Below are 72,089 nucleotides of genomic sequence, written 5' to 3'. Positions count from 1 at the left end.
CTCCAGTCTGGGTTAGGCTTCCTGGACTCCCTCTGGAGTTTTGGGATGAACAAATCTTCCGCTGGATAGGAAAGTCGTCTAGCAGCTTTGTCACAGCGGACTCGGTCACTCTCAACAAATCCAGGTTGGTGTATGCTCATTTTTGTGTTAATGTTACTATTAACAAGGCTCTCCCCAACTTCATCTCCCTAAAATCAAAATGGGGGAAATGGTCTCAGGCTATAGTGTATGAAAATGCCACCCTGTTTTGCTAGAAATGCAATAATCAGGGGTTTTCCTATACTGAATGTAAAGCTCCCGTGGTTGCGAAACCCAAACTAAAAAATAAAGCCATCTAGGCCGAACCCATCAACCCTGGTGACCCATCATCCTCAGTCCCCCTTGAGCTAATGACGGTAAATGAAATATCTGATTACTTACACATAGACAAGATACTAGATATCCTAAAATCCCCAGTGGACCCAATCAAAAAATCATGCAATCCCCTGGAAGAGGGGGAGATCCCATAGGTGATAGCCCTCAACCTATCCCCCAACCCTCGCCCTTCTGCTTCCCCCACCCCCTTGTCCTTCACGCCCCTAGCCCGACTTTGGTCAAGCCTCTTATGACTGAAAGTATCTTGCCCACCTCTTCAACCCCCCTCGCCCCGACAATGGGGGATAGAGAGGTACAACCTGGAAACTCCCTGACAACTTCGTTGAAAGTGTCTCCCCCGAGTTCTCCTCGGATGGATAATGAAGAATGGATAACCCAGAAGAAGAAAGTCAAGGCCAAGAAAGCATATGTGGGGGGAATCGAAAATAAAGTTGGCAGACCCTCAGAAAGAGTCCTAAGATGCAAGGTTATGGCAAGGGACATTGCAAAGGGCAGACAATTGACCCTGGACAGACTTAACAAAAGTAAGAAATGAAGTTCCTCTCTTGGAACATAAGGGGTCTGAACAACCCCCAGAAGTAGTTCGCCATAAAACAACTCATTCTGGAGATGAAACATTGACATTTGCCTCCTTCAGGAAGTCAAGATGCCCTTTCAAACCTTTGCGGCGATGGTCGGTAAACTCTAGCCTAGAGCGAACTATCTGTATGTTGATGCTTTGGGTGCTTCTGGGGGTATTGCTACCCTCTGGGATCCCATTAAAATGAAAGGTAAGTTTTTCTCTAGCTCCCAAAATCTCCTAGCGGTCTCTCTTCTTTATGGAGAACAATGTTGGCAGATGTTCAACATCTATGCTCCCAACTCAAGGTCGGGGAGATGGCTCCTCTGGGAGGAAATTTATAATATCATTGTGACTAACCAGAAGGATCAGTTTATGCTTGCAAGAGATTTCAATTCACCCCTCTACCCCTCTGAGAAATGTGGTGGCCTGGAGGATTTCTCTGACAGTATGGGTGACCTAGCCAGCTTTATTAATACTACTAGCCTTATGGATATCAACCTTTAGGGTGCCCCCTTCACCTGGTCGAATAATAGGAAAGGTAAACATCTTATTCAAGTCAGACTGGACAAATTCCTGATTTCCACTAATTGGGACATTAGACATAGCTCTTACCTGAAAACCCTCCCAAGGACTGGGTCTGACCACAACCCCCTTCTTCTCCACTGGAAAGATAGACCCTACCAGGGACACCCCCCCCCACCCCTTTCACTATGAGGTCATGTGGGCCTCACATCCGGACTTCAGGGAGCTGCTTAGATGCTAGTGGACTACCCTGATCCAAGGGACTGCCATGTTCAGAATTATGGAGAAACTAAAGCTAATTAGCAAGGAAGTCAAAGGTTGGAATAGGACCACCTTTGGAGACATCTTCAGAAAGAAGAAGGACCTGGGGTCCATACTGAAACAACTTCAGAATATTATGGCTACCGATAACCCCCCGGACCCCATTCTAAAGGAGGAGGAAGACTGTCGTAAGAGTTGGAAAGATACCCTCACCAAGGAAGAAGTGTACTGGAAGCAAAGATCTATGATCTAGTGGTTGAAAGAAGGGGACATAAACTCTGCTTTCTTCCACAGATCGGCTTGTATCCACAGGAGGAGGAACTATATCAAAAGTATTAAGGATGAAACTACTCAGGAGATCTCTGAAGACTCTCAGCTTGGACATAATGTGGTGGACTTTTTCACTAGAATGTATACGGATATTGGTGGATGTGATTATCCACTCCAGAACTGCCTGATTAATAAGCTGTCGATGGACATTAATGAGGACGACAACCGACAACTCATGGCCCCCATCTCTATTGATGAAGTTCACTGGGTTGTCTTTGCTATGGGGGCCTACAAGACACCAGGCCCAGATGGTTTCCCCCCGACGTTCTTCCAGGATTTCTGGGACATTGTTGGTTACGATGTCACCAAAGTTGTTCAATATCTCTTCAAGAAGGGGAGATTGCTAAAAAAGATCAACAACACTTTCATTGTCCTCATCCCCAAGACCACGACTCCCAACTGCTTGAAGGAGTATCGACCCATAAGCCTCTGCAATACCATTTATAAGATTCTCTCCAAGGTCCTTGTGAATAGGATGAAACCCTTCCTGGAAAAATTTATCAGCCCGTCCCAGAAAGGCTTCATCTCGGGACGCCAAATTTTGGATGCTGCCATTGCCACTCATGAGATAATCCACTCCATGGATATGAGTAAATTACCAAGTATGGCTTTTAAACTTGATATATCTAAAGCTTATGATAAGGTTAATTGGGAGTTTCTTTTCAAAGTGCTTCTAAAACTAGGATTTAACCAAACAATGGTGAATATGATCCGGGAGTGTGTTACTACGGTCCAATTCTCAATGTTGATTAATGGGACTCCTAGGGGATGTTTCAAAGTTGGAAAAGGTATCCGGCAGGGTGACCCTTTGTCCCCTTATCTATTTATTATGATAGTCGAAGTCTTAAACAAAAATGTGACCCATCTGGTTACCAATGGTAGGCTCCAAGGGTTCAAAGCGGCTTCCACGCTCCCCCCTCTAATATTCAATAGTTCGTGGATGACACCTTCCTATTTGGTAGGTCTTCTGTCATGGAGGCCAAAGGATGGAAAATCCTACTTGCTGACTATGCCAAGGCGTCGGGATAATGCATCAACTATGAGAAGAGTAATCTCTACTTCTTCAACACTCCTAATGACCTCCAACTCAGAATTCTCTCCATCCTCGGATGCAAAGTGGCAACTCTCCTGGGGATCTACCTGGGTCTCCCCCTCACAGTCAAGGAAGTCACCCCCACCTTCTGGAACTCGATCTTGGAAAGAATGTAGAAAAAACTTGCGGGATGGAAAGGGAAATTCCTCAGTAGTGCGGGGAAGCTCCAACTTCTCGCAGCCTCCCTATAGGGAATTCCAGTGTACTTCCTTTCCATGTTTAAAATATCAAGGACCATGGGGGAAAAGCTTGATAAAATCCAAAAAACCTTCTTATGGACTGGCTTGGAAGAGAAAAAACACCTTGCTTTGGTCAATTGGGATACCGTGTGTTTACCCAAATCTCTAGGAGGCTTGGGCATAAGAAAGATTAATACCCTCAATAAGGCGCTAATTGCCAAGATTGGATGGACTTTGGCTAAAGGTGAGGCGGACTGGTGCAACATTATCAAAGTTAAGTACCTGGAATGAGAGCATTTCTATTATAATTTGAATACAACCGACCTTCCCCAAGGTTCCAAGTTGTGGAACAACATCCTAAAGAGCAGAGTGATGGTTAGAGAAGGTCTGAAGTGGCAATTGGGAGATGGTAGAAAGGTGAGATTCTGGGAATACTTTTGGATGAAGGACATGCCTTTGGTCAACACTCGCTTCTATCAAATCATGAACCACCTTAAAAGTATCCTGGGGGTTTATGCTGTGGATTATTTGGATCCTAGAAGTGGTTGTTGGAAGGACATTGTGCTCGTATGTAGTAATAGACCTAACCTGGTCCCCCTTGCTTAGGACCTACAACTCATTTTGTCAAAAAGCAGAATCCCCTTGGCCCCGAATGAAGACAACTTCATCTGGAAAGAGACCCAATCGGCCTATTTCTCGGTCAAAACTACTTACAATCAGCTCCTTAAGCACCTTGTGGATGCTGAATGCTGGAAGAAAGTCTGGAACCCTTAGTTGATCCCTAAAATCAATTTCTTCTGGTTGTCCCTCATGCATGGTAAAACCCTCACGCTTGATAACTTGAAAAAGAGGGGATTCCATCTCCCCAACATATGCAATTTGTGTAAAGCCGTTGAGGAATCTATTGACCACCTTTTTGTCCTCTGTCCCTTTGTGACTCATATTTGGTCTAGTACTCTTTAGAAATGCGGTCTTTGTTGGGTCTTCCAGATGAATATTAAAAATGTTGCTTTGGATTGGACCCCCCCCTCCCGTCATCCCTTCATCATCCAACTTTGGAAACAAATACCGCCACACATCTGCTGGGCTTTGTGGAAAGAAAGAAATAATAGATTTTTCAAAGACACTAAGACCCCCCTGACATTGTGGCTCACACGTGCTTCAAGATGATCTCAAAAAATTTAGAAGTTACAAAATGGAAAATCCCCCCTTTTCCTCCCAATGAGGCTGACAACAATATTGCTATTTGTTGGAAGCTCCCCCTAGATTTGATCGCTTCAACAATAATACCAAGAACAAGAGACAGATGACTAGATGGTCAACCCCCAGGATTCATTGGTTTAAACTAAATTTTGATGGATCTGCTCAAACCAATTGTCAGGCTGGAGGTGGAGTCATTCGGGACCATCTGGGGAACACGGTTGCAGCCTATGCTAGAAACCTAAGGAATAATTCGGTAACTCAAGCTGAAGGAATGGCCCTCCTTTGGGGTCTGAAAATGGCTAACTCCATAGGAATAAAACATCTAGAAATTGAAGGAGACTCTCAAATCATTATTGACTCTAGGGAATGCTACGACGGGATGGAGAGTTGAACCCATTCTGAGATATATCAGGTGCCTTCTGGTCATGTCAGAGGACTTCACTATCTGCCACATCTTCAAAGAAGGAAACAGAGCTGCCGACTCCATGGCGGCTGACGGAAGGTTGTAGATTGGCTTACGATGCTGGAGGGACCACAATCAGCTGCTGGCCACCACTAAGGAAATCTTGGAAAAGGAAAAAGACTTTACCCAGGAAGGGATCGTCCCATCCGCTCAATGATGAAGGAAACCTTCTTTCAATTTTCAAATTGGCATGGGGATCCCACCAATTCCTACCCTAGACGACCACGTATCAAAGGTAGGCTGAGTCACCACTACCATATGGGATGGATTTATGATGAAAGTACAGACATCAAGAATGATTACTCCCTAATTATTACCCGGACGGAGCCAACTGGCGATGATAAAGGCAGCGTTGGGGACTTGTCAACTCACATTGGCCTGAGTGAAGGCTCGCACATTCCGAGTAGATCTCCAGCTTTCGATATCTATTGGATCCTGAGGGATAATAATCACTCTAATTATTACGACTGTTTATTTCAAGTTTGACACAACTATCTTAACCATTATGCTTTAAGCTTGCTTCGGCTCTACATTGTGGCTATTAGTCATTTTCAATCTATTAAACTGGAGGATTCAAGAATGGGGGGGACAGGCTTAGACTAGAACCCAATAAAGTGGATGAATTCAAAGCTAAACCTACAGCCTGGTTTGTGTGCACTGAAGGTGGTATTGACAAATTCATGGAAAGTATGAAGGGTAATGACGAAAGGCTTTCCAAACAATTCGTGACTTACTGGGAGGACAAAAGGGTGACCGTGGGGGGAATCTCTTTCGAAATCAACGAAGAGGTTATAACCCAGGTGACGGGCCTTTCTATGGAGGGTAGAAAATGGAAAAAGCAGAGCTGCATTACAGATTCTACTAGCCTCAACCAGTTCTTCCGCCATGGCGAGAACCCTATCAAGAGGGCTGGAGGATTCAATAGGGAGGAGCTCCCTCACCCGTGGGACAAGGTCTGCTACATCGTCATGAAGTATTTTACGCTGGAGGGCAGGTATGACATTTTTTACTACTACCATCTCCCGTTCTTGAATCACTTGAGGAACAAAGACCTCATTTCCATTTCATTCTTTTTACTACACTCAATGGATGCTAACATTAAAGATATAGCCGAAGCCAAGAAGAAAGGGAAAGACTTTCCCATCCTGCACCAAGGCCTTATTCTCTGCTTGTATAACTTTCACCTCGCCCTCTGCTCGCCCCGCTCCATTTCTGTGCATAATGTCGGCCCCTCGACCCAACCTCTAACCATTATTGATTCAAGCCCTCGGTGCCTGAAATTTGGCTCCTCCAGCAAGAAAACCAATAACCACTCCCCTGAGGAAGTCAGAACCCCCGAAAGAGTCAAAATCCAAGAGATTGACTCTGATTTGGATATTACTGAAGAAGCCAACACCCCTTGTCACTCTAGTAGACTGGCCTCTAAACCCTTGGATAAATCCCCGAGAGATCCCTCCTCCTCACACGACACGTGCAACTCTATTCCGACTATTAAAATGTCCTTGGTCCAGCACAATCCGACCCCTCATTCTGTGAGCTCCATCCAGATTTCTGAAAGCCCTAAGTCCTCCAAGAGTTCGGAGCCAGCCAATTTCCCCTCCCTGACCTTTAGGATTGAAAAAATGTTGGTCGTTGAAGAGGCCAGCAGCGTAAAGGAAGAGGATTCCAACCTAGCAGAGCTTGAGAAAAAAATAGAGGCCCTCTCTGACAATGTGCAGGTGATCACCAGTAGACTGGAGGCGACGGAGTCCAAGATGCACGATGTGTCCAAGTTTGCTCTGAATATTATGAGATGCTCAGCCACTACGCCGTGCCAGTTGTAGGAAAGCACAGCCAAAGGGAAAGGCAAGGAGGACGACGACTACAAAGGCCTGTTCAAGTTCCTCACTAAGGAATGGGCTAGAAAACTGCTCCCTAAGAAGAGCCAAGCAAAAAAGAAATAACCTTCTGCATGTGGAGGAGTTTTTGTCGATGTTGTGTAGTTTCTCGTGGGATAAGCCTATTTTAGACTGTTGCTTATATTTTGTTGTTTATGGCCCTGCGTGGCTTATGAATTATACTCTGACTAGTAGTATTTTATCGCTGTTAAACTCTCGTAGTATGATGTTTGTTTTTGATAGAGGTAAAAGGCTGCTTCTTTGCTGATTTTATGCAGACAATGGTTCTGCCATTGTTCTCTTAATTGTACCTTTGGGTCAACCCCCTCATTTTTGGCTGTTGTTATTATAAAAAATATTGGGAAGAAATATTGACCAACTACATAAATAAAACCTCACCATGGAAGAATAAATGGCTATCACTAGCAAGAAGAATAATGATGATCAAGTCAATATTATGAATAGTTTCGATCTATGTAATGTTGTGCTTCCAACTAACCCGTAAAATTGAAGACAAGATAGAAAACTACCTAAAGAAATTCCTATGGGAGGGAGTGAAAGAAGAAAGGAAAATCCCTCTATTGCATTGGGATATCGCTTGTCAACCAAAAGATGAAGGGGGAGTGGGACTAAAAAAGATGAAGAAACAAAATTTGGCACTAGGTGCAAAGATCACATGGAAGATGTATCAGGAAACAAAATGATTATGGTATAAAATCTTTTAGCAAAAGTGTCTAGATAATTTAGATTCAAAGAGAATATTAACCACAACAGACACAATTGGTGGCTCAGCCATATGGAGATTCCCATGGGGAAGTAGAAATATAATAACAAACCATCTCACGTAAATAAAAAGTGGGAAACAAGCCAACTTCTGTATTGATTCATGGAATGGAAATATACCATTGGAGGAAATAGTGGAAGTCAAAGAATAGATTGGAATGCTAATGGAGATAATAGGGTGCAAGGTTCATGATTCTATCAAATGACTTCACAAAAAGTTGGAGGAAGCACTCAAGATGACTTGCATTTAAGTGGATAATGATGCACGAAACATATGGAAACAAAGTGTATATTATATATTTAATATGATCTAACATTTGGTGTGATGAAATATGTAATGTAAAAACAAAAAAATGACTTTTATACTTACTGTTTGCAATATGATCAATAAAAAGATTTTTTTTTTTATATATATATAATCATATAAAATAAAAAATAAATAGGAAAGTATTCAGTAGTTGAGATGGTCCTCTCCCCTATAGACAATAAAAGTTTGATTCAAATTTTTCAATTTTGTGATATAATTTGATTAATAGAAAAAATGAATGTGTAATCATCCTCTTTTAGAAGAACTAATAATTGCTAATCAAATACTATAATTTAATACTTAGAAGACCTAATAATTGCTAATTAAATATTATAGTTTAATACTTTAAAATAAGACATGATAAACCATTAAACATTGTTCATAATGTATACATGCTTAACAAGGGATGCAAAGCATCATGTTCCTGCCATTAGGTTAGTTAGTCTAGAGTAGATAAAAGTAGAGCTGAAGATAGAGGGGGAGAGAAGAGAGAGATGAATCCATAGAAAGATAGAGAGAGGTGGAAGCAAAGATAAATTTAGAGAGATATAGATAAGAAGATAGATAGACAGAGGAAGAGGTATGTATTACTCTTGGTTCAATATATGTTTATTATAAGTAAAACTAATAATATTTTTTTTAAAAGAATTTTTTTAAAGATTAAATAAGAGATGAGAATTATTTACTAGAAAGGGAAAAAACTTAAATTAAAAAATAACTGTAAAATTACCAATGATTATTTTATCTTAATTTACTATATTACTTTAATTTTAACATTAGTAATTTATGACTGATGCTAATATTTTTATCTACTCTTTTTAATTCATCTTATTTAGCTACTTTTCAAACTATTTTTAATCACCATTAGATAAATATTCCCTTTATCCATAACTTAAATTATTAACTATGTTGCCATAAGAAATATATATATATATATATAACAATTTTAATAATTATTTTATTATTTAGTCATTTGTACTAATAATCGTATACTTGAAAGTGTGTATCAACCAAACGAGAGCAAACGCATCAAGCATACTAGTGAAACATTGCAAAAGAGAGATCTAATGAACAAAACAAGTTAATCCATTAATTTCCTAAAATCATTCCATTTTTCTCTATCTCCAAGGATTCTTTCAATCAATGGTTCAATGACCTTTAAAATGACAGCTCCAAGAACGAGTGATATGGGATATAAATAATTAACAAAGCTTGCTGAGATATGATATTATGCTATGATGAAGATGATGATATGATAATAGAAACTAACAAGCTATGCTAACATGATTGATGATTAAAATGCTATGTTAATATGCTCCTAAATGATTAAAATGCTAGCTATCAAAGAGAGGCAAATGCTTGATGAAAGTAGACTATAATCTAGATGCATGAAACTTGGATATTGAAAATGAAGGAAATGAGATCTATTTATAGAAGAAATGGGGAAATGAATGGTTAAGATTGAATAATCTTAACAAGGGTTAGGATTGAATGATCTTTGATCCTTGTGAGACTTTTAACCCAATCCCATGTTGACAAGTGTCACCATAAGGAGGCTTGAGAGGAGAGATACAGAGCATTAAATTCTTGAGAGGACATGATGGTTACCCTAGGGGGTAAGGTTAAGGTTGAGTTAGTGGATAAAGCTTTTATCCAAAGGATAAACTCTTGTACAAGGGTTAAATGGATAACTATGGTCAAAGCAATGAGTGCCTAAAGAGACCCATGGGTTAGATAAGGGTTAAGTTAGAGAGAAAGTCTCTGGCCAAGGGTTGAGGTTGAGTTAACCAAAAAGTCTCTAGCCAAGGGTTGAGGTTGAGTTAACCATTAATGGTTAGGAAGACTTTAAGGGTTAACTTGTTGGAGACACAAAGCCTTTAATGCATTTTGAAGACTTTGGGGGATTTTTGAGAAGTGACTTCTCTTAAGGAATGCACAAATGTTTAAAAGGGGGATTAGGCTAATTAGGATGCTTTAGAAGAATTTAGAAGATGAATAGTCATGGATTTGTTAGGAGAATGCAAGTGGGAGATATTTAAATAAATTTGATTTATTTAAATGGAAGAGGGTTTTTTTAATCAAATGCAATTTTTTTTTTTGATTGGTAATTTTTGATATATTGATTTCCAAAAAAAAATGAGCTACATTCTTCCGAGGCCATTCAAATTTCAACATCAGCCCAAAAAATCGTAGTCCAAGCCTACTATGAAGTGTTCCAACTAAAACAGAAATAAAAACAGTACTGTGCATTTTTTCACTGAATATTATAGTCATCCATAAATATTGCTTAAAAAAAAAAAACCAGCAAAGAGCAGAAAGCAAAAAAAGGGATTTTTAGCACCGTGGCCACTCAGTCAGAATCGCTCTGGTTCGGCTTCTTCTCCTCCTCATTTGCAATGTCTGCCAGAGCTTTCCCTTTGGTTGCTTCGGTCTTCATCTTCGGGATGCAATCCAAGTTCTCGAAATCTGGGTCTCCTTCAAGGCTTGCTAAGAACTGGACCGCCCTCCCTTCCTCGAATTGGTCATGCAGTTCTCTTCCCACCTCCATGCGTGCCACCACCTTGAGGGCTTTTAGTACCTCATCTGTTCATATCAGTTTGACACAGAGCTTCATGGCTTCCCAGCCTATGCGAGCTCGCTCCCTGCATTGCTCCTTTATTCAATTCTTTGACCCTCGAACAAAGGGTAGTATCTCCTCCTCTACATCTCCTTCCCGAATGCGAATTTCGGTCTAGGGGATCACCCATTCCAAGATGGAATCAAGGTTGATCAAGTAGTCCCTGTCAATTAGCTTTTTCATTGTGAGCTTAATTTTCTCCACCTATGGTTCAAATTCGCAAGCCCAGGCCATTATCAAGGAGTAAACCTCCATATTCGTCCTGTACTTGAAGTGAATGTGCACCAATTCCTCCCCCAGCGTTAGACGAGCTGCACTCCACAGTTTTTCTTCCTTGTATTTGAAAAGTCCTTGCATTCGTTTTTCCGACACCGTTCCCAGAAAAGGGACCAATTTCTTCTCTATTCTGAGAGTGAAGTTAGCCTCCATTGAACCTGCTTAAAAACTGTTAACTCCAAATACTAAACTGCAAAGACACAACAAACCCTCATTAAATCCGGTTCTTTGATTTAAACCAAAATAGTAATTCCTCCGTCGTCGTTTGCGACGAGACATAAATGCATAATCAATGATATAAATGGAAAAAGATTTCACGACAGATTTACTGTCCTCCGCCATTGTCTCGAACAAATACTCTACACTTGTTAACTGCCTCATTAATTGAGGTGCCTTTAATAATGATTACTTGTCCTTACGAGCTGTCTTGCGTGCTTACTGGTTTTTTATGCTTCTTGGACTGCATTAACTCCACTTCCACACTTTGCCATCTCCCTTCCACCACTTGGCCAATTGGCATGTCATGTCACATCCAATATTGGAGAGGAGGTCCGCCACTGCATTGGCACCTCGCTTGACATTGGAGACACGAAATTCCTCAAAGGAGTTGAGTTTTTCTCGAATGATCTCCACCCAATGAGATAATTTCCATGACCGGGTATTACCCTTCGCTATTGCGTTGATAATCACTTGGGAGTCTCCTTCCAGGTGCAACTTTGATACTTTCATGTTTATGGCCAATTCCGTGGCTATTAGTGTCACCCATGCCTCAGCTTCGTTGTTTGTCCAATCCTGCAGTCATCGAGCACCCTTGAAAAGGATGACCCCCTTATCGTTTCTTGCGATTACTCCCACTCCTGAGATTCCTGGATTTCTCTTAGATGCCCCATCAAAGTTTATTTTTATCCACTCCTTAGTTGGCAGTTCCCATTTAACCTCTTCTTTTTCTAAAAGGGAATTAACCCTCCGGGACCCATTAACAGGTAATCAAATGCAAATTTAATTAAAGGGGAAAAGGTGGAGTTAATTAAATAAAGGTGATTTATTTTTATTAAAGGCTAGAATGTGGCTAGATGAATTAAATTAAATAAATTGAATAATTTATTTAATCAAATAGAGGAATGTGGGTGAATTAATTAAATATGATTTAATTAATAGGAGAATTCATTTTAATGAATTAAATAATACTACATATTTATTTAATCATATGGTCAGATTTATACGTCTACAATAATAATAGAAAATGGTGCTCACCAAAATTATTTATACATTTAATCAATAATGTCTGCGGAAAGAATTTGATCCAATATATATATATATATATATTTACATTGACTAGAATCAATAGAGAAAGAGATAGATGCTTTTTTTTTCAATTATTGAATGAGAAATTCAATTTTGAACTTTAGAATTGATGTTCAAATTTTTAATTCTTTACATTGATTGATTATAAAATATTTTCAATTTTATTATTCTAAAATAAAAAAGAAACAATAATATTTTTATTGATTTTTCAATCTATTAAAATTAAAAGTTACATTAATAATCTTCATCTTTTAGTTAAAACAAAAAAATAAATTATATATTATACCAAAATCATTATAACATAATCTTAATCTTATCTCTTCAATTACCATAAAAATATTTGATCCTTAATAAAAAGGAAATATTAGTCCTTCATAAATTAAATAGGGGAAAGGAGCCAGTAGCCGTTGTAAGACCAATAACCTTCATCTTTTTGTCAACCTCACCCCCCATTAGTAGACATAGCAGGAGCCCAAAAAAATGGTAATGGAAGGTCCATTAATAAATATCACATGCACCAATAGTGGTGCATTTTTTAGCTTTTTTGACCATAATTAGCTCATTATTGGGACATTTGTGCACCACTACTAGGGTATTTGTCCACTACTACTAGGGCATTTGTCCACTACTATTGGCTATTTTGAGTTATCTACTATTGATGCAAAGGTGATCATATATTGAACCACACTTTGAAATGTGTACTTTTTGACCTTTGTGCACATAACAAATTCCACAACGTACATTGTTACCACCCACAAGCCAAAACAATAGCTCTAAGCAGTTAAGTTGCATACAGAGAGAACCCCAAAACATCATCGAAATCCAATGAACCGTTTAGGAGCTTCAGATGCGCAAAGTTAGCTACGGCGACTACTGGCTCCTTTCGCCTACTCTCTATGAATACGTACCACTGCAACAAGTTGCAAATGATTTAAGTACAAAAAATTAGAAAGTGAAAGTGGAGTAAAAATAGTGAGCTGGGTATACTTGTCAATTAAATGCCCGTGTATACGTGGAAATCATAACTGCAGGAGCTTGAGTTTTTGAACTTTGTTCCTCGAATTTATTGGCCAGGTTACATGGCTGCAACTTTTATTGTTTGCCTATGCCAATAAATACAACTTGACCTTTGCTTAAAATCATAACTTTTATTGTTTGCCTATGCCAATAAATACAACTTGACCTTTGCTTAAAATCATACTTGTATCAGACTAAGGTGTGTTTACGCGAAATGAAGCAATCAATTGTATGAAAATTCGAGAAATATTTTTCTTTCAAAATTGAATTTTTTCTTTATTCTTATTAATAAGAAAAAAGATAAATAGTAAAAATTAATTATTTAAAATAAAAAATTAAACGTATATTATAGTTTTGTTTAAAAAAAAAAAATTCTATATAATAATTGGTTGAATTAATTAAAGACTAAAATTACATGAATGAAATAGTATCCTAACTAATAATAATTTAATATCATTTAAACAATCTTGAATTAGATATACATAAACGTATACATAGAATTTAATTAACCTAAGTTTAAACTCTGACAACAACAAGATTTCTAACCACTCGACATTCTCGAAAGTGAGAGTGAATGACGGGAAAGCAGCCGGCTGTGGCATCTTCCCCAGAGGAGTCGCTGCTAAAATCAGCAGAGAGAACTAGCTCTGGCTAAACCCTAAACCCTTGGAATCCTTCAACGCTGCCCCACAAGTCAATAACGCAGCTCACAGATCCCTTATACAACAAAAATGGTGAAACGCAGTACAAGTACGCAAATCTGTTTCTGATGCATTTGATTCAATGTAAAATCATATCGAGCTTTGAACTTGATTTTTCTTTTAGTTTTTTTGTTTGATTTTTGGGTTTCATGATATTCAGAGAGCAAGAGCAAACGTGTACCACTACGGAAGAAATACAAAATACTGAAGAAAGTGAAAGAGCATCACAAGAAGAAGGCCAAGGAAGCCAAAAAGCTGGGAAAAACGAGAAGAACGAAAGTTGAAAAGGATCCAGGCATACCCAATGATTGGCCGTTCAAGGAACAGGAGCTGCACGCTCTTGAAGCCAGACGAGCCCGCGCCCTTGAAGAAATGGAGCGCAAAAAGGAGCTCAAGAAAGAGCGGGTATTAATGTTGTTATTATTATTATTATTTTTGATTCGTAAGAAAGAGTTGTATTGCATTAAAGAAATTCAGAAGTTTTACATGCAAAAATAGGGCTACGCCCCTGCTCTCCGAGCTTACCTCCCGAGCACTAAAAAGCTCACTTTTGACCACGCAGGCCGAGCAAAATGACAAACATATCGTACCCATCCATTTAAAAACCACAGTGCCTATCTGGTAATATTTGACTACCATCTGCCTGTCTGATATTTGCAGTAGTTTACATCTCCAATTCGCAGACGCTATTGACACCCGACGCCACAATCCCCCCTCTCCGTGCTTGTTTCATCCCACAATCATTGAATTGACAGAGACAATGAAAGCCTCAATCGAAGTTTGGATCAACTCAGTATCTCTCCTCCGAGTGCAGGAACCCCCTACCCCACGTCAACCTCACTGCCATCTTCGCCAGTCTTCCCTTTATTTTAAAATCGACGAATCCTTATGTCACACTGTTCCCAGGAAAATCTTATGCCTCCTTATACTGGTTAATGATTAATTTAATCATTGACTCCTATTTCATGAAACTCTTCCCCAACTGTTTTCTGCTCAAAAAGAGGCTCCAGTGGCATAAAATATGGACTCTAGACCTCCGAATCCCCTAACAAAAGTGCCACTTAATGTTTGATACCGCCAAACTTACTCTTAATCTTTGATACTGCCACACTCCTGCCATTAAATCCCCTAAACACCATTTTCGCTAAACTAAATAAAATACTCCAATATATCTTATCAACTTTGAAGACCTACTTCATTTTTCTCTCCTCATTTCTTGAACACAGCTACCCAGCAAAACTCCTCTCCATCTGCAGCCTAATTGACGAGGCAATCTGCCTCTCCATTCGCCTCCCTATATACATGATCCAATGCAATAAGATTGAATTTCCTAAATATTTCAAAAGCAACTGCTAGCAGAGCATTCATCTTCCAGCTTGGCATTGATCCCCTTCTCATCGCATTTATGACAATGCAGGAATCTCCTTCCACCATTACTTTATCTAGCTTCAATTCCCAGCATTTCCTAAGCCCCTCAATTAGAGCCTGCAGCACCGCCTCATTATTTGAACCTTTTGCTAGACGTTTAGCTATCCTGCAAACATTTTCTCCTTTCTAGTCCTAATTATACACCTTATTTGAGATACCCCCGGGTTACCTCTTGATGCACCGTGAAAGTTTAGTTTGAACCACCCTTTGGGAGGCACTTGCCATACCACCTTCTTTAAATTCTGAGTATCCCAGTCATTGAACCTGAGACCCCTAAGACTTTGCTCCCTTAACTTGCTTTTGACCATCTCAACAATCACAACTTAGATCTTATTATCTCAACAATTACAACTTAGATCTTATTTAAAAAGGAAACCACCCCCATCTCTTTGTCATGAAACACTCTCCTATTTTTATTTTTTTTCCAAGTAAACCCTAATTAGAATTGATGGGCTTATTATCTAAATCATGTAAACACAATCAGTCCTTTCAAAAGTGGCCAAGATTTGAATAAGCTCATGATGTCATTTGGAAGAGCACTTATCCATTCTAATCTTGCATAACCATCTTCAACGCTCCTGAGAAAAGGGACATTCTAGCAGTGAATGATCCACAATTTCCTCATTACTCTTACACAAAGGGCATCTGGAAGGTCCACAAAAACCCATCTTCTTAAATTTTCCACCGTCAATATTTTCGGCTGTAGGGCAGCCCATGTGATAGTCCTGACTTTGGGCAAACACATCTTATGCCAACAAATTTGGATTCGAATTTCTGTTTCATCATTTACTCTCTTTTTTCCAACCATTTGTATCCATCTGTTACATTAGATTGACCTGATTTTGAGCCATTCCATAGAATGACATCTCTTCCTTCTCTCAAGTTTACCTTCCTTTCCTTTACAATGTTGTTAATATGTTCCACTTCCTCCGTAGGCAAACCCAAACTATCCAAAGATTTCCAAGACCAAGATCTCACTCCATCTTTCCATTCTTCAGACACATAATCTCTGACATGTATGTCCCACCTCTGCTTCAATGCTTTTTTGGTTGCTTCTACTCTCAAAATCTTGTCCAGGCCAATCTGGCCCGACCAAGAGTCCTCCAAGAACAAGGTTGTTTGTCCATCGTGGAATCCAAGTGAGATAGTCCGTTATTAGTGTTCTGCATTCCAGCATGAAATTCCAAATCTTTGATCCTCTTGGTGAATTTAAGGTTGTGAGGATACTAGATTCCTCATTGCTCTCCAAATACTTATGCTGTAGTATTTTAACCCATTTAGCTTGCGGTTCTGTGTACATCCTCTACACTAATTTAACCCCCAATGCTCTGTTTTGCAATAATTGCTTTTTTATTCCACACCCTCTTGCTTCTCTTGATTGACAAATTTTATCGTAGGCTATTAACACAATTTTACTTATCTCCTGATTCCCTTGCCAAAAAAAATTCTTCAGTTGTTGATTCATCTTCTTACTGGCCTCAACTATGAATGAGAGACAAGTCATCAAGTAAATTGGAAGGCAGAAATAACTGCGTTCAACATTGTTATCCCACTTGCCCAAGACAACCACTGCCCTTTCTATGAAGTCATCTGATTAGTTGTCCTTTCTCTTAGAGGGTCCCAAATTCGATCTAATTCCCTTATGAACAAGGAAGCTGGCCTTTTTTGTAATGTCCCCTACTTGGAGGCTGCCAATTCCCAATGATTAACATACATCACTATGCATTTAAATCAGATTAAATTAAGAAACAATTAATGATTCATAATACATTTGACAGTTAACATACTTAAGCCCTAATTCCTTACTTCTCTCCTAATCATCAACCCAAAGGAGGATGGGGAATTACTTGTCATAGGGTGCTTGGAAACCATCTACAAGCAGACTCCCTCAAGGCATTGGGAATGTATGCTCATACCCATCTCGTTTGTAATGTACCCTACTTGGAGGCTGCCAATTCCCAATGATTAACATTCATCAGTATGCATTTAAATCAGATTAAATTAAGAAACAAATAATGATTCATAATACATTTAACAGTTAACATACTTAAGCCCTAATTCCTTACTTCTCTCCCAATCATCAACCCGAAGGAGGATGGGCCCTCAAGGCATTGGGAATGCATGTTCATACCCATCTCGTTTGTAATGTGCCCTACTTGGAGGCTGCCAATTCCCAATGATTAACATACATCACTATGCATTTAAACCAGATTAAATTAAAAAACAATTAATGATTCATAATACATTTGACAGTTAGCATACTTAATCCCTAATTCCTTACTTCTCTCCTAATCATCAACCTGAAGGAGGATGAGGAATTACTTGTCACAGGGCGCTTGGAAACCTTCTACAAGTTGACTCCCTCAACGCATTGGGAATGCATGTTCATACCCATCTCATTTGTAATGTCCCCTACTTGGAGGCTGCCAATTCCCAATGATTAACATATATCACTATGCATTTAAATCAGATTAAATTAAGAAACAATTAATGATTCATAGTACATTTGACAGTTGACATACTTAAGCCCTAAATCCTTACTTCCTCCTAATCATCAACCCAAAGGAGGATGGGGAATTACTTGTCATAGGGTGTTTGGAAACCATCTACAAGCAGACCCCCTCAAGGCATGGGGAATGCATGTTCATACCCATCTTGGGACTTTTCCTGAAGGCATTGGAAATACATGTCCTTACCAATCTTGGAATATACCTACCTTGTGAGGATTTACTCCGCTTCTCCCTTCACAGCACCAACCTTCTTCAGGGGCTATAGCGAGTGATTAAGGAATAGGCTATGAGTGTACTAACTTCAATTGGATTATGAACAATTATGTAATTAAGTATGATTGTCATACATATTACAGTCTATATTAATATTACTATTAAATTCTGCATAAGAACATTATCAGGCTTCATATATTAAGCATACATATTAAGCACATCACCATGCATACCACCAAGAACAAGGATGTTACTGCCTGTAACGTAACAAGAGTTCTAATTTGATCTGATTTGATCGATGGTGATGTCACTGGAGGCTTTCGATTCCTTTCTGTTAAGGGGAAAATTTGATTTGGCAATTTGCAACATAGAAGGAGAAATCACCAAATCAATTTTTGCTTTGAAGGGAGTTAATTCTTTTACATTCAAAAGAGGGGAGGAATCCACTAGATTCAGTCACAAATCATATAAGGACCGAATACTAAGTGAATAGATTGATTATGATGTTCTTTTTCCTCTTTTGTAAGTTGAAATGTTGATTTAGGGTAAAGTACTAAAATTGAAGACAAAACTAAGAAAATAATGACCTTCAAGTTCGGGATTTTGTCGTGCACCTGAATTTGAGTAATATAAGCTGATTCGGATCTGCCTTGTGAAAATGCCTCAAAAAAGCAGGAACTGTGGCACGGCAACACGGTCCTCCGAATTTTCCGCACAACTGCACACTTGCTTTCTGCACACAGAAAGAAAGGGAAATAGGTTGGGAATAGGGGTTTGCTTAAGTCAAACCTTGGTTGAGGAATCAACCTTGAATGAAATATTGCAAATACTGAAATAAAATGATGGAAGGATATATGTCAGATCTACAATGAATAGTGATGATGCTTTGCTTCTTGAAGGTAATCACATATGTTGTATGAAATGGCATGAACATGACAAAACCCTAACACACACACATGCTTGCAAATGAATGATGTAAAGTTGCTCCACAATTGATGAATAAAGAATATGCAGCCTTGAAGACCTCTAGAAATGCTTGATGATGAATGCTCCAATGCTTGAATGATTGATTACTTGACTATAGTTCTCCTTGCCTTATGATCGTATATTCGCCTTATCACCTTCTTGCCAAATGAGAGGAGAAGACCTCCTTCTATACTTGCCTGTTGTCAAGCATATTCATTTCTGACATAGGCCGACATGGAGAAGTAATTTCCGCTCAAATTTTGGATAGGGCCTAGGGTTCAAATTGGGCCCCAATTAGTTAGGACTATGGCGTGGCGCCATGGTCCTAGTGAGGACCAAGGCGCCACGCCCTGGTCCTACCCCAAATTGGGCCAGGGTTAAGGGGTCTCAGCAAGGTACAAGATGAAAATATGACATTTATTGCATGGTAGAGGCATAAATAGGTCCCGATCAAGCATGAGGATGAAAACACTAAAGTGAGGGCCCCAAATGTGATCAAAATTGCAAACGGTGCAATTTTAGGACACTACACTTTCTTGTATATCTCTCAATGTGAGGGAGAGGTCACACCTCTTCATCATGTATGCCCTTTGGCAAGAGACACACCTTTTGAAAGAGTGCAACTCTTCATTATTTCTGCCCTTTGAAATGAACACAACCTTCACAATCAGATCTGCACTTCTTATTTAAATCAGATCTGCACTTCTAATTCCCAAATTGTCCCCCCTTAAATGAAGTTCTCTTCTCCCTTTTATATCTCAAGTTTGAGGGATCACAACTTTTCATGTTATGTCTTTTGACCATTCATTAACTTAATTAAATATTAATTTTATTTAATTATAGTCTTTTATATTTTAATTTAATTTTAATATTTTAATTTTATAATTATTATTAATTAGTAAATTCCAGTTCAAAGTGGGGACATTACATGTTTTGTATCCCAACACTCTCATAATGTCTTGCTCCTTCCTAGCTGAAGTGAAGAAGTGTACTTCCGATTTCTCCTTTCCTGCTTCTTGTCCCAAAGCTGCTCAATACAACAAAAGGATCTCTTTAAAAACTCTTGCCTCCTATCTAGAGGCAGCCCCAAAGAGCATTATGTCATTAGCAATTTGCTGATATGATATGGGAGGTAAATTACTACGTCTAACACAGAATAAAGTTTACCAACGGTCACTCTATTATCTCTTGATCAAAGTTATATCGTGTGCTAATATTACAAAAAAGTTCAAACGGCTAACTCTAAGGTTCTTTTAAGCCTGGACGTGACTCAATCAGTTGATGAGTTTGCTGATAACCCAAGGGGCCTTACGCATTCACTTGAAGAGGATAACAAATTTGTGCAAGTTCAAGGATTTGATACGAATGATTTAGCTTTGAAAATAGTGTTTTTGCGAGACTTTTTGATTTAGAATATATTGAAAGTAAAATAGGGAGAGGGTTCAAGAAACTACACTAAGAATAATCTAATCCTAAGAACAAGGAGATGGTATCACTCATGCAAAATCAAACCATACTTTGGTTCGCCAGCAAAGCACAACTACGCGAGGGCGGTGGAATCTTAAGAGGGTGTGTAGAGGTTTTTCAAATCACCAATGGAGACCATCAATTCGAACAATCTTCACTGATAATCGAAGTTAAGGATACACATATAATAGGCTCAAGCTAACTTTGCAAAGTATGTAACAATCGGTTGCACACAGAAAGTATGAGCTCGGACTCTGCAACAAGCAATCCTATCAAATCCAGTTCATCTAACAACATAAAACAAACCTACTTTAAATGAAGAGAGCGAGAACATGCAAGCTTTGAAACAACACAAGAACACACCAACAATTGAACAATGTATTAAGTGTTTGCTTCAAAAACCCTAACCAACAATCTTTGAAAACAATCTCTCCCTCTCTTTACAAATGAGGGGGGTCACCCTTTTATATAAGCTTCAAGCTTTGGCTACATGCAAAACCCTAATTAGGGTTTTCCCCTAAAAGATTCCCCACACATGATGCAACAAGGTGGGAATTAGCAATGAATGACCCATCATGCCCATATACAATTAATTTTACGTGCCCAAAATGGCATCCATTATGCATTAAATGTACCACTTCTTTCAAATTCGCCCAATGTGTAATAAATGCTCCATCATCTCCTGAATACGATAGTTACATGCGAAAGATGCTCCACCGCCGCATTAAGTACGACGGCTGCCATGCAATGACTTAGCCCCCACCATGGTCAAATATTCCAGCAATGAATGCGCCACTATGCCTTCACGTGACAACTGCATGCAAAAAGATGCTCCATTGACTCAACATGCGTTGACCTGACTGCCACTTTGCGAGAAACCCCTGGAGAGATAAAACTTCAAGAGAGAAAAATTTGATCCATGAAGAATTTTCTTGAAGTTTTTTGAACTTTCCTTGCTTTGGAGGAGATTTTTAATGATTTTCCACCATCTCCTATTTTTTTAGGAACTTTTCAAAAATAGGGTCCCAGGTTCTAGGAGAGAGAAAATTCTCTCACGAATCCAAATCTGAAAGAATTTTGAAATTTGGATATGATTTGATGCCTGAAAATGGATTTTTCAAAATTTTTTCCAGGGGGAAATTTCTTGTTCAGTTCATCCTTGATTCCTTCCTTACCTTAGAAATTTTATCTTCAATTCATCTTTGGGTGTGGTTTCTTCCTTGCTTGGAATTCTGTCCCGAAGGAAGGAATTTCCAACACTCAGTCAATTTTTGACCTTTCCCGAAATTCTATCTTGAAGGAAGCAATTTCCAACACTTAGCCAAATATTCACCTTTTCCAAGAATTTTGTCTTGAAGGAAGGAATTTCCAACACTTAGCCAAATATTCACCTTTTCCAAGAATTTTGTCTTGAAGGAAGGAATTTCCAACACTTAGTCAATTTTTCCACTTTCTTGGAATTTCTTCTTCTTGGTGCAATTCTTCCCTCAGGTAGGATTTTTTTTTGAATTTTGAACCTTTCTTCTTGAACCTTTAGTCAATTTTTCCACTTTCTTGGAATTTCTTCTTCTTGGTGCAATTCTTCCCTCAGGTAGGAATTTTTTTTGAATTTTGAACCTTTCTCCCTGAACCTTGATTTTTATGTCTTACTTTCAACCTTGGGCACATTTTGGAATCGGACAAGAAATTCTAGAAGTTTGTTCCTTGAGGAAGGAATTTTTGTGCTCTTTGAATTCATCATGTCCGCAGGGAGCTATTTGACCAATTTTTCACATCTCCTATTTTTTAGGAACTTTCTAAAAATAGAATTTCGGGTCTTGGAAGAGAAAGAATTATCTCACGAATCGAGACCTTCAAACATTTTGGAATTCTGACGAGTTTTGATGCCTAAAAATAGGATTTTAAAATTTTTTACCGAGGGGGATTTCCTGACTTTTCATTCCATTCTTGACCTCCAAATTCCCCGTTGCCTTGGAAAATTTCCACTCTTGGGCATGGAATTCACCTAGTGATGGGTTTTACATCATTTCACGAATTCCATGGCACATGGATTTTGGCGCCTTCTTGCCTCCTCTGGCGGAATTTTGACCTGGTCTTGGATTTTACGTAATTTCATGAATTCCACGACACATGGATTTTGACGCCCTCCTAACTCCTTGGGTGGAATTTTGACCCGGTCTTGGATTTTATGTAATTTCATGAATTCCATGGCACATGGATTTTGGCACCCTCTTGACTCCTTGGGCGGAATTTTGACTTGGTCTTGAATTTTATGTAATTTCATGGATTCCATGGCACATGGATTTTGGCACCAACTTGACTCCTTGGGCGGAGTTTTGACTTGGTCTTGGATTTTACATAATTTCATGAATTCCATGGCACATGGATTTTGGCGCCCTCTTGACTCCTTAGGCGGTTTTTTGACCTCAGGAAGGAATTTTGACTTTTTCATGAATTCTAGGACATGAGCATTTTGGCACCCTTTTCCAGTCCTGGGCGTTGATTTCACTTGGTGATGGATTTTTCACAATTTTCATGATTTCCAGACTTGTCATGCTTCAGAATTCAGGATGCCACTTTAGGAATCAGGGTGAATTTTTCGGACTTACATGATTTTCAAGCTTTCCATTCCTGGATTGAATATCCACACAACGCCAAATTTTGATCCCTCTCCCTGCTCTTTGACTTTTTTAGATTTAGAAATGATTGTGTATATCTTGGTCTTCAGTGTCTACCTGCAAGGACCTGCCACAAATAGAATTTCCAAAAATAGAAACTTTTTCAAATTGTTAGTGTTAGAGCAAAACAAAGTGCAAAGACACTTTCTAAAAATAGAAACTGCTAAAAATAGTAAGTTTGATTTTCGATGAAATGAAGACATTCTGGGAGGCAGTGAAATCCCTAAACAATAGGAACTTTCTATTTTGTCCAAGGACACTTTCTAAAAATAGAAACTCTAAAAATAGTAAGTTTGATTTTAGATGAAATGAAGACATTCTGGGAGGCAGTGAAATCCCTAAAAAATAGGAACTTTCTAAAAATAGAAAGTTGCTAATAATTCTCTCAAATTTCATGTGCCGGTTTCTTTAAGGGCTTTGATGCCAATTCTACATTGTTTTCGAAAACCCTAAGAGGAAACCCCTAAAATCTAGGACCGAAGGTAGAAACCCTAAAATTGACAAAATGAGCCCTAGACTCAGCCAAATTAGCTCAAACGAAAAGCAAACTTTATCAAATTGACCCCACTCACAAGCTTAGAGAGACTGACGAGATTGCTGTGAAAAGACCCCAAAAACAAAAGCCAAAAGACCGGGAGGGCCTAAAAAGTAGGGGGTCCCCATTTGCAATGGGGCGATGTGTGAAAATGTCACAACACGAACCTCTTTTAGGATTTTTTTGGAAACCCATGAATCTTCTATGGCATTTGCCATCTCTTTATGAATGATATGCTCCAACACTTCTAAAAGAAGGCAACATGATATTTGTTGGGTCCAAGGGCCTTATCAGGGAGAAATTGACCAACCACCATCTTTATCTCCTCCGTAAAACACTCCCTAAGCATCTTGTTCCTGTACCTCTGTCACCACACATGGAATACCTTGAAGAATTTCTCTTTGAGCCAACATATTTGACCCCTCCTTGTTGTTAAGAAGATCCTTGGAGAAGCTAATTGTTTCCTCCCTAATCTGATATGGATTTTCCATAATTGAAACATTGGCTAGCTTGATCTTAGAAATTCTATTGAAGTTTCTTCTACTCTTGACACTGTTATCGGAGAATTTTGAGTTTTTGTTCCTATCGTTGATCCACGTTTCCCAAGATTTCGGCCTCCAAAATGTCTCGTCCTTCACCAACGTTTCTTCATATTCCCCCATTAACTCCTTTTCCTTAAGATACCTACATCCATTCCAAAAGCTGACTCCTCGTTATTTAATCCCTTCAGCTCTTCTTCTAATGATATTTTCTTCTCTGAGATGTTTTTGAAGTGCTCTTTATTCCATTTTCTTAAACATTGATTAATCATTTTTAACTTTGAAACCACCTTGAACATTTTTATTCGCTCAAGATCATCAACTTTCCACCATCTATTGATCCTAGGTGTTCGAACCACATGTTTTTAAATTCAAGGGGGCATCTAGTCAGCCTCTTACCTCCCGCTATGTCCAGTTGAATTGGGAAGTGGTCTGAGTAAAATTAAGGTAGAATACTGCTATCCAATCCAAATGTAAAGAGACCCAAATCTCCTTTCCAAAAGAACCTATCTAGTTGTTTTGCTATATTGAAACCTAATCTCCTGTTTGCCTATGTGAAGGACCCATTGCTTAAGTGAATATCCATCGACTAACATCTTTCCACCCACTTTTCAAAATCTACCTAAGATTGAAGTTTTCTAATAACCCCTCCTCTTTTTTCACTACTTTGTAATATAGCATTGAAATTCTTTCCCAAAATGTGAAACTCATTTGGCTAGGCTAGTAAGAGCTGTTCTATCTTGACCCTAGTTTCCCTCGTATACATGCTACCAAACCAAATACATATGTTAACAAAAATTGAAGGTTAGAGGTTAAGCTTCTTACCTTGCAACTTAACCATTATATTTCTTCCGCAATTTTCTTCACCATTATAGATTGTGGCCTCCACAATGTCGTTAGTTTGCCAAAAGCTTCTTGTGGCTTTATCCATTCACCTTGCCAATACTTAAATCTCTTTCGAAGTGACCTCTCCTTCCGTTGTGGTTAACTTCGTTTACTGTATGAGGAAGATGTCCACTTGTATTGTTGCTTAGCAATATTTAATTACCCCCTGTTTGTTAGGGGCATTTAATGCCCCTGACATTCCACGAAAGGAGCCGCATTGCCCCTTGGGAAGGGTTGCACCCTTCCCTGATCATAGAAGCCTTGCAATTTTAATGTGCCCTTTTGCATCCCCATCTAAACATCTTTTTTCCTGATTTGTTTTTTTTGCCTATCTTCTTTTTATCCCCACAATTCAAAACTACTTGGATGAATTCTCTTGGGTGATTCCCAATTTCTCCAAACATTTTTCTTGTTTTTTTGAATCTCTACTATGTTTTAATACCTTCTGCTTTCCCATCTCTTCGAAATCCTCCCCCACTTCTTGAGCGCCACCCTCCTATGATCCCAACCTTCATCCTCCTTACCTTCATTCTGGGTGATTGGGAGACCAAACAGATCTCCGACTATCTCTAAAGCAATTGCATTTACATCTATATTTTGTTTACCCATACCTTCTACTATTGGGGTCTCCTGAATGTCCTTACTACTCAAAATGTCTCTTACTTTGTCACCTTCCACCACTAACTTTGAATTTCCAACTTCTGACACGGATACTTTTGCTTCCTTTTCCCCCCTCAACTTCATGAGGATCTTGCTTATTTCCTTGATTATTGATTCTTATTTCAACAATCTTTCTTTCCAAGCTTGTCCTATCTCCCTAATTTCTTCTTTTCTAAAATTCAGATCCTCTATCATCAACAGACCTTTGTCTTTGTTGCCCCTGACTGCCCTTTTTCAGACATCTCGATCTCCTGTTTTTGCGAGAAGATCCTCCTTCCGAATGTCTCCTCGGTTCTCTGCCTCTACCCCCTCTGTCTCAAATCTCCCTTTGACTTCTTGTGGGCAGAATGATTAACTTCTTCCAAATCAACCTGAGTTTTGACTACTGTATCCTTTGTGTTCTTTGTCGGTTTGTTGACTTCAATCTTTTGCTTCCAGACTCCATATTCTGTGATAAACTCCAACTCTTCCCAACAACCACCATCTAAGTCAATTTCTGCACAAAGTCTAGCAATAGACTGACAATCCCCCTTCTCCTTATTCTCATTAATTTTATTACCGCCGAAGATATCATATTTGTTCATTATAACATTTAAAAAATTATTATTTTATTATATTGCAATTAATATTAAAATTATTATGATATTATAATAATGTAATTAATATTAAATTATTCTTAAGTTATGATTATATCATTATGATTTCATATATATATTCTTTCTAATCCTTGAGAAAAAAATGGACTTTATGTAGGGACACTTTCAATCCTCCATAATTAATAATATTAGATTGAGATAATTACGAAGTTAACTAATTGCATGATGAAGATGGACAAATTGATTGATCAAGTTAAACTGAGAATGAGTGGCAATTGAGAGGTGGAGGTGAAGATACAATTAGCGTTAAATAATTAAAAATTAGTTAATTGAGTGCATGAGAGGAGAAAATAAATAAAATAAAATTTAAAAAATAATAATAATTTTTTTTGCTTTTCATGCATTTGAGTATCACAAACACGTCAAATTAAAGTCTTGTAGTTTTTTATTGATGGATATTTTTGCATCCATATGTGAGTATGATATGCCTTTGGCATAATTACACATGTTCCTTAACACTTAAACAAGCAAAATTTAAATATAAATATAAAACTAATGGGTGAGGGATCTGAGATCCAGGTACTAACAAGAAGTAACAAGGAGTTTATGATCATCCAATATATGCAATAACAATATCCAACTGTCATCCTTAATTAAATTATAAGGGTGTTTTCAGTTTTCACAGTTAGCATTTTGGTATCTTTTATGCACACCTCATGTTTTTCCCTTACTATGTGAACTAAGGCCAACCTGTGTACCTTCCTATGTTTCAAACGTGTCACCAACAATCATTACAAGCTGATATCTAATCCTATGGAATGGAAATAAAGCATTAAAAAATAAAAATACAAAACAAAATCGATTTATTTTAACATACGTGCTTTAGCTGAATAATTTGGCTATAATATAGGCAATCTACGGAAGGCTGCTCAAGCTTTTAGAGTTGAGGGAACTTTTCAAAAAGCTACAACATAAAATTCTAGCCATATAATCATTCCTCTTAAATAATGCAACTATAAGTTGGTAGATCAAAAGGAAGGAATACATGCAATGCCTATCCCAAATCAGACTGTTTGTGGAAGCTGTTAATAAAGTATACTTTCTCTAATTAAGAGTGTTATAAATAGGGAAAACTTGCAAATCATGCAACGTATACTTTCTGTTCTAGTTAAGAGTAATATTAATAAGGAAAACTTGCGATTTTTATAAAATAAATACTTGTACTACTGCAAGCTGACTGGGCTAAGTATGAGTTGATTGGACCATGTACTACATATTGGATTTGGATTCATATTCAAATAGAACTAAAAATTCTACTCAGGCCAACCTGTGTACCTTCCTTTGTTTCAAATGTGTCTCCAACAATCATTACAAGTTGATATCTAATCCATTGGAATGGAAATAAAGCATTAAAAAATAAAAATACAAAACAAAATTGATTTATTTTAACATACCTGCTTTAGCTGAATAATTTGGCTATAATATAGGCAATTTTACGGAAGGCTGCTCAAGCTTTTAGAGTTGAGGGAACTTTTCAAAAAGCTGCAACATAAAATTCTAGCCATATCATCATTCGTCTTAAATAATGCAACTATAAAGGAAGGAATATATGCAATGCCTATCCCAAATCAGATTGTTTGTGGAAGTTGTTAATAAAGTTTACTTTCTCTTCTAATTAAGAGTGTTATAAATAGGGAAAACTTGCAAATCATGCAACATTCTGTTCTAGTTAAGAGTAATATTAATAAGGAAAATTTGCAATTTTAATAATTATGAGTTGATTGGACCATGTACTACCTATTGGATTCATATTCAAATAGAACTAAAAATTCAACTCAGGCCAACCTGTGTACCTTCCTATGCTTCAAATGTGTCACCAACAATCATTACAAGCTGATATCTAATCCATTGGAATGGAAATAAAGCATTAAAAAATCAAAATGCAAAACAAAATTGATTTATTTTAACATACCTGCTTTAGCTGAATAATTTGGCTATAATATAGGCAATCTACGGAAGGCTGCTCAAGCTTTTAGAGTTGAGGGAACTTTTCAAAAAACTAGAACATAAAATTCCATCCATATCATCATTCCTCTTAAATAACGTAACTATAAGTTGGTAGATCAAAAGGAAGGAATACATGCAATGCCTATCCCAAATCAGATTGTTTGTGGAAGCCGTTAATAAAGTATACTTTCTCTTCTAATTAAGAGTGTTATAAATAGGGAAAACTTGCAAATCATGCAACGTATACTTTCCGTTCTAGTTAAGAGTATTATTAATAAGGAAAAATTGCGATTTTTATAAAATAAATACCTGTACTATTGCAAGCTGAGTGGACTAAGTATGAATTGATTGGACCATGTGCTACCTATTGGATTCATAATTTCATATTCAAATAGAGCTAAAAATTCAACTGAAAGAAGCTAAAGAAAAGATAGTCATAATCAGACGAGTGGAAATGCATGTCTTCAAAATATTTTAGTTTTTTAATTTAATTCATTTAAGTTATTTAATTTAATTTAAGTTATTTAATATTATTTTTTTATTCTCTAACAATTCTTAAATTTTAATTAGCTTATTTTTTACTCTTAATTCCATATTAAAAATAAAATTATGATATTCATTTTAATGTATCAAACCATGAAATCAACAAACTTGAGAGTCTTGATATTTCAACTCGAGTTTAAAATGACCAGTGATTTGACTGCACTTAATTTAAGCTATTTAATTTAGTTTAATTTTAGTTATTTAATTTAATTTCGTTGACACTCACAAGCATGTCAAATTAAATGCCTTTAGTTGTTATTAACAGAGGTTTTTACATCCATATGTGAGTGTAATACGCCTCTCGGTGTAAAAATTGTCATATCTGAAGGTTTATTGTGTTTTTCATTTTTGATATGTTCTGGAATATTGAATAATGTAAGTTTTCTTATGAATGTTAACATGTTTTATATTCCAGGTTCATTTTTAATTTTAAATTTATATGGAATTTTCTACTTTGCTCAAATTTTAACTTATAGCATTGAAATGCTATTTTTCTTAAGGACATTTTACCTCCATTGAAATTTATTCTGTAAATTTTAAAGTTTGGCTGAATTTTATAGTTTGAGAGATGGGATTTTATATTTTTTTGTTCAAGGAAAGGTGTGAGACATGTTTCACACTATTTGCACTTTATTCCATGAATCCTGGGATTTGGAATGCTTGAATCTATGCAAAAACATTTATGCGTTCCATTTTTGACTAATTTTGTGATTTTGTAACTGAGGAAAGCCAACTGCAAAATTTATTCGCAGGCTCAAAAAAGAAAACTTGGTTTGCTAGAGGAAGATAGGGATCTCAAGGAACTTGCTAATTCTGTATCAGACAGACAAAATGAATTTGCAAAGAAAAAGTTGATCACAAGAGACTCAGAATCAGGCAGAATTCATGGTAATTTATATTGCCTATTTATTGGTGATTAAGATTTAATGTTAGATGTACACTCTTTTACTTTTTTTCAAATGCAGATAACTCAGAGAGAACATTTTATAAAGAATTGGTTAAAGTGATAGAAGCATCAGATGTTATTGTGGAGGTTCTAGATGCTAGAGATCCTCTTGGATCCCGATGCACAGACATGGAGCAGATGGTATTGAAAGCAGGGGCCGAAAAGCGTCTTATTTTGCTTCTTAACAAAATAGGTTAGTTTGTTTTCAAATTTTCATCTAGTGTATGCTGTCCACTCCATTTGGATTTGGTGGAACATATGACATATAAAACTAAGTTAGTGGACATCATTATAAATGTTGAAATGTTAGGTTTTTTTATTGTTAGACACTTATTGTACAAGGTTTTTTATTGTTAGACACTTCTCTATTTCAACTTCTAAATGGTCTTTTATATCAAGTGGCAAATAGATGCCTTTGTATTTCATATTGCTTCTTCTCTTAGTTTGCACTTTATACTCTTGCTTGAAATTTGTATTTTAGATGAAATAGATCGAACAATACCATATTTTCCTTTGTCCTTTCCTCTGTAGCATATGGCGTTATAGGGTGTGAGTAATTTTACATAAGGAGTTCAATGATATTGTTTTAAAAATTTTTCCTTTCCATTGTCTATGTTTTCTTTTGATTTAATGCAGCCATTTGGCTGATCCACTATCAGCCTTATTCTGTTCCTACAATCCCTACATTTAAATTGTTTTTAATTGACACAATGATATTTAGGAAAACTTATACATGTTATCACTCTTTAGTCTTCTAGCTTAAAATCTAAATCAGCTTAGACTATCTAAAATGATACGATTTATTAGTTTTTCTGATGTATCTTTTATATATGATCTGCAGATCTTGTTCCTAGGGAGATTGCAGAGAAATGGCTCAAATATTTTAGAGAAGAGCTGCCAACTGTGGCCTTCAAGTGCAACACCCAAGAGCAGAAGTCAAATTTAGGATGGAAATCAGCTTCAAAGGTTCTCAAGCATCCTCCACGACTTCAAACTAGCGACTGTCTTGGGGCCGACATACTTATCAAGTTGTTGAAAAATTACTCTAGGAGTTATGAGGTGCATTATTCATCATCCAAATGCATGCTCTTCTCTTTAAATTGAAAGAATAGAATATGTTATAAAGTTGTATAATTACATCATGCCAGCTGCCCCTTTAAGGTGAGAGCAAAAAAAGGCTTTGAAAATGATAATGGGACAAGCATCAAACCAATACCAAGATAGGAGTACAATATGAGTAATACAAGCATAAGACCTTGCCAAATTTCTAATATAATTTTTTCTTAAAACACTCAAGGTTCATGAGGTCGCCAGCACTTAGAAGGGCACATTACCATAGTCAATTGGAAACGGTGGGTGCCTCCAGTACAGGAGTCTGGCACTAGGATGGGGTTGCTATGGAGGGGTACTCAGGGATGACAAAATATTCTATATATTAAAAACATAAATAAATGTAAATTTAGTAACTTTATAAAAAATGCTATTTAAATAGCACATAGTTTATTACAAATCTGAAGCCCTCTTGCTGTTGTGTCTTCTTACTCTTTGATAGGAAAAAATTGTGTCTTCTTACACTTTGATAGGAAAAATTAGTGTGTCAAAAGACTTGCAAATTTTCATGTAAAACTTAAAAAGATACAGTTCTATTAGCATTTTTCTTTTAGTTCTTTTTGTCAGCTAGTTATGAGCACTAGAGAAGAAAATCAGTGTAATTTATAATCTATGATACCGGTTCTCCCCTTTTTTGCCTGGGTCCTGGTCCTGGTCCGTGCTCAGTCCTGGTCCTGGTCCGGTTCGCCCTGGGTCCCCCCCGGGTCCTGCCCAGGCGGCTGGGTTATGATACCGGTTCTCCCCTTTTTTGCCTGGGTCCTGGTCCTGGTCCGTGCCCGGTCTTGGTCCTGGTCCGGTTCGCCCTGGGTCCCCCCCGGGTCCTGCCCAGGCGGCTGGGTTCCCTGTGGGTTCTGCCATGCAGGACCCATAGGGAACCCAGCCGCCTGGGCAGGACCCGGGGGGGACCCAGGGCGAACCCAGGAGGACCCGGGTGAACCCAGGAGGACCCGGGTGAACCCAGGAGGACCCGGGTGAACCCAAGCCCGTGGGTTCCCAAAAACGGGGCCCACGGGTTAGAAAGCATTTAAAAACAATAAAAAAACAATATTTTTAATCTTTTAAATACATCTAAACCCTAATCCGCCCCTCTATAATGAATTTCATGCATCAAAACATGCATTCAACCTATTCTACTTGCATTTTTGAAGATTTTTTCTCTACAATCAGGGTTCTTAGTTTTTGTATTTTTCTTCGAAGGTGACGACTACGAAGGTGTGAGACACGCATCAAAGGCATAGGAATCACTGGAGAAGAAAGATTTAGCCATTAAAGGTAAGTGAATCTGAATTTTTTTCAAGTTTTCAAGAATTTTTCCAAGTTTTTTTCAAATTTTTAAATTTTTTTAAAAAGTTTTTTAAAGTTTTTTTAATTTTTTTTAAAGAAGTCTTGTATATTTTTTTACACTTTGTATGCATAGTATGGGGTTATAATACCAAAATTTTAATAATTTTTTTCAATAATGTTGTGCATTCTCTTTTCATTTTAGGTGCACTATTCATATAATCATACATAATGGCTGGAACTGGAAGTGCAAGTGCAAGCTCTAGTTCAGTTGCAAATGTCCGAAATGAAAATACCCCCTTTAAAATTGATCAAGATTCACCACTTTGGCATTATACAACAATGATCAAGCCAGTGTCTGGTGGTGGGGGTTTTGTTTGGCGATGCAACCATTGTGGCACTGAGTATACCAGCTCATACTATCGAGTGAAAGGCCACCTTTGTTTCATCCCTGGGCGTGGAATAAAATTTTGTAAGGGATCAGATGGCAAGGGGCTGCCAAAAGCTCTAGTTTTGGGATATATTAAAGAACAAGAGGAAGCTGATAGGAGAAGTAGCAAAGCAAAGACTGATCATCCTCTTGTCCATCAAAGCTCAATGTCTAAGAGGCCTTCTAGTAGCATGGGCTCCACAAGACCAGCTGGTTCACATCCTTTCATGCAAAACCCACCAGTTGATGCAGTAGAGAATCAGAATGTTGTGGCTTCACGGAAAAGAGGCCCATTGGATTTTGCCTTCAAAAATGAACTGAGAGAGATTGCAGATTCCAAAATTGCACGTTGCCTTTATGGCAATGGGCTTCCTTTCAACCTTGTTAGATCACCTTACTTTCGGGACATGGTGCATACTCTTTGCAATACACCTTCTGATTATGTTTGTCCAGGGTATGAAAAGGTGAGAACCACCTTATTGGCAAAGGAGAAAGCATCCATAGAGTTACAGTTGAAGGTCATCAAAGATACATGGCAGGAAACAGGTGTGACCATTGTTTCTGATGGATGGAAAGATTGTAAAAATAGGCCATTGATCAATGTTATAGCAGTGTGTCCTAAAGGGGCAATGTTTTTGAAAGCAGTGGATTGTGAGGGGCAAGTGAAAGATGCAAGTTTCATTGCCAATATCTTGATAGAATGCATTGACATGGTGGGGCCTCAAAATGTTGTCCAAGTTGTAACTGACAATGCTAAAAATTGTAGGGCAGCAGGGACTATAGTGGAGGCTACATATGGTCACATCTTTTGGACACCATGCGCAGTACACTCACTCAATTTAATCATGCAAAAGCTTGGCACACAAATTGATTGGGTGAAAAAACTATATGCGGAGGGCGAGGAGATTCAAATGTTTGTGACTAATCATCATATGTCACAAGCCATTTTCAGGACCTTCTCCAAGTTGGAGTTGTTGAAGGTAATTTATAATTACTAATTTTAAATTTTATTTTTTAATTTTTTAGTTTTAAATTTGTATTTTTTATAGACTTGCATTTGATATATGTTGTGTATTTTGTTATGTCATGTTAGGTTGCTGAAACACGATTTGCATCTCACACGCTCGTCTTAAGACGACTTCTGAAGGTGCGAGACGCCTTGAGTTCTATGGTCATCAACAGCTTGTGGAGTGTATGGAAGCAGTCCCACACAGAAAGAGCTCTAAAAGTAAGAGCATTGATCCTTAGTGAGAAATGGTGGGATGATGTGGAATATGTTTTGAATTTCACTGAGCCCATCATGAGCATGATCAGGTATGCTGATACTGATCGCCCATGTTTGGGCGAGATTTATGATGGCATGGATTGCATGGTGGAAAAAATAAAAGAAGTAATAAATAGAAAAGAAAATGATCCAACGGAAACATTTTTCAAAGTTGTGCAGAAAATTGTTGTTGACCGTTGGAACAAGATGACCACCCCCTTACATCTCTTAGCATTTGCTTTGACGCCAAAATTTTATAGTGCAGAGATGCTTGCAACACCAAGGAGGGTGCCACCATATAGAGATGCAAAGGTTGCTTCTGGCTATAGGGCTGCCTTTAAAAAGATATATCAAGATGAGGAGACAAGAAATATTGTCATGAGGGAGTTTGGCCAATTTGTATTTGCAAAAAATCATGATGTTGTAGCTCTTAATGCTAGATATGGGATGGATGCTGATGAGTGGTGGTATGTACATGGTCAAGGCTCCATTTACTTGCAGCCTCTTGCAATTAAACTTAACTCCCAAGTATGTATCTTTTTATTTTTTATTTTTATAGTTTTCCAATTCCATTTGATGCTATCATTTTTTTATTTTATAATTTTAATTTGTAAATTTCTAATTATGTTTTAACTTTTAACAGGTTGCAAGTTCTTCTTAAGCTGAGCAGAATTGGAGTACATACTCCTTCATCCACTCAGTCAAACGTAATCGTTTGGGTGCAAAGAAAGCTGAGGATTTGGTCTACGTACACTCCAACCTTCGTTTGTTGTCACATAAGGACCCTGAATATAGTGAGGGTGTAACAAGGAATTGGGATCTAGCCCCTGAGTGTGCTGATTTAGATGCTACAGTTGCACAACTTTGCCAAGTCTCTATAGACGAGGCGGTTATGGAATTTGAGAGAGACATAGCTAGTGGGAGTGGCATTCCATTTGATATTGGTTCAATTGATGCTGAATTTGAACCACTTGATGACCGTGAGCTTGGGTTGGATGCTTCAGATGAAGATGAATATGGAATTTAAATCCCATAGATGGCTTGTAATTTGAATGTTTAACTTTATACTTTATTGTGTCATGACATTTTCACATTTTGAAACTTGAAACTTGAATATTATCTTTTTTGCAAATTATGAATATGATATTACATTTATGATTTATGATATATCAATATCAGAATATTTATTGGCATTGGCAATTATGGATTTATGATTTATTGATTTATGTCAATGATTTATCTGTTATCATCTATGTATCATTGTATGGGAAAGTTACATTGTATGTTTGATGTTTCATATTTGTATGTTTGAACTGTGAACATATATAATTTTGATGTTTGAAGTTTGAACATATATATATATATTAAAAAAAATTAAAATATATATATATATGTACGGACGAACCCGTACCCGTACCCAAAAAAAGATTTTTTTTGCCGAATCCGCGAACCCGTACCCGAATCCGAACCCGAATCCGAACCGGAACCGGTAACTTAGTTTATAATTCAAAATTTTATATGATATATCTAAGGGACACTTGTATTGGAATTTTGCCAAATTCCAAGGGACACTTTGAAGAAATGCATGGAGATGTTAGAAAATGTCGAAGTCTAGACATTTTGAGACTTCCTCGTATGCGTCTCTGAGTTGGGGATGTTTTTTCGATATGGGAGATGATTCAGTTTCAGGGTTCAAGTTTCTAGGTAAATGTCTAATGAGAATGTACGCACTTACATGATAATTCAAACCAAGTCCTCCAGCAGAATGAGCCATAGGAACCATTATAGAAGCTACATATAGAATGAAGCAAATGTCTAGACTCTAAATCAACTCAAGCATAAATTTAAATCCTGTCACAGAGGGCATAGTTGTGATTGATAAAGCCACTTCAAATATTAAAACAAAGGTAGTCATAATTTGCTTATACCAGTTGCACATCTCAAAAAGAGCACTGTAATTTGCTAATGAGGCAGAAACATATATAAGCGGTACAGCACAATGATCTTTCTTCATGTGCCTAAACATCTGTTTAAAAAATGTCTTTTTGGTAAAATAGTTATCATTGAACTTTTTAGTTGAGGCAATGATATTGGACGGACCTTATAAAAAACATAAAATCAATTAGCGAAATAGTTATATACTGATACAGAAGAAAATTACTGGGACAAAGTAAAATGCTTAGAAAGAAATTTGAGACTGCCAAAAGACTAAGTTACCGGGTTCGGCCCCCTAGACCCCTGGTACTGGTCCGGTACGGTCTAGGTTCGGGGTTCGGGTCCGGTTCGCCTGTGGTTCGGACAGGGTTTGTGGTTCATAGGCCTGGTTCGAACCAGGGCGAACCCAAGAGGACCCAGGGTCGAACCCAAGAAGACCCAAGTCGAACCCAGGGGTCTGACAGCCCAAAAATGGATTTCTTTTTTGCAATTTTTTTTTTTTGAATTCCACCACATAAAAAATTAAAATGACCCTATGTCTCAAGCCACACACCTATGCATCGTACAACCAAGGGAGAAACACAAGTCTGTACGAAAGAACAAGTCAGAAAACACAATTCCCGTACGGGAGAATGCACCTTGATCAGAATTTTGACTTCTTTGGCCTTGTTCCTGACGTCTTAAAAAAGCAGAAAATTGATGCACGCCATGGAGTTCCATGTGGGTTTGAAGGTTGTAATTTGGTGTTGGCGGTGGGGGCGCTGCCCCTTAACCCCACCTTGTACCGCGACAGGGAGCGTGCCTTGGGCGCTGCCCCGGGACCCTGCAAGGGGCGTTGCCCCCAGACCCCCGCAAGGGGCGCTGCCCCTTGACCCCGTTGGGGGCGTTGCCCCAAACCCCCATTAGAGAATCCATTTGATGATCAAACTTTAAATTGTTGAAAGTTGAAACAATGATACTTGAATATTTTATAATTTTGATATTAAACTTGATGTATATGATGCTGTTATGGTATGATCATGATGCTATGATTACAAGTTTATGTTGGTTTTGTTGTTTATATGATGCTATGTGACATGCTAATCTTAACTCATGCTTATAGGCTGCATATATATATAATTTACATGTTTTTGTACTAACGAATCCAAACGAACCCAAACCCCTTTTCAAAATTTTGCCGTACCGGGTTCTTTGAACCCGAACCGGTAACTTAGCCAAAAGACATTGATATAAATGAAATTTCTAATTTAGATGGAATAAAACTTGCTTTTCTATCCTGAAATGTTGCATGAAGGGTGTAATAATGGAGGACAAGCTTAATACCATAGATTCCGTATAAAAATACTGGTGAGTTTCTACCAGATTATCAGATTTTTTAGTTGAGATCGTGAAAGAAACATTGGTCATTTTCAATGCCTGTTCTGAAGTTCATAGCAGCAAAAATCGTTTGGGGAAAAAATTGGCAAACCAAAAGTATAAGATTTTTTGAAAAAATGGGAAAAAAATCAGCAAAAAATTGGATTAAAAAAATAAATAAAAAATTGTAGAAAAAGAGACAAAAAGTATATATTTTTTAAAAACTTAAGGGCATTTCCATAGCATAGAGATATAGAGTTTAATCCATGAATTGTAGAAAATATTTTTTTGTTGTTTATAATCATATTGCTGATTACATAGGTAAATATTCCGTTAACTTTTTAAGAGGGCAGTCACCAAATATACCAACAGTTGTCTAAGTCTGAGATCAAATATTAGCTGAGTCTATGAAGTAACTGAGATCAAAACTTAACAGACAGCAATCCAGGGATTGTTAAGAATTTAGTAAAAGTGGAAGCCATTTTGAAGCGATCCAAGAATTTCATTGTGATTGAGGCAAGGTTTTGTAGGGTTAATTCAATATTTTAGAAAGCTTATCAAATCATATTCCACAATTGCATTGCTTTACATCATAGCAGCAAAAATTGTTTGGGGGAAAAATCGGCAAACCAAAAGAATAAGATTTTTTGGAAAAAATGGGTAAAAACTTGGATTTTAAAAAATCATAAAAAATTGTAGAAAAATAGATGCAAAACTACTTTTTTTTTTAAAACTTAAAGGTGTTTCAGAGCTCTAGAGTAAATAAAATAGATTTTAACCTATGTTACCCCGGGTTTCCGGGACGGGGACAGCGGGACGAGTTTCCGGGGGATGGCTATATAAAATATAGGGAAAATTTAAAATAAATAGGGAAATTCAAAATCTTCATATGAAAAATAGATAAAGCATGTATATATACATTATATTCATATGAAAACATGGATAAAGCAGGTATATTTACATGATAGAACCTTAACATACCACATTTGTGTTCAAAATTCAGAATTCATTGTCAATACTCAATATGTTCATAATTGAAAATACATTGTCAATATGCCAGCACTTGTTTACTTGTAGTTCATTGTTTCTTTTTGGTTGGAGGATATTTTGACAGTCTTCCATTTCTATTATGACCTACAACCGCTTCTTTATGCACTGCAAAGTTTTGGGTGTTTGTGAAATTCTATACCACGCTGTTATTCTTTTTTCTAAGTGCTTTTGGCTATGATTCAGACCTGTTTACCTTTCGTATTTGTGAAAAGTCCAATATTGCACACCCGCAACCACTTTTTTACACACTACTGAGTTCTAAGTGTGTGTGAAATTATTTACCAGGCTGCTGCCCATTATTTCTAAGTGCTTTTGGAAGTGATTCAAACATGTTTACCCATCATATTAGTGAAAATCCAGTTTTACAGACTGTTGAAGATATTGTAGCTATGGTCAGATTACTGAGATCTATTTGTATATATATATATATGTGAACATATGCCTTGCATATATTTACATATATATATACAAACTGAAGCACAGACCATACCGATGTAAGACTTGGATTAATATCTTCACATCTAAGATGAACTTGAGACATATATGAATCAATATCAAGTGCTGGAGATGCGATTGAATTATAGTTCGATCCATGTTTGTATTGTTAACATACTAATAGTTAGTTAGTACTTACTAACTAATCAGATTCATATGAATCGGGTTACTAACTAACCATTAAGACATACCGTTTGGTATTGAAGAGACACAACCGATCATGGATCGGTTCTACAATTCATATATAGCCTCATTCGATGGAAGAATGCAATCATTGAAATTGATAAATGACTTGTATTCTTCAGCAGAGATAATTCCAGTGACTCATATATTCACAAGATATAGTTTGACATTATATATTCATTTGATATTGCAGATTGATAACAATATCCAAGGCATTCTATATCGCAGATCGACATCATATTAAGGGCAGTTTATACCGCAGATTGAATATATATTTTCAAGTGCTGGGCATTCACTATTAGTGAATTAATCATCATATCAGACATTACTGTATACTTACCTGGGCGAGGTCTATCGGCGATCAAGGTGGACTTGAGCAATATTATATATCAGGCACTGCTTCATATCAGTCAAAGTACAGATAAGTAATTGATTCTATACTAGTTGCAAATCATCTGCTGCAGTCTTTGATATTAGATTCTAAAGACATCTTTACATACCTGTGATTTGTCTTTCTCTACTTGAGTCTAAAGAAGTTAAAGAACTGAATTTAAAAGATACTTACTTGCAAATAGAAGACTGACTTTGATTTAGTTCACATCTATCTATATCTATAATAAGTTCAATTTGCATTAACACAGACCTATAATAAAATTAAAAAATGTTTTTTTGAGCATTTGAGTCTTTTTTTAAAAATGTGCTCGGAAAAGGGGATGGCTGACTGTCCCTGGGACGGTTAGGGGATGGGGGGACATCCCCTTTGAGAATCACTGCCGTCCCCAAGTTTCCGGGACGTTTCACACATATTTTGCAATTTTGGGATGGGGGATTTAAGCCCAGGGACGTGTCCCTAGGTTACGTAGAGTTTAACCTATTCATTTTAGAAAATAGATTTTTGTTGTTTATATTCATATTGCTGATTACATAGGCAAATATTCAGTTAACTTTTTAAAAGCGCAGTCACCAAATACACCAAATAGTTGTCTAACTCCGAGATCAAAGATTAGCTAAGTCTATCAAGTAGCTGAGATCAAAATTTATCAGAGAACGATCCACCTATTGTTAGGAATTTAGTAAAAGTCGAAGCCATTTTGAAGTGATCCAAGACTTTAATTGTGATTGAGGCAAGGAGTTTTCTAGGGGTAGTTCAATATTTGAGAAAGCTTATCAAATCATATTCCACAATTGCAATGCTTTATATTCCCCAATGGCAATTGGTAAGTCTTTTATATGGGGTAGAATTCAACAAAAGGCATTTGTTAAGCTGAAGTAAAAGATTATCAAGCCGCTGGTTTTGGCAATACCTAGCTTGCAACTACTACTTTAGGTAGAGACAAATTTTAATGATTATGTGTTGGAGGCTGTTTTATTACAAGTATGTAAGCTTGCTTCTTGTCAATTCAGATTTATTTCATGGAGCACTTTGGATATATTGCTCACATAATGAATTGTATGTCTTTGTTTGAGCAAAAAGTAACTATATCAATTATAAATTAAGAATCATATATCTATATCTATATATATTAAATATGTCTGCGAACATTTAGTGTTGTGGTAGAAACACTATGTTGGTGAGGTAGCCACCAAGGTTCAAACCCCCACTAGGCCATTGAGCTCGCAGGTCTTCTACCTTCGTTGGACCGTTGAGCTCGTAGGTTTGAACAAGTGAAGTGTGGGGAATGATGACCCCCTAGAAATGGCCCCGTGGGAAGAAATCCAATAGCTGAGTTTCCTCCATCAAAAAAATATGTATATATTATATTATATTAAAAATTAAATATGTACATTATAAATTTTACATTATTTTTAATTTATGGTTTATTATATAACTTAATATATATTCATAGTCGATAATAGTTCAAATTTTAAAACTACTTTATAGTATTAATTATGAAGTATAGGGGTTTGCTCCATCCCTGTCAAAGTGCCATCTATAAGAGTGCATAATAGTATTAATTTTAAAACTACTGTACAATGTTAATTATATACTTGTTTGTAGCGGAATCCATGGGGCAGGGTGTGTAGAGAGCTCGAAGCTGTGATATAGAGCAAATTTGCCAGCTGCTTCAAAACTATCTCATATGCCTTGCACGATTTAGGATGATTGAGGCCCTTTCAAATTCAGTTGATGACCGCCATTGCTCCACCCACTCCTTTATTTAGGGATTTTTAGAGGTTGGGGAGAAAAATAAGGGACAAAATAACAAATTGCTTCAACGTTGATTTCCCATTGACTCTGATTCCATCTCGGAATGGTCCTATTTCTTAGAAATTCTGTAATTTCAAAAGTTTTTCTAGGGTTTTGCAAGTTTTTACAAAGTTTTTTTTCACTTTTGTTGCCATTTTTGGGGGTTTTTAACATGATTTTAACGCGATTAAAGTGCAACAAATTGTTGAAGATTGGGTCAACAATTGGTCAATTATTTTTTCATGAATCAGGATTTTTTTGGGGAATAAATCGACTATCTCTAGGATTTGGGATTAATTGGGTATAATCACGATTTTTTGCAGACTATTGCTTCTTTGTTCTGAACCAGTCTTCCTTTTTTTTTTCTTCAATTGATTCATAAGAGCTGCTACAAGAACCAGAGTTGAAATAATGCCATAGTTCTTCAGCTTTTGGCTTATCCATCTGATGGGAGAACAAGCTTTTTTGCTTGGATTTGGTATCCACTCTGCAATTTGAAAATTTCTCTGCTCTCATAAGAAATTTCAGTATAGATTTTATGTCCATCAGTTGACACACTAGAATTATTAGCTTCTTTTGACATAATTCAGCTCCACAATTTGCATATTCAAATCTTTCAACCTACTTTTAATCTTACAGACATCTGCGTTTGTGGAGTTGAGCAAATGCTACAGAATTGTTAATTTTCATTCTAGAAGGTAGGCAATGTTTGTTTCTGTGTAGCCATTCATTTTTCAGGTTTTGCTTCAGCTCTGCAAATGGCTTTGTAATACTCATTTCTACAACCCCAAATTCAAATCATTTTAAACGTATTAGGTGACAAAGCAAGATGAACACATTTGGTACTATAAGTGCATACTGAAAAGTATAGTTGTCATCATTTTCCCTATAGATCATTAATTCATCTTTGCTCAATTTTGCACCTTGATTCTCTAATAGGTTTGCAATGACTCTGATCACTCCTGAGTCCCAAAAAAACGGGACTCGGACTCGGACTCGGGACTCGGCGTCAGATTCGGCTCCAGACTCGACTGGACTCGGAAAAGTGAAAAACTCAAGAAATTTAGAGATTTTTAAAGATTTAAAACTTGTTTCAGGCACCCTTTATTGAATACACCTTAAAGACACAATAACATCATCAAACTTGGCTCATTTGATTACATACACAAGTATACATCAATCACATAAGCATAAACGCAAATTGTAGCTGAAGGAAATAACAAACATAGATATATAAATATTGTCAAATTTATACAATATTACAAAACTCATGGAATAAAAAATCCATGTCATCATATGATCATCATCAAATGTTTCATACAAATACCAAAGGTAAATACAACTACAAGCCTATGGCTCAGAGGAGCCTGCACCCTCCGGCCTCGGCCCCTTGCGAGGGCGTCTAAGGTAGGTCCTGGATGATTCAACGGCCATAGCCGCTCCTCGTGACACCATGCCATGCTCACCAACATCAAGAACATCCGTGTCACTATCTGCCTTTGAATCTCCTGTCTGTGCTCGTGCTCTCCGCTCCTCCTCTGCCATGGCTACAGTCTCAGCCTCTATATCTACCAGGTCGATCCAATCAGTGTTAGACTCAGAGGTTAAATTTTCCCTACTTCTATCGACGCAGTTTCCCCCCATATTTTTCAACGGGGGTTTGGGGGCAGCACCCCTTGCGCACTCCGTGTCGCGATACAGGGCGGGGTCGAGGGGCAACGCCCCGCGAGGCCAAAAAGACTTATTATTTAATAAAGCCGTCGGGTGTTATTTTTCTATTGGTTGGCATGTTGTAACCCTAATTTTTCTCATTCTCAGGCGGAGGTTGTAGTGAACAAAGACGATACCATTTGTTGATTGTAACACTTTCAGATTGATATAAACTTAGAATTTAGATTTAGTTTCTAATTAGTTTGATTAACTGAAAGAAATTGGAATTAATGACAACATAGAAATGAACCTGCTGGCACAAAGGCTACGAGCTGATAACTGAACTGAATAACTCTCTGGTGTCGTATGACTTCGCGTTCTTGCAATGCCTTCCCTCAAACTCTGTTTGTTCGCAACCTCCAAATCTGTCTCCCTCTACTGCTTATGGCTTCCCCACCAATGCTTAGCTGCAGGCTTCTTTCTCACGGTACGGACAACCACAACACTTACCGTGACATCTCCAATGCCCTCCGTCCAACTACAACAAGTGTACTGTAGCTCAAAAATAAACTGGGGTCTGGGGCAATGCCCCCAGCGGGGTCGAGGGGCAGTGCCCCCGCGGGGTCTGGGGTAGCGCCCCAGCGGGATCGAGGGGCAGCGCCCCTCGCGGGGTCTGGGGGCAGCGCCCCAGGTGCGCTCCCTGTCGTAGTACACCAATTTACAACCCTCAGAACCATATGAAAGTCCATGGCGCTCATCATTTCTGTGATATGTTATGATGTCAAAACCCTTCTTCTCCACTCTAATATTTCCAGTGTCCTGGCTCTAGATGTCATCGAATAATTTTTCAATTAGGTCGTTTTTTTTTGTTTTTTTTTGTCCACTGTAATGTCCCCGATGGCACCCCAGCCATACAACCTCCCCGTACGGTCAACAACACTGACACCTCCAATCATGCGGCCACCTTCCCGTGCGGTCAACACCCCTCCACCGTACGGGTATGTGTTTGTTTGTGCGGGGGCTGCGTGTATGGCTACGTTGCTGTGCGTGGCGGTCCCCTTTTTTTCCCTTGCGTGGCTGTGTTGCGGGGGTTTCCTTTCTTGTTTGCGTTTTTTTTTATTTTTTGGCTTTGTAGTTGCGGGTGCCATTGCCGGTGTCCATCGTACGGTGGTCCCACCGTTGGTGTTACCACCGTTGGTGTTACCACCGTCGGTGTTACCACCGCCGGTGGTCCCACCGTGCCCCCTTCTTTTTTCCTTTTTTTCTTTTTTTTGGTCTCGTACGGTCGTTGTACAAACTGTAAGGAAGTTAAGTAGCGGAAACAACTTCCTACACTAACCTTGAGAGGAGGGTAATGCAAAACTTTTTCAGATCATTACAACAGTTACAGAAAATAGAAATAGATATAATAGCATTCATACCACAACACAATGATTTACGTGGGGAAAACCCTTTCGGGAGAAAAACCCCACCCTCCAAAAGCAGCTCAATATTTTATTCAGCAATCAAAAACAGATTACAACATACTCGCAGAGCAAGCTCTTCGCAGGAGTACCATTAATCAGAGATTCAGAGGCAACTCAATAGCCATAGGACTCTTACACACAACCTCTATCTCTCACACCTCATAAATAGGAGATACAATACAAGAAACCGTCAAACGGTATTACAAAACCATGGGCTAAAACCACCCAATAAGGTGTAGCCGACCTTATCTCCCTTCTAGATGCCCTATGACATGTTAAAGCACACATCAACACGTCTCGCTCCCTTTTACAACTCATTTATGTATCCGATACAAATTATTTTTCCTATTTCAGGAGTACAAACTTCCGAAGGCCATAACTTGAGAACCGGGTGTCCGATTGACGAACCGTTTGAAGCGCCGGAAAGCTCGCGAAGTGCTCTATCACCTCGTAACTCGCTTTGCAGGTTACGACCACTTTTCAGGGCGTTTCAGAGCCTCTAAAGTCCCCAAAATTAAGTTTAAACATTTTATTGCACCCCTCCAAGACGAAAACTTTAATATCTTCAAAACTAGCTGTGACCTTGCGACGAAACTTTACCGGAATGCTTATCTAGCCAACCAGAAGCTTCAGGGAGAGTTTCACACCATTTCGTGCTCAAATGAAAACTTACTATAAATAGTAACCTCGCATAAATGCAAGGTTGAGACACCATTTTTCTCAACACAAACCGTACGGTTTTTTTTTCCAGACGTATGGTCAACTGTCGTACGGTGTTTTTTTTTTTCTTCCCAATTTAGTTGTCTAGAGAGTCGTCGGCTCGGGTCCCCTGTCTCTGGGATCGCCCTTCATCCTTCTCGGTTTTCCTCGCCCAAGAGTCTCCCGCGTTGGTCTTGTGCCTCTCAAGTCGCCTGCTCGGCCTCTCAAGTCCCCTTCCATCCTCTTGGGTCCCCCTCCAGCCTCTAGGGTGTCCTTCTGCCCTCTCGGGTCCCCTGCGCGCTTCGCGTGGTAGGGTTTCAATTTGGACCCATTGGTGGCAAGTCTATTTTCAATGGCCATCGGAAGACCTGGAACCACAAATTCTATGGCAACCACGGTCTCCTTCCCGTACATAAGGAGAAGAAGAATAATAAAGATTTTGAAGGTTGCGACCTTCCACACAGGGTTCCAATCGTTGCCAATAATCTTGGGATTATCTACATCATCGAGGTTTGGGGTGTCTCCCTTCCAATACTCTCTGTATTCCGCCAGGTACACCTCTGTTGCTTGCTCTGGTTCGTCTACTTCGAGCCTGTAGCTTTGGAACATTTCGTAATCCTCCATTTGCCAATGGAAGAGCCCGTTCAATGACCTTGTCTCATCCTCGGAGCACTCTCCTAGTTTGAGAATCCCTTCGTCGTTGGGCTCCTTGCAGCCCCGTCCTTCGTCCCTCGGGTCGCCTTTTCCTTCATCCTCCGATTCCGAAGATGATGCCAGTTCCTCGTCAACAACCTGGGTCCTCAAATCAATGGTGTACTTCCGCCCCCCTTTCTCCATAGAAAGGGTGTTCTTTTTCCAATCGTGGTTCACCTTTGCTGTAACCAGCCACCCTCTGCCTAAGATGCCGTCGTACCCCTTCTTTTTGAGTGGGATTACCACAAAATCTAGTATGAAAGGTTGTGTGCCGATGGTGACCGGCTGGGCCTTCAGGGTGCCGAGTGGCTTGATGCCGTGTTGGTCTGCACCTACCAAGTTGAACGTGGGTGGCCATAGTGTTGGCTTCCCCAACTTCTTCCACATATCCTCTGGCAGTACATTCACCCACGAACCTCCGTCCACGATGATGTCTTTGAGGATAGCCTCGAGAATTCCCATCTCTACTACAGCAGGATGCTGACCACTATTTAAGGCCAACAACATTGGGTCAGTTGAGGGGCTGATCGGAACTTCCGCCCGTGTGGCACGCAAAGGTGCCTGCGCAGTGGTTTGTATGGAACTAAAAATGGCGGTTCTTAACTGTGGCATTGTTTCTAGAAGGTCCTTTACCCTTATAGGTACTTCCATCTGCAGTACTTGCCCAATGATGTTATTTTCCGTTTCCATACAAGATGATGTACTTGCCACCTCGTTGTCCTGTCGTTCGATCGTCATCTCACGTTCAATATTGGCCTTTGCCTCTCGTAATCTCTCCTCCGTACGGTGGTCGGGATAAGTGGCTTTTTTTGTTTGGGGCACGGGTGATCACCAGTACTTCTTTCTCACCAGTCTTCTCAGCCTTCTCAATGTTGAGGAGATTAACCCCTGCCTGTGGGCAATTTGCGTCCTCATGGTCGCCTGGCCCACACCATCGACAGAGGTGCTGAGGGGTGGCTTCCTTCGTGCAATCACGGGCGAAGTGCCCCCACTGATTACAGGCCCTACATTGGATAATTGGCCGGCCCTTGGCGTCATACTGGATACGGCTTCCATTATTGTTATTGTTGCTATTCCTTCCGCCATCGCGTCTGTTGTCCCAGTAACCTCCAGATGATGCCGTTGTGTTGGTTTGCGAAGTTTCGACGGCCGGCTGCTCTTGCGTGAAGAGAACTTGTTGGCTCCTAGTTTTCATATTGTAGGGACATTCCTTTGTCAAATGTCCCGCTATCTGACAAATATCGCAGAAAGCCTTCTTGGGGCAGGACCCCTTGGTGTGTCCGTCACTCCTACAGTTGGTACACCACACGTCGTTTTCTTCAGTCTTACTTGTACTCCCCTTCATGGCTTTGAATTCTTTCAGCATTCGTTCCATGTCCTTTTGGAGAGCGTGCACCTTTTTACTCGATTCGCCATTGCTGCTGCTTCCCCCGTCAGAGTCTTCATCATCGTCAGATGAATATTTATTACTTTTCTTCTTCTTTGACGTTTTGTATTCGCTCTCTAGGTCCATCGCCCTATTATAGGCGTCGTCATATGACGTTGGGGGTACAATTTTCATCTTTTTTCGTAGGGAGGATTTCAATCCTTTAACGAACCATCGTTTCTTCAATCCCTCTGTTGGTTGGCTTTCCATTTTACCTAGCAATTCCTTCAACCTCCTCCTGTATGCCCGTACTGTCTCTTTGGTACCTTGTTTGGTGCTGTATATCTCCGTTACAATTTCATTGTCATCACGGAGCGATCGAAACTCCTCCGTGAATTCCTTCTGTAGGTTGGCCCACGTGGTCACTTTTTGCTTGTCCACATCGGAGTACCAATCTATGGCAACTCCACGTAACGTGGCTGGGAATTACGTTATCCATTCGTTTTGGTCAGTAACACCGTTCGTTGACCATATGGTTTCGCACGTTCGACAATGGCGGACGGGATCTTCCTTCCCCTCGTCGTTGAACTTCGGCAACTTCTGTTTACTGGCCATCCCACCGCTCGGTCTCGCTCCTCTGGTGCCTTGTGTGCTTGTACCTGGTGATCCTCCGCCTCCACCTCCTGCACCTGACCCTCCACTCGTGGGTCCTTCGAAGAAGGTTGTTGACCCCGAATCGAACAAATTGCCTCTTGTACGGTACCCTTGTGCTCCCTCGGCACTGTCGGCCGTACCGTCACCTTCAGTCGTTTCCCTCCGGTTGTCCTCTGAAATGGACAAATTCTTTAGTAGGTCTCTGGTAGCGTCGATCAAGTTTAGATTTCACCTTGTTTGTTTCACCAACTCTTCGCGACTTCTTACCCTATGGTGGTGGTATTCAGGTGAACTGTAGAGGTCGCCTTTGGCACCCTCCGTGACTCCTAGGTTCCCTTCAGGCAACCCTACGACAGTGTAGAGAGTGTACTTCTCTCTGTCTATCTCTGCCTCCGCAACCTCCGTGACACCTCCTGGGTTCCCTTCGAGCAACCCCTCGACTGGTCGTCCCTCGGCAAGCTGCCTTAGCCTACGCCTTCGTTCTACTTGCTGCTCCAGAATCAAGGCCCTCTGCGTGGCCTCCCACTCGTTCATTTCTGCTTTTTTTCCTATCTTTATCCAATATATTGGGCATAAATCACTTCCGTACATAGCAAGCACATGCCATGTACACAAAAAAAAAACTTTTATTATTTTTCCTTTCGGCCACAATTTATCTCAACATTGTGTCGGGATTATTACAGGGTTCAATTTCCCCTTCGCCTCTTGCCATCACGCTCTGCATCCCACGACAATTGTTCCGTTTGCATGTCGTCGGCCTCTGGGTTCATCTCACCGATGGGTAGGCCCATCGTGTCTGTGCGCCATCCGCGTCTTCCGTTCCTGAGTACGTCTAGGCAACGACACCAAATGTTTGCCCTCTTGGGTGAATACTTAAAGCATAAAGTACGTAATGCAAAACAATGCCATAGATATCAGACAAGTATCAGATATGTTATTCCATTCATAATTCGTTCCCTTTACAAGTTACATTCCGAAGTATATAAAGATGCCGAGGGGGTGCGATCGCCAACCGTCGCACCGCAACTCCACCCCTCGGCTGCCAACTAACCAACACAATTACAACTTAATTAACTAGTTTTATTTCCATGTACAATATTGCCGCCAACAGACCTCCAAGCAATTCGCTGTGCATTCACTGATATTGCTAACACCTCAAGATGGATTTTGCACCTCCTAATGGTAGATGAAGGTTGCTGTAATTGCAGATGACTGAAGTTCGCATTTAGGCAAGCAAGAATATTTTCGCATGAGATGAAGGAGCTGATTGACTTGAATAATTAACAATGAATTCTTACCTTTACTTATATGAGGAGCGAAACCCCTTAGCTAGGTTGGCTTTCATTTTAATTAACTTTAATTATTTTCCTTAAGTGCCTTATGAATAGGATTGGCCCTATTTGACAACACGCTGAGTGTTAAGTTGTGAGGTGAGGGTTTAATGTAGCGTGAGGGATAGGGCTTTGCCCTACACGTTTTGAGGGATAAGGGGCCAGCCCCTTTTGGGCGGATTCCAATGTTGCCCAAGGCAATTGGAATCCGCCATTCCCTAATTAATATCAACACTCCCTCTTAATTAGGGAGGAGAAACATAACTATAATCTTCCATCTTGCACACAAGCAAAGAATGGAATTACATAATATAATCTTCCAGCTTGCACACAAGCATAGACTGGATCCACCTTACATTGCCCGCAGAGGGTGGAGAGGATCTTTTCTAGCATTTTACATTGCTCGTAGAGGATGGTCAACAATTACACTTCTCCTTGAGAAGATTACAATACCATCTTACATTGCCCACGGAGGATGGTCAATAATTACACTTCTCCTTGAGAAGATTACAATACCATCTTACATTGCCCGCAGAGGATGGTTAATAATTACGCTTCTCCTTGAGGAGATTACAATACCATCTTACATTGCCCGTAGAGGATGGTTAATAATTACACTTCTCCTTGAGAAGATTACAATACCACCTTACATTGCCCGCAGAGGGTGGTTAAATACAACACAATGTATTACTGAGATTGAGACTCCCTCTCAATTAGGGTTTCATTTTCTACCACACCGAGTCTGTCCATGAAGTACACAAACTTCACTTTGGACAGAAGCTTGGTAAGGATATCTACAACTTGCTCATCAGTGCTGACATACTTCAGCTGAATAGCACCTCTTTGCACCATATCTCGAATGAAGTGATAATGAGTTTCCACATGTTTTGACCTGTCATGAAACACTAGATTGACAGACATTTTGATGAAGCTTTGATTATCACAATGAATAACTATGGGATCCCAAGGCTAACCGAACAGCCCAGCAAGAAGCTTATGAAGCCACACTGCTTCTATAGAAGCTACACTTGCTGTAATATACTCAACCTCAGCAGTACTCAATGCCACTGAGGATTGTTTTCTGCAAGCCCAAGAGATCACTGCAGATCCCAAGCTGAAACAAATACTGGAGGTGCTTTTCCTATCTTTGATGCTTCCAGCCCAGTTTGCATCTGAATAACTTTGTAAGGTTATTGAAGTGTTAAGTGGATACTTCAGCCCAAAACCAACTGTGCCTCGCAAATATCTTAGGATGTGCTTGGCTGCAACAAGATGAACATGTTTAGGCATGCTCATAAACTGGCTGAGAGCATTCATAGCAAAACATATGTCTGGTCTAGTGTTAACTAGATACATCAGTGATCCAATCAACTGCCGGTACTCTGATGGATCTGCAAAATCAGAGTTAGTTGCAGAAACACTTAACTTCTTTAAGTTAGATTCCATAGGATAGACATAGATTTACAATCCATCATTCTAAATCTTTTCAAAATGTCAATAATATACTTTCCTTAACTTAGAAAAATTTCGTTAGATCTTTGCCATACTTCTAGACCTAGAAAATAATGCATTAGACCTAAGTCTTTCATTTCAAATTTTGAAGCTAGTTCTTTCTTGCATCTAATGATAAGTTCATCTTTACCAGTAAGAAATAAATCATCCACATACAAAATTAGAATTAGTATTTCATCATTAGATAACTTAAAGTAGATGTTAGAGTCAACATCATTCTTACAAAAACCTAGACTTAACAAGTATTTATCAATTCTTTCATACCAAGCACGAGGAGCCTGTTTAAGGCCATACAAAGCTTTCTTCTACCTACATACATGAGTTAATCTATCTTGAATCTCATAACCCTCAGGTTGTTCAATATAGACCTCTTCCTCAATGACACCATTAAGGAAGGCAGTCTTAACGTCCATTTGATGTAGTTTCCAACCTCTAGTAGCTGCAATAGCTATTATTGTTCTAATAGAAGTATATCTAGCAACAGGAGCAAATGTTTCTTCATATTCTATGCCCTCTTTTTGAGAAAAACCACGAGCTACAAATCTAGCCTTATATTTTTCAATACTACCATCAGTATTATGTTTAATTTTAAATAACCATTTAGAGGAAACAACAGATTTACCTTTGGGTCTGGGCACAATATCCCAAACATCATTCTTGATGATTGACTGGTACTCTTCATCCATGGCAAGCTTCCAGGCATGATGATTCAAGACTTCTCCAACATTGCAAGGTTCAGTTTCAATGAGATTGCACATTAATGCAACGTAGCTGGAGAATACTTGAGGTCTCTTAGTTTCACAGAAGGTGCCACTGAGAGCTGCAAATCTTTCGGCTTCTTGAATGGTGTTTCTTACCCAAAGAGGCCTCTTTTTGGTAACGACAATGTCACTAGGAATATCAGTGGGATTCATGGGCTCTGGTGGATCATGATGATCATCTTGAGGAGGAGGATCAACAGGCTCCCTCTAAATCTCAGGGTTAGTATCAACATTCATATCTTGATTGTCATTAGCTTCATCGATAACACAAGAACCTTTTGATTTCTTAAAAACAATATCTTCTTCAAATGTAACATCCCTACTTACCTCAACATACCTTTGACCTGGAATGTATATCCTGAATGCCTTGGAGGATTCACTGTAACCGACTAGCATGTCTTTCTTTTCGGAGGGTTCCAACTTGGTTCACTTTTCCTTGGGCACATGAACATAAACAGGACTTCCAAAAATTCTGAGGTGACTGATGTCTGGTTTGGATCCTAAGAAGGCTTCTTCAAGGGTCATGTTCTTTAGAACACGGTGAGGGCATCTATTCTGGATATATACTGCTTTTCTGGAAGCCTCGGCCCATAGAAAGGTCTGCAAGTCTTGATTGTGAATCATAGCCTTCGCAGCCTCAATAATAGTCCTATTCTTTCTTTCAACAACTCCATTTTGTTGAGGGTTGTATGGAACACAAAACACTCTCTTAATTCCCGACTCAACACAAAAATCATAAAAGCTACCGGAGGTGTACTCACCTCCATTGTCAGATCTTATACATTTAATTCTTTTACCAAAGGAGTTTTCAGTTAATGCCTTAAACTCCTTAAATTTACTTATGACTTCATCAGATTCTTTAGATTTCAAGAAGTAGATCCAAGTTTTCTTAAAGAAATCATCTATGAAGATTACGTAATAAAGAAATCCACTAGGAGATGCTATAGACATAGGACCACATAAATTAGAGTGAACAAGTTCTAGTTTGTCTTTAGCTCTATTTTCACTTTTATGGAAAAGACTTTTAACATTTTTACCTATAGCACAACCTTTGCAAGTGTTATCATGAATTTGACTGAGTTTAGGCATACCTTTGACTAATTTTTCAAGAGAGGGAAGAGCTTGATAGTGCAAGTGTCCAAGTCTTCTATGCCATAGCTCACAGGGTTCAAGAGCCTCATTAATGAGGGCTTGAATAGGGTTAGTAGAGAGCTTATAAAGACTATCATATCTATTACCGATTACACGAGTAGATTTAAAACTAGATTTCTTAGGCCAAGCAAGAACTTTTCCCTCAAAAAATGCAATTTGATAACTTTTATCATCTAGAGCAGAAATGGAAATTAGGTTTCTTTTAATTCCAGGAACAAACAAGATGTCACTAAGGTGCAGAGAGATACCAGAGTCTAAATTTAAAGAAGTAGAGCCGGAACCTCTTACCGAATAACGAGCGTCATCACCAATTACCACGTGAAGGCTGGTATCCTTTTCTACTAAGTCTGAAAGATGATCACAGTCGCCTGTGATGTGTCTGGAAGCACCACTATCAATTAGCCATGTATTACTATCTGTAGGAATACTGCTAGACAGAGCAGAGATGAATAAGAAGTCATCATTTTGTCTCGAGACTTCATTTAGGTTGGCTTCTCTTTGGTTAGGGTTATTCTGACATTCTTTAGCATAGTGACCAAACTTGTCACATCTAAAACATCGAACACGTGAGGTATCTCTTGGTTTCTTCCAAGAGTGCTGGGAGCTAGAAGGTTTGAATTCCCTATTTCTTTTTGGATAAAGCTTCCTCCAATTTCCACCTTTCTTGCATTGGGCTGCAAGCATGTGTTGATCATCAACATGAGGACTTTTGGTTTGCCCTCTTGTGATGAGGCAAGACTCTTCTTGGATGCAATCATTCTTAAGGCGATCAAGGGTAGGTAACTCAGTTCTACCACTTATGGTTTGGATAAATGACTCTCATGAGTGTGGTAAACCATTTAGGGCAATCATGACAGAATCTTTTTTTCCCATTTTGATATTAAGTAGTTGTTGTTTTAAAGTAATTGCCCTACTGAGATTGTTAATTTCATATGTACCTTGTAGATGGCTGAACATTTCCCTTGCAGTAGTAAATGATGCAATGGAGGTGACTAGGTGGTCTTTGACTAAATCAATGATAATCTTCCTTGCCTTGACAACATCCCTTTTGAATTGTTTTAGCTCAGCTGCATCCGTAGGTTTAGTCAACTCTTTTGCTTCTATGAATTGAAGAAGATCTTCTTCCTTTAGAGACAACTTGTTTCGAACCTTCCATGCAGTAAAATTGAGATTTCCATCAAACCTATCTTCAACTTTCAGCCCCATTGACCTGACCTGTAAATGAGACAACAACCTGGAAATAAAGGAGTACTGAATTCTGAAATCTGAAAGTTGATCTAGCCTATAGCTCTAATACCATGTTGATTTTAACACTTTCAGATTGATATAAGCTTAGAATTTCGGTTTAGTTTCTAATTAGTTTGATTAATTGAAAGAAATTGGAATTAATGACAACATAGAAATGAACAAATTGAGAGCAAGACACAGTTACCCTGGGAAAACCTCCTAGGAGGAAAAACCCAGCCAGAAAAGATCCTCAGATCTGATTATGGATTATAGTTATGTAATCATTACAACACTCATCTCATATATTTGCAGGTTCAGATGTTGCTATCACAAGAGGTATGACAGATTGAGGTGACTGCCTTCAACAATCGCTTGCTGTCATATGAGAGATAGATGCTGTTGCTCCCTTACCCTAGATTGTAGGCCTTCAAGGAATTCGCTGTGTATACATAAATGGCAGTCCTTCAAGTAATTTGCTGTGCATAACATAAATGGCAGACCTCCAAGCAATTCGCTGTGCATTCACTGATATTGCTAACACCTCAAGATGGTTTTCGCACCTCCTAATGGTAGATGAAGGTTGCTGTAATTGCAGATGACTGAAGTTCGCATTTAGGCAAGCAAGAAGATTTTCGCATGAGATGAAGGAGCCGACTGACTTGAATAATTAACAATGAATTCTCACCTTTACTTATATGAGGAGCGAAACCCCTTAGCTAGGTCAACTTTCATTTTAATTAACTTTAATTATTTTCCTTAAGTGCCTTATGAATAGGATCGGCCCTATTTGACAACACGCTGAGTGTTAAGTTGTGAGGCGAGGGTTTAATGTAGCATGAGGGATAGGGCTTTGCCCTACACGTTTTGAGGGAAAAGGGGCCAGCCCCTTTTGGGCGGGGTCCAATTTTGCCCAAGGCAATTGGAATCCGCCATTGCCTAATTAATATCAACACCATTCATTTTAAAAAAACTTTTTAAAATGTTTTTTTTTTGTCATTTTACTAACCTAGCCAGTAGCCGAGTTTGGGGCTCAGGACTTGCCGAGTTCGGCGAGTTTGAGCCAAACTCGCCAACTCGGCGAGTCTGGCGATTTTGCTTGCCAGACTCGGATGAGTCCAAGTCTGAGTCCGAGTCCGAGAGACTCGGCGAGCATGACTCGGACTCAGACTCGCCGAGTTTAGGCGATTCATGGCGATTTTCGTTTCTTTGCTCTTGACACATTTAAGTATTTTAATTTGTCAATGGGCCCTTGGCCTACTAGTGAAGTTGAAAGGTTCTTAATGAGCCCACTAGGGATCAAGTCTTGCTGAGTGCAAGGTTCCGACATGTGATTAGGCCGGAATCATGCCCTAGGTGAATTTGGTGGAATGGATACCCCCTAGTCCTTGGCTCTTAGCCAAAGTAGTTCTCGTGCTCCTGTATCAGGTAGCAAAAATGAATTTATGAAAGACCTCCATAATTTTTTTTTTTAACTATCTTTACTTGTTTTAGTGGTGTATTCGTTTTGTTGATAGTATTTTATTAGAAGAGACTATGTTGTTAGGACTAGCCTTTCCATTCATATGATTGAAACACTTATACTTGCCATTCTAGTAATGACCTCATGTTTGGCTGATTGTAGACTCTAGACCCTTGAGAAAATGATGTGCTTTGTTTGGCTAAGCTATGTGGTTAGTTGCAGTGCTCTCTTCTGACTACATTTCTTTGCCCCTATTCTGTAGTGGATGATTGCGTTGTTTTTCAAATTCTTTTTTGAAAAGGCACCTGCCTGGTCTCCTGACCATGTCTATTAATTTCCTGTGTTGTTTTAAGAAGATATTGATTGATTTATTGTGGGTTGCTGGGATTTTTTCTAAATCTTGCAAAATAGTTTTATACCTCCCTCTCTTCCTTCATTTGTAACTGGACTGTGGGAAGCATGGTAACAGAAGACTTCCTATTCAAGTTTTGGCAGGCTGACTGAAAAAAATATCAAACATGGATTGTAGGGTCCTGGAAGCAATTTTTCTGTCGTTTCTGAACCCAATGTTTTTTGGGATGCCGCCTCTGCCAACATTCAAAGCTTTGGGTATCAGAGTTTTATATGTGTGGTGCAATATCATATCTAGAGTTTTGAATCATTGGCTCACATGGGCTTGTTTTCAAAAAATCCAATTATTTCTCTATTAAATTGTCCCGAAATCATCTTTTGTTTGGTGTGTGGTTTGTTTACTCGTTGAACACAATATGTAGTAACAAAACCTAGTAAAAACCTGTAGTTAACCATTTGAAATGCAGGCCCAGTTCTTTTGGGAAACTGGCTTTTGTCGTGAAAAGCCCTCCCTTTATTCAATAATCTGGGAAAAACTATGCATCACTAAGAACCTCGGAAGAACTTGTGATTTATTGAATAACCTGCAAGTTTTTCCTAGTTTGTAAAAAATCCAGTACTCCTTCCTTATATATGCTATATTTTTCATTTACTCTTCATTTTTATCCACTGTTTATCGAAGAACTGGGAAAACCTATGCATTATTAAGAACATTTGATGAACTTGTGGTTTATTGAATAACCTGCAAATTTTATCTGGTTTTTGAAAAATCCACTACTCCTTATATATGCTAGGTTTTTCATTTACTCTTCATTTTTATCCACTTTGTTGAATAACTGGGAAAAGCTATGCATTATTAAGAACCTGTGAAGAACTTGTGGCTCATAACTTTATTGACTAACCTGAAAGTTTTTCCCCTTTTTTCAAAATCATTTACTTTCTTATATATCTTAGGTTTTTCATTTACTCTTCATGTTTATTATTGTCTCTTCTAGTATTGAACTTTTTCAGAGTACAGATGAACAAACCATCTTCATAAACAATAAACTGAGAAACTTATTGTATGTAAAACAAGGAGACACAATTTTTGATAACCCACAAGTTTTTTCTAAAATCTACCTCTCCTCATTTATATAATCGCGTTTTCTTATTTAATACTCTTCATTTTTACATATTTTTACGCTATAATCAAACTTTTTCAGAGGACAGGTGATCAAGTTAGATGATTAAGAAGTGTGATGACCTATATTTTTGGTCTAAAGAAAGAAATCCACAGTTTTTTTTCAATATTGCTTATATCTTTTCTTTTTCAGATTTCCAAGGAGTATTTCCAAAATGCTTATGTTTATCTTGTCTACCTTGCAGCTGAAAAAATCTATTACTGTTGGTGTTGTGGGGCTACCTAATGTTGGCAAAAGCAGTCTTATCAACAGCATAAAGAGATCACATGTTGTCAATGTTGGAGCTACTCCAGGCATAACGAGATCAATGCAAGAAATTCAATTAGACAAGCATATTAAACTGTTAGATTGTCCTGGAGTTGTGATAGCCAAGTCTGGTGACAACAATGCAACAATTGCCCTTCGCAACTGTAAAAGAATTGAAAAATTGGAGGATCCTATAACTCCAGGTATTTTGAGTTTTTTCACTTGATTGTTTGACCAGCTCTCAAAATTGGCATTTTTATTTATTCAGGAAGGAATATTTTTAATTTTATAATTTTGTTTTGCATATTAAACAAATACATTTCTTCCCCTGGGCCCGTATGTGTTTTTGAACTTTTTGTATGTGTGAAGGAACAAGTGTAAATGCATTGACTATTTGCTGTCGTGCGTTGTGTACAAATCTGTCTTTTGCAATTTTAACATTGCTGATATTCACGTTGAGGGGCTACTCTTATGCATAGCTGTCAGCTCACTTACAGATTTCTCTTCTAGCTTGGAATGGCTGGTGCTAGCTGCCTACATTAATAACATCATGGTAGAAACTAACATTTGCTAAGATGTGAATAGAAATGGTTTGAGAGTTACTTGATTTTATGATCAGGCTAACTGATGTTAACATTTGGCTTTTTGGAATGCTAATAATAATAAGTTAGTACCACATGGCTTTGGTCAAGATGAATGTTCAAATAGTTAATCTTTCTGTATTAGAGAACATTGAGCTGTTAGTATCATATATTTTTTCAACACTTTTTTTTTTGATATGTAATACTAAACTGGGGGTATGGACCCATTGTATTCATTCATGAAAGATATGCAGATATACACATTTCTACATCTATACATATTTGGTTTGATTTTGTTCTACTTCTGCCAAACTACAGAGTATACAAAAACGCATATGGGCCACTTAAGGTATATAAGTTGAAACATTAAACATAATAATATAATTTCCAAAAAAAATTCTCCCCACCACAGCATTACCTCCTTATTTTTTGCCAGCCTCTTCTTCATCCATTCTTGGACCCTCTAGCAGCTTCGGCTCTTCCAGCATTTCTTTAACATATTGAATTCCTGCCCTCGCTTGTCCTCTGCGATGATCTTCGTTGAAGCCTGTTCCCCAAATCATGAATGGCTGCAAAGGAGCATTACAGCGGTAATAAAGTCTTGGCCAACAGCCCTCCTGTGCCCTGAAGCCTGCCCCTATCTCTGCCATTGCCAGGAAATCTTCCATAACATAATCTTCTTTCTGATATGGAATTGATAATTTAATCCGATTTTTAGTCTCAGATTTATTTGTTCATTCAAATTACTATTTCTATTTAATATGTATCTATATATTTATATATTATATATATTTTTATTTATTTGTAGATAGTATTATACTATGTATTTTACTACAAAGTAGTTCTTATAAAATATTATAATAATCATAATCATTATATTTTTCCTATAATTATATTATTATTAAGTTCTGCCATTCTATATCTTTTCCACACCCCATTCACCTATATGCTATCGATGAAGGATGAATTGCTGCCTCTGATTTATACTTGAAAAATATGCAATGTCTTGATACTATATCTGCAATATGCAGCCCGTTATGCCAAAGGCAATAATGCTCAAAGGAATCGATCCCAAATAGGATATAAAATAAACAAAGACCGATTCCCCTCTCTTGGTTGCTTGGATGGGACACTTATACCTCCCTGTCGAGAAGGGAGAAGTCGTGATTCTTCTTACGGTGGTGTCTGCTAGAGAAGGGAAGTGTCCCGTTGTCATCGCATGTCTCTTCAAAACTAAACCGTTCCATACTATTTTTATATACTTAACTAATCTTTAATGTTTCTAGAGGAGTTTAATGGATCAATTTAATAAGATCATTGCCTTAATATAAATAAATCATTGCTGCCTTTGATTCTCGATTCTGTACCAAAGATGGTGTCCACGTTATTATTTGTGCCTCGCCTTTGTCTAGCTATAGATAAGTGATGATTCGGTTTGGACTTAAGATTAACGTGGTAGCCTTAGTTGCCCAACATGGCATCCGAGGCTGATAACATTCACATTCTAATAACTTTAAAACCTATGTTGACCTATCATGTCAAGATTATGATTTATTTCTTATGCCTTGTCCCATCTTAATATGAGTACGTCAGGTCTTAGATCCAGAAAAAAATGTGAAGTCGTATTGATAAGACAATTTCTTATTCAAGTTGTTTGTGAAGTGGATATCAGATAGCAATATATAAATTATATTTTTTATTATTTTAAATATATAAATTGTGTTTACAATTAAGAATAAGTAAATTATGTTTATAATAGTAATTTATTTTTATTTGAATATTTCAAGAATATTATTAATAATAAATATTAATTAAATAATAATATTTAAAAAATTCCAAATAATCATTCATTGGTAATTATTATATTAATTAATAATAATAATTGCTTCATTTAGGTCATATATATATATAGCCAAGACAAGTCTCGAGCCACACACCCAGCTCCCGATGGGCCTGGATAACCTCTAGAAGCACTTTTGAAATTAAAGTTCACCCAGCCAAGCTCGGGGGGAGGGGTCCCTTTCCCTCCTTTGATCCTAAGCGGATTAACCTGCAACACCCCATCAATGGGGGGAATTTTTCAGTACTCTTTAACCCTTTTCTATTTAAAAGGAGAATATTTAATATCTATTTTTAGCAGAACTTAGAAACCTGTGGAATTTTATGTAGAAAGGCACTATCACATTCAGGATATGAGTTTGTGTCTCAAACTTTAAAGCTTAGAAACCTGTGGAATTTTATGTAGAAAGGCACTATCACATTCAGGATATGAGTTTGTGGCTCAAACTTTAAAGCTGAGAAATATCTGAATCTATTTCCGAAGTACACATTCTTCATTTGTTTCTACTCTATTTTTATTGTTGCAATGCATACATTGCCCTTTTATATGAAAAGGACCAGAGTTTAATTTATTTATGGATAGCTAACTATCTGAACATCTTTAGTGAAGGAGATTTTGAGGCTGTGTTTAGCAGAGACATTGATGTCGTTATACAAGCTGCCTAGCTTTAGTTCTGTTGATGAATTCTTGCAAAAAATTGCATCAATTCGTGGAAAGCTAAAGAAAGGCGGTGTACCAGATGTGACAGCAGCTGCTAGGATCGTTTTACATGACTGGAATGAAGGTATTTGAGTTTATTGCTTTGTTGATTGTTACATTTTGATTTGATCTTTATCTGTATTTATTTTTCTTTCAATCTTGCAGCTAAGCTATGAACTATTTAATTGCAATATTAAATTTAGTGATGATTGTTCAGGAAAGATACCCTATTATACATTACCACCAACACGAAATGAGGGTGAACATCTGGATTCTGCTATAGTATCAAGCTGGGGAAAAGAGTTTGATTTGGATGAGTTTTATAAACAGGAGTCGGATATGATAAGCAATCTCCATCCTATGATTGATGGTGGTCATGTTGAAATAGCTCATAATTCTCCTCTCCATATGGATGTCCAGCTTTCACAGGTTAGAAGCTTTTTAGCTTCAACTAAAAAGATCTTTTCACCATACCTGTTTGTGTTATAGTTGGAATATTCTTTATTGGGGATCGCTTACTGTCCAAAGTGTTTCTCAAACCTTATTTTTCATCTTCTTGACAGAGTGAGGAAGATGACATGGAAGAAGCCGAGAGTCCACATCGGGAAACACATGATGCACTGGGAATGGAAACAAGTGAAATTGTTGCGACTAAAGTAAAGAAAACTTTGAATCAAAGTGATAAGCTTTATGAGGCAGAAGGTATATTGAATCCACATGCTGCAAGAGCTGCAAAAAAAAGGAGAAAAAAATCTGGTAAAGTGCCTGTGAATGTATCTACTGAAGTTGAGGATGATGATTACAACTTTGCTGTTGACTATAATCAGCAGTATGCTGCTTCTGGGAGAGAAGCTCAACTGGATGAAGATGATGCTGACGAAAACATAGATGAAGGGAATGATCTTGAAGGTGCACCGATGACAGGTGTTGAATTGGATGCTGAAGAGTAAGAAAGAAAATGGTGCAGGAATTATGCTAGTGGTATGCATCTATATAATTTATTTAAATATTCTGAAATTCAATTTTGCTGGAAGGAAAGTAGATTGTTTTGCTTTGGCTGGAGAGGTTCAATTGCCACGGCTAATGCTAGGATCGCCTAATGTTATGATGGCCTATTGCATCTATTTTTTCGAAGCATAATATTTTTTTTTTGCAGTGACATTTCGCCTCATCAAAGTGGCTGATGGTGGGGATGAGAAGTAAATGTAGGCGGCTATTTACAAAATGTTGTATTATTACTGCAGGCTTTACTGGAATATATGTACTAACATTTTATATTTAAAGTAAAGCTACTTATTTTCTTGGTAGCTTGTTTTAGATATGGATAGATTTGTGGACATTTTGCATGTCATGTATGAAGAAATGAAAAATAATGCATATTCAAATGCAAGCATTATAAAATACACATCTATTCGAGACAGATGTTGAGAAACTGCAAGGAACTTCAGAAAACATAGAAATACATCAAGACTGAGGAATCTTCTCCATTTTGCCATAATTGGTGGATAGAACCCACCTTGACACATGAGAGTTGTTGCCCATGGCTATATATCACTGAAATAAACCAATTTTACTTTTATGTTTATGGCTGTGAGATTATATGAATTAGATATATTTCATGAATAGATAATTTCCACTCAACTTGTATCGATAAAATATTTACTAAATAAAATATGGATTAAATTGTTCTAATGTATACTCTAGGTATGCAAAGCCTTTCAGTGAAATAAAATCCCAGCGCCCACGGCTGCCAGAAAAACATTAAACTTCCTCTTGAGAGGTTACAATAAATAAAAATTTGAAAGTTTTTGTTTTTATTGTGTATATATTCATTTTCAAGCAATATGGTAGCACTTCCAGCAGCGACATGATATTGAAACACATGCTCTTCGAAATCTCTTGTTGAGTAAAGCAGTCTATAGTTAAGTTAATCATCTCCACACTCGCTGGTATTTTGAACGTGACGAGAATAATCATACATTGTTGAATTGTCGGCATAGCTTATTTTGTACGGTGAGATTATTTTGTGAGGAATAAGCGTAGTAGATATGGCATCATTAGAATTAAAGCCAAAAGTTTAAACAATTGCCATTGTTTAAGCTTCTTAACAAATTATCAAATTCCCCAGCAACGTCAAAACTTGCATCAAGCAGTTTAGTGTTGGAAACGTCCTGAAGAAAGAGATCACTTCTGTTTTTAAAAAAATATTATTATTTTTTAAATTTTATTTGCCGCTGGCCAAGTCCAAGGCACGGGACTCACCGAGTTTGGCGAGTTTATGCCAAACTCACCAACTCGGCGATCCTGGCGAGTTTGCCCCCTAGACTTGGATGTCCGAGTCCGAGTCCGAGCTCACTAGATTCGGGGGGCATGAATTGTACTCGGACTCGCTGAGTTTGGCGAGTTCTTGGCAATTTTCCGATCTTTTTTTTTTTTAAATGAATAATCTCATTTTTGTTCACTACAACCTCCACCTGAGAATGAGAAAAATTAGGGTTACAACATGTCAGCCAATAGAAAAATAACACCTGATGCCTTTACTAAATAATAAAAGTCTTTTAGGCCTCACGGGGGAGCGCGCAAGGGGCGATGCCCCTTGACACCACCTTGGGGGCGCTGCCTCCAAGCTCTCGTTGAAAAATATGGGGGGAAACTGTGTCGATAGAAGTAGGGAAAATTTAACCTCTGAGTCTGACATTGATTGGATCGACCAGGTAGATATAGAGGTTGAGATTGTAGCAATGGCAGAGGAGTGGAAAGCACGTGCATAGATGGGAGATTCAGAGGTAGATAATGACACAGATGTTCCTGATGTTGGTGAGCATGACATGGTGTCATGGGGAGCGGCTATGGCTGTCGAATTATCCAGGACCTACCTTAGATGCCTTCGCAAGGGGTCGGGGCCGGAAGGTGCAGGCTCCTCTGAGCCATAGGTTTGTAGTTGTATTTACCTTTGGTATTTGTATGGAACATTTGATGATGATCATATGATAACATGGATTTTTTATTCCATGAGTTTTGTAATATTGTATAAATTTGACAATATTTATAAATCTATGTTTGTTATTTCTTTCTCCTACAATTTGTGTTTATGCTTATGTGATTGATGTATACTTTTGTATGTAATCAAATGAGCCGAGTTTGATGATGTTATTGTGTCTTTAAGGTGTATTCCATGAAAAAAAATTTAAATCTTTAAAAATCTCTAAATTTCTTGAGTTTTTCTTTCCCGAGTCTAGTCGAGTTTGAAGCCGAGTTTGACTTTGAGTCCCGAGTCTGAGTCCGAGTCCGAGTCCGGGTCGGCCTTGCAGAGTCCGAGTCCTGATTCTTTGGAACTTTAAATTATAGATTTAGTAAATTTACAAAAAAAAAAAGCAGCACGGTTCTAAACTAGTTATATTTGAAAGAATATACAACAAAACTGCAATGTAATTATTTGGAAAGATTAAAGTAAAAATGTCTTGTTCCTTTTACAATCTAAATAATGGGTATGTGCAAGATCATGGGGGGCCAAAAAGTGGCAATGGAAAAAAAAAATGCGTTTTAAACCTTTCCAAACACGCCAAAATTCGCTTGACTTTTTGTTTGAGTCGGCCAAAATTTAAATTTGGTTTGGTAATACCAAACCAAATCGGATATCTGATTTGTGATGTCACTATTGTGATGTCATACTTTTTACAAATCGGATATTCGTTTTTCTCAACATAAAAAATATAGTTTAGTAAAACGGGCATAACGTTTGCATTGGAAAGGTAATTCAAAGACCTGTCAAATGGATGAGGTAGTTTGATGATATTATAGAACAAAAATTAATTATAATCATTTGAAGTTAGTCCTTCAATTTTAAAACTTTAAATACTCACAAATTTTGCATACAAAGTCTCATTTTTTTCTATCACCTCTTTAATCTATCACTTGTCTATCTATACTTATATAATATATTTTATCTATCTCTTTCTTCTCTGCTTATGTCACTTATTTTCTCATCCCATATAGATAAATAAATTCCCAAGTTACATGCATCTCTGCATATATCTCCATCTTTTTATTCCTATCTCTCCCTCTCCCACTTCATCATTGTCACTCCTTATTTCTATATTTCTCTCTAATAATCTCTATTTTCTCTATTTATCTCCCTCCTCTACCTTATCCTACCTATACTTATATATTACTTGTCTCTATCACCTCCTTTCTCTCCCTATCTTGTCCCCTCTATCTCTATATCCATATAGATCTGTCTTCATGTATATTTATATCTCATTATCTCTAAATCTCACTTATTCACTCCATCTCTCCCTCCATTTGTTTTACTCTCTCTATCACTTTCTATCCATATCTATTTCTATCTCCATCTTCACATCTCCATCTCTTTCCTTATCAATCTCTCTTTTTATATGTTCCTCTATACATGATTAATCTACTTCTCCGTCTCTTCCTCTATCACCCCCTTGAAGTATGTTTCCCTTTCTCTACCTTTATCTCTTTATTTGCTCCATCTTTATATATCTCTGGCTCTCTCCCCACATCCTTCTCTATAGTGCTTTTATATATCTCTATATTTTCCTCTCTCTCTCTCTCTCTCTCTCTCTCTCTCTCTCTCTCTCTCTCTCTATATATATATATATATATATATATATATATTCTCTATCTCTCTTTCTCACTCTCTTGCACTATCTATATCTCTCTATCTCTTCCTTTTTTTATTATCTCTCTTTACCCCACTCTATCCCTTTTTCTCCATCTCTTATATATTTATCTTTGTCTTTACCTCTCTCTTTCTCTATACCTATTCATCTCCCTCTCCCTTTATCTTCATTTTTTATCTCTATCGTCCTCTCTCCTTTTTAATATCTAGATATGTCTACCTCTTTCTATCCATCCTTGTCCTTTAGTTTTTATCCCTCTCACTTCATACTCATTAATATCTATATCTCTATTTATGTCCTTGTCCTTTAGTTCTTTTCCCTCTCTTTAGTTCTTCATCTCTCTTCACCCTTATATCTCTCCTTATTTGAAACTTAGTATATATGGTCTCCTAATGGGGGTTATATCGTGTCCTAAGGGGTCATAGAACATCATAGAACATCATATGACCCCTTAGGACACCATATGACCCCTAACGACACCACATGGTGTCCTAATGGGTCATATGGTGTCCTAAGGGGTCATAAAACACCATAAGACCCCTTAAGACACAATAAGACCCCTAATGATACCATATGGTGTCCTAAGGGGTCCTAAGACACCAAGTGACCCCTTAGGACACCATATGACCCCTAATGACATAATGTGGCGTCCTAAAGGGTCATAGGACACCATATGACCCCTTAGGATATCATACAACCCATAACACCATATAGTGTTCTAAGGGGTCATATGATGTCCTAAGGGGTCATAGAACGCTATATGACCCATTATGACACTATACGACCCATGACGACACCTAAGGGGTCATAAGACATCATATGACCCCTTAGAACACCATACAACCCCTTACGACACCATATGGTGTCCTAAGGGGTCATATAACACCATATGACCCCTTATAACACAAGAAGACCCATAATGACATGATATGGTGTCCTAAGGGTCATATGGTGTCAAGAGACACCATATGACGACACCTAAGGGGTCATAAGACATCATATGACCCCTTAGAACACCATACAACCCCTTACGACACCATATGGTGTCCTAAGGGGTCATATAACACCATATGACCCCTTATAACACAAGAAGACCCATAATGACATGATATGGTGTCCTAAGGGTCATATGGTGTCAAGAGACACCATATGACCCCTTAGGACACAATATGACCCCTAACGATACCTAAGTGGTCATATGGTGCCCTAAGGGGTTATATGATGTCTTAGGAACCTTTAGGACACAATATGGCCCCTTAGCACACCATACAACCCCTAACGACACCATATGGTGTCCTAAGGGGTCGTAGGACACCATATGACCCCTAACAACACCTAAGGGGTCATAGGACACCATATGACCCCTAACAACACAAAATGACACCTAACGATACCTAAGGGGTCATATGGTGTTCTAAGGGGTCATAGGACACCATTTGACCCCTTAGCACACCATATGACCCCTAATGACACCATATGGTTTCCTAAGGGGTCATAAAACACCATATGACCCCTTACACTATATGGTGTCCTAAGGGGTCATAGAGGACCATACAACCCATAACAACATAATATGGTGTCTTAGAGGGTCATAAAACACCATATTGTTACTACTTATCAAGTTGCCATTAGTTTTATGTTCAAAGTTATTCTATATACTCTAGTCGGTTACTACTACCGAAATATTCAGTCGGTATGAACAGTCCAATCGATTATTGAAGAAAGTAGTTTCCGAACGTAGTATACACCAAGCTGTCTACCGAGTATCATTTCATGCCTATCGAGTAGCAAAGATGACACACCGAGTGAAACGTGTTACCAGATTCATTTAACCTGGACATACATATGAAAACGTGTTACAAGATCGAGGAACATCTAACCGTTATCACATTGGAAATTGCACTTAAAGATTGTGTATGATTTTGAGGTCATCTAACCAATGAAATATTTTGCATGGTTATTCATTTGATAAAACATGTTTGTAAGATCGAAGCAATGAATGGATCACCGACATAAGAGACCTATTTATATAGCATGAGTTAAGAATTAAAAAGGTGTGTGCATGAGTGTAAGAAGACTGTTACAGAGACACAAAGGTCACCGAGAAGGTTTTCAGAGAATAGCCCAAGAACAAAGTAAACATAAGGGTTTACCGAGTTACTATATGGGTTACCGAGGTATGCTATAAGCAAGGTAATCTATTCTGAGCACATGGAATCTGCTATAACATTCCAGATGTAAAGTTGCAGATATTTGTAATGATTTATTGTAATATTTTGAAGTTGTAAGAGAAACCTTTAACAGGGTAAAAGACTCTAATCAAGTCTATAAATTGTAAAGCCTCTAACCAGGTGCAACATTTAGTTTAAGTGTTGTAAAATCCTTTAGCAAGGTAGATCTAACAGATCTTGTTACTCCTAACAGGGTAAGCTATCAGAAATAGCTAAACATGTAGCTCTAACCGAGCACTCTTTATTATTGCAGTAGTGAAGTTGTGGGTGCCATCCCCACCGCAGTTTTTCTCTCTAACCAAGAGTTTCTGTGTAATCAAAATATGTGTTAAGGAGTGAATCATGTATGATTGTTATCTATTTGTTTTAGCTTTATATCATGTTATTGCACTATTCGGTTTATGCATAACAGTAAAGTTATTATTGAAGAAAAGTTTTGAAGTACTAATTCACCCCTCCCCTCTCAGTACATTTTCTTTCCATATTGGGCCTAACAATTGGTATCAGAGCTTCAATCTTGGAAAAGGGTTTAACTGCCTAAAGAGAAAGATCTTATCAATGGAAGGCTATAAACAATCTCGGAGGATTGTGTATCTGCAAGAAGAGCTGGATCATGCTAATCAAGTGATCGCAGACATGCAAAGGCAAATGCAAAAATCTCTGAAAGTAAGAAGATTATCTGATGATTTGCAGGACTCTCAAGAGTTAGCGGAACAAATTGAGACATCATCTGAGAACAGTATATCTGAAGAAACTGAAGAAATGATTGGAGTATTGAGAGAAAAGAACAAAGCACTGGCTGATCAACTAAAAGCAATGAAAAGAGAACATGAACATTTCAACACATAGATGACTGAAAATCTTGATGCATTAAGGACAACCGAGGATAAAGTAAGAGATCTACAAAGAGAAAAACAACAACTTGAAGTCTTAGTATCTGATAAGAATGATGAAATCACAAGGATGACTAGAATTCAACAAAATCTGTTAGATCAACTAGGTTATGCACATCATGAAGCAATTTTGAAGGATGATGAGAATCAAGCATTGAAACTTGAAGTATCAAGGTTGATCGATGAACTTGAAACAAATAAGAAATCCAAAGAAACACTGAAGAAGAGTTATGAAGCATCAAAGATGTTGGATGAGCAATTGAATACAAGAAGAGGCAACAAAGATGCAGGACTCGGTTACAAAGGCAAAGACTCTACCGAGAAGAGAATTCATACTACCGAGAGAGGAGAATCATCAAAGCAAGTTGGATTCAAGAAGAACACCAAAAGAAGGAAGCCTATTTGCAACTACTGTGGAAATCGAGGTCACACTGCCAACTTGTGCCAAATCAGAAAAGGTAAGCAACCGAATGTCACTAAGTCCAGAGGTTATTGTTACAATTGCAATAAATATGGTCACACATCTAATCAATGTAGGACAAAGTCTGTAAACAATTATCAGAAGGCAAAATTCAAAGGGTTTTGTAAAAACTACAATAGATATGGACATAGTACCGAGAAGTGTTGGTTTAAGCAAAAGAACTATATGTGGTATGCACACCGAGCAAATGATAGAGGTTACCAAACTCACACACATCCTTACCAACAATATTCTACAGTAACATGAGATTACAATACAAGGATATGGTGTGAATGTTGTTGAAGATATGGACATATAAGTGCCAACTGTTTTATAAGGTTTGGGATGTACAACCGAAGACCATGGAGAAATTCTGGTATGACATGTTTTCATTGTCACAAAGTTGGACACTTAGCTAGAGATTGCAGAGATCAACCTAGAAAGACACTAAAGAAATAAAAGACAAATCAAAGATGATTTGAAAAAAGAAGGAAATTGTGTCAAATGAAGAAAGCACCTTACTTACCGAGTTAGGTGCTCCTATTCCAAATTAATCGGTAAAGGTATGAAGGGACTGCATTCTATCAAGGTTAAATCTTAACAGTTCCTATTTTATTATGTACTTAATTCAAATCTGCATAATTAAGATGTAATAGTAAGTTTGAAATTCTATCAAAGTCTTTTGAAGCACTTTACAGGAAACCTGTCAAGTCGGTGAGTACAGGAAGCCTGTCAAGTCAGTGAATGAAGGAAGTTTGGTTACTCGGTTAAAGCGAAAAAAGGAAAGAAGGTTTAGTGGAACCAAGTGCATTTAATGTTTTTGACCTAACCTGCACGGAGCCCGATAAGGCATATTGTGTACTTAAAAGCATTTTCGTGGTCATTTTCAGCTCACCAAGTTTTCGAGAGAACAGAGCAAAGCGAATCTAAGGCGATCAAACCTCCTACAAAGCAAATTCAAGGTGTTTACATCAATCTCAACACATTGTTAAGCTGGTTTACCGATCTTATCAAGTTGCTATTATTTGCTAAGTGTGGAATGTCAGTCATTTGAAATCCTAAAACCCTAAGGATTCTTTGTTAGCTTTTATCTGAAATCTAAAATGGCACCTAAGACCCAAGATCCCATTGTTGTCAAAAATGTAGAGAAGCCCTCACTAAAATACTCTTTGACTCCCAAAGTTGCATCTGAATCGGATGACAAAACCGTTTTTTCACTTATCCCGGATAGAGTGTTATTAGTCGAGGATGTGAGTTTCTTCACCAAATGTCGTGTTGAAGAACTCGGTCATGTTGAAATTAAAGACACCTATGATGAATTATGCACATATGGTAAATTGAATAACAAGTATGAGTACATTAAGATCAAGGGATTAACTGAAGCCCTAACCTATACCCGTGTGTTCAAACCCCAGTGGGTCAAGTTTGTTCTGAGCAGAGTTCACGATGATTTCATGTGGCTAGAAGAGCAACCATTTAAGATTACCAAGGAAATCATTCATCTGATTACCGGTTACCCTATTTATGATCATGCCCGAGCCCAAAAGATGATATCACAAAAGGAATTGATCAGTTTAACCGGAGTGGAATCAGATTGCAAAGGATTAAAATTGAACAATGTCACAGATGAAGAACTCAAATTTGTCATAAGAGTAATAGGTTACTGTTTCTTCCAATCAGCAAGGGAAAACAGTGTACCCTGTGCAGCAGTAGACCTAGCATACAAAATTGTGAAAAAGGGAATGAAAATTGATCTATGTGAGGTGTTGCTGAAGAACCTATTTGAGAATCTGAACACCATCAGGAAGCCGAAGAAAAACAACTCGACTAATACACTAAAGTTTGGATCATTACTTATACGCATGTTTTTCTATTTTGAAAAATTCTTTCCATCAGTTGGTAAAGTTGTTTGGGAACTACACCGATTAATCACCCATCAGATTAATGACTTCATTAAGAAGTTAGGTGATAATTTCAATGATATTATGGATGATTACTTCAGTAAGTTCCAAGAAAAAATGCATAACAGGTACCAGATTCCACCCCAGCTAGTGGAGAAATACAAAAATGACATATGTTTTGAAGTTGAAAATGAGACAAAAGCAAAGTGGCAGGAAATCTTTAAAATCAAGGATGCTGGTGAGCAAGCTACAGTTGAAATTGTTGATGTCACTGAGCAATATTCTGATGTTACGGAGCAAGACCCTCCTGACACCATTCAAATAGATGAAGATGTCATGGATACAGAGGCACCGAAACAGGAAATGATAGAAGGCAATGCATATGCAAAACTTGTATCTAGTGAATCGGTCTTGGAACAAGTTCAGCCTTATCCACCGGTCAAACAACCTGTCTCAACTGAAACCCCTCAGGATGCGAATCAAGGCACCGAAGGCCACAAATCTACAACAGGAGAAGGTACTACTCAAGAACAGACATCTCAAGCACCTTCTAGCACTGAGAATGTTGCAACTGAGACACCAAGTACCGAGACACCAAAGGACTCTACAGAGGCTAAAGAAATCGATCAAAGTGTTGCCTCTACCGAGCAACCTACCGAGGGTCATCAAGCCTCACAAGCCATTGTCTTAGTTCCATCGGTGAAAGGTAAAGAAAAGAAGATGAAAAAGCATAGTTTTAAAGTTGATTTATCAAAACCAATAGTGTTGCCCAATATAGATATATCAAAATTAAAGGGGCAAGCACTCATTGATTTCGGTGAACTATGCAAAGCAAAGGCTAAACAAGAAAAACAAATGGCCATTCAAAAGAAAAATAAGGTACTTCAGAAGGTGAAAGCACTCTTAATAGATATGCTACCTGAAGCTACAGTATCAACAGATGCAGCCATCCACATTCAACTGGATGAACTCCTAACAAAGATAGAGACATCTGGAGTAGATGCATTGGAGTATTTGAGCAAGCTAAAAGACAAAGAGCTCACTGCAAAAATGATAGAAAAGGTACAAAAAGCTATAGCTATTGGCAAAGTTAAACTTGTCAAAATTATTGCTGAGTTGACTCCTCAACTCAAGCACATTCTTTATTTATTTCAAAAACTTTGCACATTTTCTTTATTCATTAAAGACATTAAGAATAAAATAGAGGCAATTGAGAAAGAGATCACCGGTCTCTCAAATAAGTTGACCACAGAGCCAAATTCAGTTCAGAATTTCTATACAAGGTTACAACAGCTTATGGCTCAACAATTGGACCTCAGAAATGAAGCACACAAGATCAGGATGGACATAATGACACTTCAGACATTATTCCTTCCTCATCTTTCCTCCGTCCAAGAACAGATCAACCGAGCCACCTCCTTATCTACTACACAAGAGGGAAGCACTCTAGATGGCTTAATATCATTATTGGCTAATATTCAAGCACAAAATTCTTTAATGGACAGTGTAAAAATTTCACTCTTTGTCGCTCTCACCGAAGCATGGACCAAGTACAAATCCATTTTTGACTAGTTACCACCCCCGAATGGTAATTAACTTTTGATGTTTGTCAAAAAGGGGGAGTGATATGATATAGTATTAGGGGAGTGATACAGTATTGGGGGAGTGTAGTATTCAAAGTATCAAACAAAATGAGTATAGTATACAGGGGGAGTATACCGAGTAGAGCAAGCAGAGTATCCAAGAGCAGTGAACCGAGCAGTGAATAGGACAGTAAGCAAAGATCAAGAGCAACACACAAAACATTGATCTCCAAGCATGCAAAATCTGAGTTTTGTACAGTATATCGATAAGGGGAGTATATCTGGATATATAATTTTATTGACTATTGTATATACTGTCAGTATAGTCACATTTTGCAAGTATATAGATCATTGAGTTATAACTTTGAAAG

General features: G+C 38.1%; 2 protein-coding genes across 3 annotated transcripts; both read left to right on the top strand.

The window, feature by feature from the left end:
* The first annotated feature begins 13,694 nt into the window (after nt 1-13,694).
* Nucleotides 13,695-61,311, top strand: LOC131077387 (guanine nucleotide-binding protein-like NSN1). 2 transcript variants are annotated; one of them, XM_059219863.1, is made up of 10 exons: nt 13,695-13,920; nt 14,032-14,276; nt 29,651-29,786; nt 29,864-30,037; nt 30,686-30,903; nt 56,823-57,087; nt 59,910-60,089; nt 60,222-60,433; nt 60,568-60,985; nt 61,161-61,311. In XM_059219863.1, exons 1-9 carry the CDS (start codon nt 13,902-13,904, stop codon nt 60,952-60,954), a joined length of 1,836 nt encoding a protein of 611 aa, XP_059075846.1. In that variant the 5' UTR covers nt 13,695-13,901; the 3' UTR covers nt 60,955-60,985; nt 61,161-61,311. The 2 variants fall into 2 exon arrangements, with proteins under 2 accessions (XP_059075846.1, XP_057870861.2); XM_058014878.2 differs by having other exon boundaries at nt 60,568-61,311.
* LOC131052833 (uncharacterized) lies at nt 32,081-35,122 on the top strand. Its single transcript, XM_057987459.2, has 4 exons — nt 32,081-32,226; nt 32,441-33,645; nt 33,759-34,457; nt 34,573-35,122. The coding sequence occupies exons 2-4, from the start codon at nt 32,467-32,469 to the stop codon at nt 34,588-34,590; spliced, it is 1,896 nt and encodes a 631-aa protein (XP_057843442.2). The 5' UTR covers nt 32,081-32,226; nt 32,441-32,466; the 3' UTR covers nt 34,591-35,122.
* Nucleotides 61,312-72,089: the final 10,778 nt, after the last annotated feature.

The sequence above is a fragment of the Cryptomeria japonica genome, chromosome 4 (assembly GCF_030272615.1).
Source record: "Cryptomeria japonica chromosome 4, Sugi_1.0, whole genome shotgun sequence".
In the NCBI taxonomy this organism is placed as follows: Eukaryota; Viridiplantae; Streptophyta; class Pinopsida; order Cupressales; family Cupressaceae; genus Cryptomeria; species Cryptomeria japonica.
The sequence above is the reverse complement of the archived record's forward strand: the minus strand, read 5'-3'. Positions and strand labels throughout refer to the sequence as shown.

Coding starts and splice junctions, on each gene's coding strand:
- LOC131077387 (XM_059219863.1), top strand. Junction 14,277..29,650: donor AGGAGCTCAAGAAAGAGCGG/GTATTAATGTTG, acceptor ATTTATTCGCAG/GCTCAAAAAAGAAAACTTGG. Junction 60,434..60,567: donor TGGATGTCCAGCTTTCACAG/GTTAGAAGCTTT, acceptor TCTTCTTGACAG/AGTGAGGAAGATGACATGGA.
- LOC131052833 (XM_057987459.2), top strand. CDS start 32,467: ATGGCTGGAACTGGAAGTGCAAGTGCAAGCTCTAGTTCAGTTGCAAAT. Junction 33,646..33,758: donor CCAAGTTGGAGTTGTTGAAG/GTAATTTATAAT, acceptor ATGTCATGTTAG/GTTGCTGAAACACGATTTGC.